We start from the raw sequence: 72,089 nt of genomic DNA on the forward strand, positions 1-72,089 counted from the left end.
CTAAAAAGCTTACAAAATCTGCTTGTTCAAGTAGGGTACTTGTTTAATATGTTAAAAGAAAATTATTGCAGTTTTATAAAGGATATTTTTTTAATTTATACCAGATGAAGGCATTGGAAATAAAATTAAATATTTTTGTCGATTTCTATGAAAATTTTGGAATTTTTTTCTGACTTTAAAGGACTTTTAATTAATTTTTACCATTTAAAGGCTTTGGAAAACAAGGAATTTTGTAAATTTAAAATAACAAAATCTTGCTTTTTTTTTTAATTTTATCAAATTTCCTGACTTTTCCTGACTTTTTCTCAAAACCCCTTATTTTTTCCTGACTTTTCCTGACTTTTGTCATTTTTTTAAATTTTTCCTGACTTTTCTTGACCGAATGGCAACCCTGCTACTGAGACACTAATCCTTACCCTCGGTCAGTAGTTTTTTTTTTTTAATATATAATTATATATATATAAACCTATGTTTTTACTATCATTTTTACCTTTAACCTTTACCCTCGGTCAGAAATTTGCTTTATAATTTATTTTATCAAGTTTTCTTTTTTTTTCTTTAAATTTTTTGCTCTCGTGCAAATATTTAAATTGTGCAAATTTGTTTTTGTACGGAAGTATCTTTGTACAATATTTTTCTCGTACAATTTACTACCCTCGTGCAATTGTATTCGTGCAATTTTGACCCATTTTAAAAATACATTTTTTTTTTTTATCTAACTTTGTAAAGTTAAAAAACTACTATAAAGATACTGTACAACTTTAGCTATGTTTTATTCTTTTGCAAAAGTTATAAAGGACATTGAGTGATAGAACTAACAAAAAAAAAAGGGTTAATGATACCTATTAATGCCACTTTACCTAAAAACCAAGAAAAACGTTGAATTTAAGAAATTAGAAAAAAATCAACAAACCTGAATTTTTAACAAAATTCACTAAATAACTTGGAATTTTAAACAAATTTTACACGTTAAGTAGTGAAATTTCAATTTGACATAAAAATTAACATAAAGATAAAAAAGTTTTGTGATCATCAAAGTATTTTTATTCAAAAAACACATTTAAAGTAGCTTTACAGTATCTTTTCAATGTTTTTATAGATTTAACACAGTTTTTATCTTAAAGATGACTTTAAGCTAAAAACATCCCTTAAATTGTGTACTTTTAAAAACCTGGAAAAGAAAATTTAGAAAAACAAGTGACAACCCTGTATAATATTAAAGCATAAGTTTGTACACTACAAAAAATTTAATAAAAGTAGAAATTACAATAGCAGTAGGAGGTAAATTAATGTAATTTATAAATAACAAAATGGTGAACTAGAAATATAGTTAAAAATATTTGTGAAACGTTCTAAATTTTGTTGAACAATTTCTGTCTCTTAAAGTCATAGTTTTAAAGTTTTTAGATATAAATACTTTTCTATTCAAACACTGCTAAAAGTTATTTGAAAAATAATTCAAGTTTTTAAACATTTTTATTAGCATTTTTTTTTGAAATACAAATTTTCTGTTCCTTTTACTATTAAGTTACCTTTTAAAGCTAGAAAACCGTCTTTTTTTCAAATTAATTTCTAAATGATACAAAACAAAAGATACATGTTATAGATTTTTGTCTATTATCATAACTTCAGCATTTTTTATGTAAAATTTTTTAAAAATTTTAGGTTTCTCATAACTTTTTTTTTCTAAATATCTTAATTTTAGTGTTATTCTTTATTTTTGCTTAATTGTCAAATCCAAAATTTATTATAACCTTTTAGAAAATAGGAAATTATTTGTTAAATAAAGTTAAACTCCACACCACATTTAGTTAAATATAAAAAAGTCTTTAATAAAGCTTAAAAAAACTATTGTGATACTGTATATCTTTTAGTCTTTTATATTTTTTGTAAAATCTATTAAGTACTTAGAGTAATAGAAATTTTAAAAACAAAGTGTAATAATAGCTATTATCAGGGTTACCACTTCACCAGAAAACTATGAAATATGAGAAATAGAAAAAAAAACCCTGGAAAACAAGGAAATTTTGTACAAAATTCACAAAAAAACATGGAATTTTAAACATTTTTTACATTTTAAGTAGTAAAATTTTGATTTGACATAAAAATAAAATTAAGATAAAAAAGTTTTGTGATCATCATAGTTTTTCTATTATAAAACACATTTAAAGTAGCTTTACAATGTTTTTATTGATTTAACACAGTTTATACCTTAAATTTAACTTTAAGCTAAAAGTAAACCTCAAAATTGTGTACTTCTAAAAACCTGGAGGAAATTTTATACACCTAGAAAAAAAAATTGATAAAACAAGTGGCAACCCTGTATAATATTAAGGCTTAAATTTTTACACTAAAACAAATTTAGTAAAAGTAGAAAATACACTAAGAGTAGGAGTTAAACTGATATAATTAATTACAACAATATAATATAATAATAATTAATAGTAACATATAATTAATTATAAATAATATAATAATTAATTATAATAATTATATATAATAATAATCATAATTAAATAAAACAGGAAATTTATTGTTAAATAAAGTTAAACCCAACACTGCATTTAGCTAAAAATTAAAAAATTCTTTTCAAAAGGTTAAAAAAATCTTTATTTGTACTGTATATTATCTTAAACAATTTTGTTTTATTCTTTTGCAAAATATATTAAGGACATAGAGTAATAGAACTAGCAAAAAAAAGTTTGATAATAGCTAAAATCAGGGTTACCACTATACCCGGAAAACTATAAAATCTTGTACTTGAGAATTTTTGAATAAAAACCTGTATAAACCTGGAATTTTAAACAAATCCACTAAAAAACATAGAAGTTTAAACAATTTTTACATAGTAAGTAGTATGATTTTGATTTGACATAAAAATTTAACATAATGATAAAAAAGTTTTGTGATCATCAAAGTATTTTTATTAAACAACACATTTAAAGGAGCTTTACAGTATCTTTTCAATGTTTTTAAACGATTTAACACAGTTTTTACCTTAAAGTTGACTTTAAGCTAAAAATAGACCTTAAATATGTGTATTTTTTAAAACTTTAGGAAATTTTAAAAACCTGGTAAAAAAATTGAAAAACGAGTGTCAGCCTTGTATAATATTGAAGCTAAACTTATACATTACAAAAATTTCATAAAAGTAGAAATTACGATAACAGTAGGAATTAAATTGATATAATTAATAACTAACAAAATAGTTTTTTTTAATTCTGGTAAAGAAGAAAATATTCAAAAAAATACTTGTTAAAAGTTCTTAATTTTGTTAAACAGTTATTGTCTCTTTAATTCATAGTTTTCAATTTTTTAGATATAAATACTTTCCAATACAAACATCACAAAAATTATTTTTAGACATAAAGTGTTTCAATTTTTTTAGAATTTATTTTGAAAGTACAATTTTTTGTCTTTTTGACTATAAAATTAGCTTAAAGCTAAAAAAGGTATATTTTTTTATCAAAACAATTTATAAATGATACATAAAAAAGAGATTTATATGAGAAAATTTTCTCATTTAATCATAACTTCAGTTTTTACATATAAAATTCTTTATATAGTATCCTATATGTAAAAACTGAAGTTTTTCTGGGATTTTTTTCAAAATATCTCAAATCATGGATGTTCCTTTTTTTTACCTAAATTGTCAATTAGAAGATTTTCCAGGTTTTCTTTTAACTCAAATATTTTGGCAAAGCTGAACATAATAAGCACACTTTTCTCATTTTTAATTTTTTCAGCAAAATCACTGAAATCCATTATTTTTTGTTTTTGAGTTGAGACCATAAAATTTCAGGTACTTTTATAAATCAGTTCTAAATACTTTCAATGTTGGATTTTTTAAATTGATAATTCTAATAATCATGTTTGGTCTAACTATTTTACAAGTTTTATGATTTTCTTCCAGCTTTAAAATTCAAGTTTTTTGGTCTATATAAACTATAAAATTAAAATTAAAAAAAATAAGTTATTAATAGTTTAACAATGTTTAAAAGATACTGTGAAGCTATTTTAAATCTGTTTTTTTAGTAAAAAAATTATAAAGATGCTTTTTTTTTTTATGATTAACTTTTCGCTTTTTCAAAGTTTGACATGTAAAAATAAGATTTAATATGTCTTATTCTTTTAGCCTTTTAAGACCTTAAATTTTTTAATAAAATTGTTCAAAATTCTTGTCATAAAATAATCTTAAAACCATAGCATAACACTGTTGCAACAAAGTTTTAGTATCTAGTTACTGTTTTAAATGATATTTTGTTAACTTTTACAAATAAAAACTCACTAGATGATAGTTCGTCAAATAAACTTAAAGTAAAACTTGAGTATTATAAATATAAAAATAAGTTTTAATAAGCAAAACTATAACTAGTTCTGTATTCAGCAACAGTTCACCAAATCACTGTAATTTAAGCATTTTTGTGTAATAACAAAATAAAACTAGAAAATGTTAGTGCTCATTATTTATTGTGAAAAAATTTAATATAAAATTTTACCTAGTTTGCTTGTACTAAATTTTTTTAGTTTTGTGTAAGAAAAGTTCTTATATTTAAAAATAAGCCTTTTGATTTGATTTACTTTAAATAGTTTCCTTCGGTGGCAGTGAACCAACAATTGGACTAATTTTTTGTTGTAGCATTCATGGCAATTTGCACAATAAGCTGCTGTTTATACACAATATTTCACTAGAGGTACAGTTTCTTTTAAATAATTGTTTTAAGAAAAGTAATAAGGTTCAATCAAATATTCTTACTCATATTTTCACTTATGAATTTCCATGGATAGTTATTTTTAAAACCAGAAAGCTATAGTTAAGCATATTTTTACAATAAATTCCCTTAAACAACACAGCTTGGTAAAAATTTTGGAAAAACAGCGAATTCATTTTATATCGAACTAAAATTTACTATGAAAGGTTATCTCTTAATAGTTAATGAAAAAAGTAATTTTTAGTCATTTTCTTAAAAGCAAATAATTTTTGTCATTGATTTTAATTATAATTTAGTTATAATCAGTAAATGTGGCAACTATGGCAAATTTTAATAATCATCTACATTCAAATATTTTGTCCCTGATAAAATAGTTTAAATTTTTCTAATTTATTTATAGTTTTTTTGTCCATTTTAGAAATAGTTTATATCTACCATATATTAGAGGCTTATATTATTAATCATATTATTTTAGTATTATAACTCATATTAAAACTTATGATTATTCTTTTGCATCTGTTAAAAAAGTTTGTATTTATTAGTACTCAAGCTAGTTTTTATTATTTCTTAAAAGTGTCCCCAATTTATTGTGGTAAATAAAAATAATTTTAAACAAAATTGTTATAAAATATTAGTAAAAATTTACTTATTAGATCTGATTAGACTCTAATCAGTTTAATTTTCAGAATAATCGTGATACAACTTCTTCTGGTCATTTAAAAAAGTTGTAACACAATTATTCTAAAAAATAAACTGTAGCTTAGCAGTTCAAAAAATGAGTTACACAAGTATCCAAATTTGGACAACTTAATCTCCAACAACTAAAATTCTTAAAAAAACATGTTAAAGTCTATATTTTAAAATATCATATAAATTGAAAAGAAAATAAAATACATGTGTGGACAAGGGGTGTGTCTAGACTTTTTTCAAAGGGGGCTCAAAATTTTTTTTGTTAATAATTTCCCGCTTAAACACGCATTTCGTAGGTATGCACTGCCAGTTAAGTACGCAATATTTAACCGAAAAACTGTGTTAAAATGCTTTTTTCTGTTTAGAAACAATAAAAAAACATTTAAGTAGTAATGCAAAATATTATTTTTTTTATTTAGTATACTGAATAAATTTAGATAAATTAAAACTAAAAGAACCAGAAAAATTGTATTTATAATAAAAACATTTTTTTTCAAGTAACTTTATGTATCATAATTTAAATTTCACTAAAAAATAACTAATTACCTAGGATGATGTCGCACCAATATTGAGCTGAAATTATATTTAATTCAATGTTGTTTTTTACCATAATTATAGGCTTAACATTATATTTTATAAATACATAAATGAAAATTATTTATCATAAACCAATAAAAATATTATATGTGTAATTGATATTGGTGTAATATAACTTCAGCTTGATATTTGTGCGACATCATCCTAGGTTATAACCAAAAAATGGTTAGACTTGTACAATTAAATTAAAGTATCTTTAAATTATAATTAAATGTTTTCTTGATGGTGCAGGAATTCTAATGATGATTTTGAAATCTCTCTAGCTTAAGATTTCAAAAAATCAAGAATCAACTTTATGGCCAACAGATATACGAAAATAAAATAACTTAAATAAAAATATTAAATACCATTAAATGAAAAAAAAAAGAATTTCCAGGTGGTGTAGTGGTCTAAAAATAATTTAGAAAACTCTCTAAATTAAACTTTTCAAGGTTTAAACCCAGTTGGTTGACACATAAACAAAATATATAAATTTTAAAGTACAAAAGCTTCACACAACATTATTATTAAATACAGTCAACTAGGTAAAATAAATTATATTGGACATTTTTTAAGTAAATTTGTACTTACTAGTTCAAAAACAAAGGTTGATCAAAAGTTATTTACTAAATAACAACTTATAGTGGGAACTGAGAGCATCTTAGTAAGAAGTTTCCTAGAAAAAAATGCTACTTTGAAACTTTTACCTATTATGACGTCACAATTAAAATTTTATTTAAAATCTTTTTCAGCTAAACAAAAGCGAGCATTTTTTGTTAAATAAATTTTAATTAAAACTTATCAATCTTTAAGTGTTATAAATTCAACATTCTTTATTCAAAGATTATTAAATAACCAAAACAAAGTCAATAAACATTTTTTAGTGTTATTTTAAGAACATTTTTTTTCTTTTTTTTTTTTTGTTTTTCAGGGGTTTCACAGGAAACAGAAAACCAGTCAAAACACGCCCCTAGTGTAGACTTTATTAATAAATGCAAGACACTTTTTTTACAAAAACGTAAGTATTTTTTAAAATATTATAACTATATTTTTACTTAAATTGAGCCATACATCAAAAAATATTTAATCTTTTGCAAAAAAAAAAATTGCTTGTAATTATAAAAAGGACCTACCTTACATATGTTTTACTTATATTCGACTTAGCATAATTGAGGAAAAGTCAGGGTAATTTGGGACAGACTGAAATTTAAAAAGATCCGACTTATTTAGGACAATTTTCTTGTGTGTTAAAAAATTATAACTTTTTTTGGAAAATGTAAGCTAGTTTTTTTGAAATTTTGGGCATTATTTAGTTGATCTAGTACCAATAAATAATTAAAACGCGTTTAAATACAGTAACCTCTCGCTTATTTACGCACATTGTGTCTACAGAAAAAGTGCGTAAAGATACGAGAGATCGTAAAGATGCGATAGGTATAAAATATACTTACTAGAATGGGTGTTTGTTAATATTGCTTCTAGTTAAAAGGTTAAAAGCATACTGGAGACTGTGCCACCTTAAACAAATTGTTTACTTGGTTTATAAATATAAAAATAAAAAATAAAACTATATATATATTAAAAAAAAAGGACTTAAGTTTATATAAAACAATTTTACATGTAAAAATATTTTACTAATTTTAATAATATAAACAAAAATTGAGATTAGTTTAAATTGTAAGCTCTATATTTATTAAGTATCACTGCTACTATTTGGTAGGAGGTTTCATTAGATTTCTTTTTTAGATATTTATTTTTATATAGGTTAAGAGTGCTGTTTTTTTATTTATTTACTCTCATTATTTCATTGTACTTTTACTGGGTAGGTGTCTAAATTGCGCGAGCGTACAAAATTGCACGAGGGGACAAAATTGCACGAAAACACAAAATTGCATGAAGATACTTTTGCACGAAGACTAATTTGCACGAGAGCACAAAATTGCACGAAGATAAAATTGCACGTAGACAGAATTGCACGAGGGTATATTTTTGCACGAGTAGACAGTTTTGCACGTAGACACTTTTGCACAAAGGGTCATTTTTGCACGAGTGACAATTTAGCACGTAGGGTCAATTTTGCACATTAACAAATTTAATAAAATCATTTTAGTTTTAATTGAATTTGTTATAATTCACATTATTATTATTATTTTTTCCTTTTATCAATTTTTTATCTAGGAAATGACCAAGGCAAATGATAGTGTAATATACATCATTTTGCTTTTTGGCTAAATCGTAAAAGATATTAACGTTATTTATAAAATAAACATTTAAGAGTTTAAATAACATACAAACTAACGGAAAAAAAATAAAAGTATTTATTTTTGATTCTAAGGCAAATATTAGTTATGAAAAAAAAACCTTTTTTTTTATAGGGATCTCATGAAAAAATTCCAACTCCAAACCAATTTTTTTTATAAATTAAAGAAAAAGGTGCGTTCTCTAAAATAAAATAAAAATTTTTTAGATAGCTTTTAAGATAAGGAAAATAATTGACATTAAAGTTTTATGTTTGTTGAAAAATTAATAAATTTGCTTATAAAATTAACTTGATGCTCGTACTTACTTTACCCTCTTTTCAAAATTTGAAATTAGAAAATAATTTTTGCAACAAAATATGGTCGTATTGAAAACCAATATTTACATAACAAATAAAATAACAAATACTATAAGAACTAATGCAACAATATCAAAATATGTTTCTTGAATGAAAGTTAAAATCTGCTGACTGTTATTTAAAATCAGTTGTCTGTATGCCAAATTAATGTGATATATTTTTGTCATATGTCTATTTATATAATATAATTTTAACAAACTGTTTGTTTTGTACTTAAAGTTAAAGCAATTTAATATGCTTAATTTAATACTATAAATTTTTTGAATAAATTATTCATGCTAAACTGCTCATTTGTTAAGAGAATTTACTCTGTTTTGTTTTCTATTCAGTTTGAATTTTTTGTTTTTCTCTTCAAATTGTAAATTTATATTGTTTAAGAGTGTTTATTATAGATCAAAAAAGTTTAAGTATATGATTGGTGTGTGTCTTGATGTCCATAAAGTCTTTTTCCAGGTCCATGGTTCATATATATTAATTTAGATTTCATACATTTTTTATTTTTGATGAATTTGTTAGTTTTTGACAATTAATTAAAACACATTATACTGGAAAAAGGCTGAAAACTTTCACAAATTTCCTTCTACTATCATTTAAATTTTTATTTTAAATCAGTACAGTAAATTCGAAATGCTTTTAAGTTAAGTTATTTTGAATTTTTTTTTTGTATTATAAAGTAGAATTGAAAAATTGGTTGACCAAAATAAAAAATCATCTCTATACATGATGCATAAAGGCCATAGGGGGGTTAGTCCAATATTTTCAACAAATTAAATATTGACGGTCATTACTTGCTTATACCTTAAAAGTTGCTTTAAGTTTTTAAAACGGTAATAAAAAATAAGCAACTTAGTTTTAAATGTAAAAAATAAAACTAACTTTAAAATAAAATAATTTACTCCCCTTAAGGCCAAACTATTTAAAAACTTACTTAAAATCTATCTTCTCCTTCATTTTGGAGCTAGAGACCTCAAATTTTCAGGAAACTATTTTTATACAGTTAAAAAGGCTTTTAATGTTTGAATTTCAAAAAAGAAAAAGGAAGTTTTCTTTTTTATAAAATAATAATTTTTCAAAATAAAAAAAATGTAAACTTTAAAGATTTTAATACTAGTGGACCCAATGCTAAAGTTTAAAGAAAATTTGTTAAAACTGAAGTTGTATATCATTATAAACTTCAAGTATAAAACTTTTTTGTTTTTGGTTTGAGCCTTCCATCAAGAACCTATTAAGCTCTTCCACCATGATGCTTATATCTCAAAAGTTACTTTGAACTCTGTTAAGCAGTTCTAAGTTTCTAACAGCTTTGATAAAACTCTCTGAAATAAGGTTAACCTATAAAAAATAACTTGGACCGCCCTTTGCCCTAAGTTAAATGATATTTATATTTAAAACTTTGTTAATTATTGGTTTATTTTTAATTTTAGAAATGAAAATTGTTTCTATCAACTAATGAAAAATTACTAATATATTACGTATAAAAGTTTTGTACTTTGTGGAAAAGTTATCAATACAGTGCTTATTCACTTATCCAGACACGTTGGGCAAGATTTTTATATAAAATCCAGATAACTACAAAAAATAAATTTTTTCACATAAATATAAGTGCTGCATATAATGCAATGCATAATAAAAGTGCTATGGTAAAAACAAATACATATTACATAACTGTGAGTAATATATAATAAAATGATAAATAATAAAAGCTAAATTTTAGGTTGATTAAATAGATTTTGTCTAAGGTAGAAAAACATCAGACTTACTAACCCTCTGCAACAATATATGTTTTTGAGGGTCAAGCAAGTAAAATTCATCATTTGTAATTCTGCCTGCCCTAACAATCAATTAAAAAAAAAAAAAAGTTTGTTTAACAGAAAATATAAGTTGAATTTATCTTTAAAAACAAAAAATTTTGGCAACCTACCTCTCTAAACAAAAAATCACTTTTTAAACAAAGAAAAAAAAAAGACATAAAGAAAAAATTTGACAAAGTTTAAAGTCTATTTAACAGAAACATATCACTCCTAACAAACTAGTTTTTATTGGAAGTTTTACTTTGACAAGAAAATTGATGTTTGTTTTAGTTTTTTCACGTTTAACATTTGTTTCAAACAAAATTTTTAGTGTTCAATATTGAAAATATTTTGAATTTGCATGTGACCAAAACTGTCCGGATAAGTGAGCGTCCGGATAAGTTAATAAGCACTGTACCAACAATTTAAATGGTGCTAATAAAAAATAAAAGCATTTTTTTGTAGTTTTAATGTATGTATATTCTTACATACAATTTAAGGCCATAGGGGGGGGGGTCCAACATTTTTTTTTACAAAAACTAACTTTGGCTTTTATATGAAAGCTTTAAGTATAAACTACAAACGAGTTTTTATAGAATTAAAAAATATTATTAAACTTTTGAGATATTTAATTTTTTGTAAAAATTTTCCAATATAAACGTGTATAGCCAGAAATTTTTTGGGTTCAATTTTATCGGAAATTTAAAAATTCACAACAAATCTATCTCCTCCTTCATTTTTCAAGCAATCTTCTTCAAATTTTCAGGAAACGTACCTTATAATAAAAGGAAAAAATGTTACTTTAGAATTTTAGTAATTAAAAAAAATAAAATTTTTATCACAAAAATTAAAAAAAAAAAGTTTTTTTTTAACAAAAAAATTAAAATTTTACAAAAAAATTTTTAAATTCCAAAGTAACATTTTTTTGTTATTGTATAAAGATTAGTCTGTGAAAGTTTGAAGAAGATTGCTTGAAAAATGTAGGAGGAGATAGATTTTAAATGAAATAGTCTTTTTCCACTGTTTTAGTTTTCCCTTCCTATAGGGAACCTATTATGCGGCCTGACTTTGACTGGTCATATCTCAAATAATAATTTGAATTTTTAAAACTGATAAAAAGCATCTTGAAGCTTAGAAAAAACTCTATAAAATCAAATCAACTTGTAAAAAACATGGTTTACCTCCCCTATGGCCTTAATTGTATTATTAACTAATGAAAATCAAGTTAAAGTCAAACTTATTTATTGGATAATTGATTTAAAGTTGTATTTTACAATTTCCTGCTGAATTTACAAAGGCTGTTTGAACTAAAATTTTCTTTTAGTAAGGGTAAAGGGAGGTTCAACTTTTTTTTTTTACAAAAATTTTCTTTTATTAAGGGTAAAGGGAGGTTCAACTTTTTTTTTTTTTTTAAATTGACATCAACTCTTATTTGAAAGCTTATAGTATATACTATAAGATACTTTTTTTAGAACAAAAAATATTCAGTTAATTTTTGAGATAAAAACAATTTTGTAAAAAAATCTGATACAATTATATGAAATCAAAAATCTTGAAGGCTGCTTTTTTTGGAATTTTGAAAAATTCACAAAAAGTTTATCTTCTCTTCACTTTTAAGCTGTTGATCTCAAATTTTTAGGAAATGTACCTTGAATTAAACAGAAAAGAATTGTAGTTATAAGAAAAAAATTGTAACAATAAAAAGAATGCTAAATACTATGTCCTAAAAAGAGAAAAATCAATACCTTAATATTTTATAATAAGAAAAAAAAATTAAAATTCTAAACTTTCCTACAAAAGGACTGTTTAATATTCAGTTAAGATTAAACTGATAATGTTTGAAAAAAAGCTTAAAAAACTGAAGGAGTTATAGGTTTTTGATAAATAGTAATTTTTCCATCTTATCTACGCCCTTTTATTAGGGTCAAACAAGACTCTCCTACTTTGTTCCCTCATATCTCAAAACTAATTTGAATTTTACAAAGCTGTAAAAAGTAACTGTTAGCTAAGTTGCAGATCTTTTAAAACAAGATCAACATATAAAAATGTGCCTATCTTCCCTATGCCCTTTGTTTTTTATTTATTAAATAGTTTTCAATCATCAAAATAATTGTCATCCCTGTTATTTGAAATTTCAATAAGTTTTATATATACAGGATTTCCTCTTCACCTGGAAACCTGGAATTTAACAATTTAGACAAAAAAAAACTGAAAAAACCTGAAATTTTGAACAAAAACCCTTAAAAAACCTGGAATTTTAACAATTTTTACATGTTTGGTAGTAAAATATGATTTGACTCAAAAAATCTATCATATAAAAAAAATTGTTGTCATCATCAAAAATTTTTTATCAAAAAACATAGTTAAAGAAGCTTTACAGTATCTTTTCAATGTTTTTATACTATTTAACACAGTTTCTTACCTTAAACTTAACTTTAAACAAGAATAGACTCAAAAATGTGTACTTTTGAAAACTTAGAATGAATTTGGAAAACCTGGAAACAATTTTGAAAAAACAAGTGGCAACCATGTATATATTGAATTTATTTTAAACTATTTTTTGAATTTCTTTTTCAATTTTAATTAATATTTAGTTTTGAAACTTTTCAAATTTACTCAACCTTATATATGTGTACTGATAAATAAAATCAACACTTTTTCACCTTATTTTTAACATTTTCACTAACACAAACCTACTATCAGATTTACTTAAATATGCCAAAAAATGGGGAAGCAACAACTACTAACAACACAGATACTGAATATTATTCTACTGTAGTAACTGATACAAACTATTCAGATAATTCTGAGTTTGCAAAACCCACATTTAAGGAAAGATTTTACAATTTCCTATATGACTTTGAGCGGAGTCAATGGCATGAATTCTTTTACTTGAAGGTTGTAGGTGGTGCAATGCTTGGAGCAACTATTGCTTACTGTAAGTATTTTTTAAACACACACAGTATAATTTTTTTTTAACTTTTTTTTGTTTGTTTTTTATTTCAATTAATAGCGTAAGGCTATAACAGGGATCAGGTTTTTTATTTTCAGTTGTTATAAAGTTGCTTAAAAAAAGATAAGTTAATTGATAGTATTTTATAAGAATGAAAAAAATTATATTTAAGTTTTGACATACAGTCAGTTTAATTAGAAGTCTCATTACAATTGAATGACGTCAGGTTTTTTTTGTCAAGTTTCTTGGATAATTAGAAACATTTTAAGATTATCTCTTTTTTTGTGCCTTTAGCTAGAGCAGGGGTTGGCAAACTGCGGGCCGCGGGCCAAATGCGGCCCTTTAAGTCAAAATCTGCAGCCCCCGAGCTCCTTTTCTGCAAAAATTATATTTTTGTGATAAAAACTTACATTTAGGCTCTTAATTCAATAAATACTGTTTATTAATGGTCTATTATAACTAAAGTTGTTATATTTCTGGTCTCAAATAATATTTTTCTTCTGATTACTAGATTTCTTTAGCTAAACGGTCCCTCAAAGGTCTTTTTTCTAAATAGTGCGCCCTGCGAGCAAGTTTTTTCTAAGATAATTGGCCAACGAGTCACATAACACTGCCGACCCCTGAGCTAGAGATTTAAACTTTCAGAAATTATTCTTAAAACAATTAAATTAAAATAAGTTCAAGACTTGCCAGATTGTGAAAATGAGTTTATTTTAAAAAAATCCAATTTAAAAACAATACAAATCCTTTTTTACAAGTCAATATATACCCATTTGAAATTGTCAGAAAATTTAATAAAAATGTGAAAATTTAGAGAAATTTATAAAAAAAAGGGAAGAAATAAATATATTTGCAATAAAACAGTTTTTTGGCTATTTGTTTTGCTCTTCTCAGTACTGAACTAACTGAACTCTCAAACTTTGATACTCTTTTCTTTAAATTGTTTTAGATTTTGTTTCCACTGTTTAAATAACAATAAGTACAAAACATACCAACAACAACATTTCACAGTGTACATCACGTGCGTGCTGTACAAAACATTCTCAGACCACGACAGCCCGCTGTACTGGCTGACGTTCGTCACAGTGCTGTTCCTGTCCACCACCAGCTGCATGATATCCATGAGAGCCCGCTGCATAGCCCTCCTCTGCTTCCCAACTCTGTTCGGAGGCGTCGGCAGGAGAATTTACAAGGCAATGCTGCTGGCTTGGGTTCTGGCAGGTTTTTAATTATTGAATAAATTTCCAATTGTTTTTTATCAAGAGTAAGTTATGGCTACTTGTACTTTATTGTTCTCAATATTAAAAGGTTTTATATATTTTTTAGCTTATTATAAGAAATTAGTTCTTAAATACATCATATAATGTAATATTTAATGTTGTTTTTGACAACTATTTTGTTTGAGTCCTCTCTATAACCTAATCTTACTAATATAAAAACTGCTAGCTGTTGACTATCTCACAAAGATTAGTAAGTTGAGTCTTATATTTTTCTGGCAAAGTCATACAGTTACTACAATAAGAAGATTTTAGACAGTTATTCATAACAGGTCCAGTTGAAAACCTGATAGCTCACGTGAAGGAGTCCATTGCCAGCATGACTTGCATGGCTAATATGCACGCCAGCCAGCTCAAAAAATTATTCTACCTCATTTACGCTCCGATAACTGGTGGTTACATCAAGGCATCTGTTAGTTTGTTATTTGACTGATATTTAAAATTTAATGAGTTTTTAGTTAAAAGAAATTTTTCAAATTATTTTTACATTTAAAGTAACAAAATTTTTATAGAATAAAATAATTCAATCATAAAGACAAAAAATTGTATATATTTTTTTATTAAGTTTTTTTCATAAATTGAAGTAGCTTTACTTTTATTACAAAAATACAAAAGACTCAAATTTCTTAACAGTATACATTTCATGCACTCATCAGTTGTTTACTAAGCAATAAAAATAAAGTTTCAAGTCTAGCTTATAAAGTAAAAATTTAATTAATGTAAAAGCAATAATAATAAATCACAGTGTAATTAACAACACATAAGTAAAGTAACCTTTTGCTCATTTACGCACATTGTGTCCACAGAAAAAGTGCGTAAAAATACAAGAGATCGTAAAGATACAAGAGGTACCAAGTATACTTACTATAATGGCTGCTTTTTGATATTGCTTCTAGTTAAAAGCACTTGGTACATTCCCACTTTTAACAATTTGTTTACTTTATTTATTGATATGAAAACAAAAGATAAAACTATACTTCTATTAGAAATAGAGGATTTAAATTCATATAAAATAATAATAGTTTTAAAAATTTTTTACTAACTTTGAAAATAATTAGCTTTTATCATTGACTTTATTTATATGTGACTTATTTGATACTTAACATTTATATTCTGTTCTACTTAGCAAAATTCAATTTATAGTTAAGCATTTGTTTAAATTAAGAAATGGTGTGGTTTCTATATTAAAATTTGTTTCTATAGCTTCTTACAAAAATATGCATTTGGTGCTGTAATGAATTTCTTTTTTTGAACAAAAAAAAAAAAAAAAAAATTAATAAAATTGTTTATGTTAATTTGACCTTTGCTTACATGAGGATAATATTGTCTTGCATTGTATTGGATTTTTTGAATAGGAATGAAATTTCATACTTCATAAGAATTTAGAGAAATTGAAATTGAAATTTTTACTTTTTGAACATTTTAGAATTTTAAAGTGCGTAACTAAACGAGAGTGCGTAAATATGCGAGAGGTTACTGTACTTCTAATTACAATGCAACTAAAAAATAATAATTAAAGCATATGTAGCAACTTATAAAATATTTATGAAAACAAAGAAACAGTATAATCTAAGTTTTTATGTTTACACAATTTAGGTTTTCTTATTTAAATACATATAGTCCAAGTTTAAATTAATTAAAAAGGTTAAAACATTTTTTTGCACAACTGCTTGGATAATCCTAACCTTCATCTCTAACTTTGCAAATTAATATTCATTACATTTAAATCTTTATGTTTCAGTTAAAATTATTAACCCCTAAACTTCTAAAACCTACTCCTAATCTTTTTTTATTATAGTCTGATTGTATCATCATTTGTCCCAATTTTATAATTGTTGGAATAGTTTAAATTATGAATATATCCTTCAAATCAGTATTTCCTAAACTTTTTTTAAAAGGCCCCTTTGAAGATATTAAAAAAGTATGGCCTCTTCTAACAAGTTACCATTTAAAAACGCCTAATACTTATTTTTTTGCACTTCATCATCAACTCCAGAATATATAGTGTAAATTTCAAATTATGACCTCATGTCCCTCCTTTTGCTTTGTTGCTGCTTATGGCCCACTTTAGGAAACCCTGTTTTAAATTTTAAATAACTAATTGATTGCAAAACATATCCCAAAATTTTATATATTAAAAAATTAAATTTAATTAGAGTGTAAGTATTTCTAAAGTTAAAGTTAATAAAATTAATTGAAAACGTAGTAAACAAATTTATATAATATTGCTTAAGAGCTTTACTAGGAGATTTTAATTTGTTTTATAAATATTACTTTGCATTTTCAGTATACCTTTCTATTAAGGCCATAGGGGGGGTAGAAGCCATTTTTTGACCAAAAATAACATATAGACTTATATTATAGTAAATTTCATAATCTTTCAGATGCTTTTTTTAGATTTTAAAAATATAAAGTATCTTTTTTTTTATGACCGGTTATATAAAGGGTTGTCTTTATAAAGGGTATATAAAGGGTAACTTTAAAGCCGTTTTTCTCGAGTTTTTAAAAACGGGCTTTAAAATCTATCTTCTCCTTCACTTTTCAAGCAATTTTCTTCAAATTTTCAGGAAATGTTTCTTACATTATGAGAAAAAAATGTTATTTGTGAATTTTGTAAATTTTAAAAAATAAAAATTTTATGACAAAAATAAAAAATAAAAAGTGATTTTTTATAATTTTTTTTTTTTTTTCAAAAAAAGGTATTTTTACTTGAAAATTTTAAAGTCACAAATAACGTTTTTTTGTTATTGTATAAAGAATAGACTGTGAAAGTTTGAAGAAGATTGCTTAAAAAATGAAGGAGGAGATAGATTTTGAATGCATTAGTCTTTTTTTGCCGTTTTAGTTTTTCCTTCCCCATAAGGAACCTGTTATGCGGCCCGACTTTGGATGGGCATGTCTCAAAAACTAATTCGAATTTTTAAAAACGGTAAAAAGCAACTTGAAGCTTAGTAAAAACTCTATAAAATAAGATCAACTTGTAAAAAACATGGCCTACCCCCCTATGGCCTTAATACTTAGTTAAATTCTACAACTTAATGTATCAAAATCAAAATTTGATTTTGTTAAGCTCTAAAAAGTATCTGGTAACTGAGATTAAAATGTGTAAAACAAACTAATTTAAAAAAAAATCTGATGGACCCATTATGACCTTGGAGCGTACTGTATTTTGTTTTTTAGTAAAGGTATACTTGAGTTTAGAACGTTAAAGCTAAACTTTGATATTGTTCAACTGTTAACATTTTTTTTTCACAAAAATGAATATCGGGCTTAATGTAAAAGCTTTAAGTGTAAACTATGAGATGCTTTTAAACAAGAAAAATAATTAAATAACTTTCTAAATACATTAAGTTTTGTAAAAAGTTTCTTAAACAAAGTAAGAAAAATTTTATCAAAGTTTTCTTAACTAAGTATTACTAAAAATTTGTCTCCTCTTACATTTTTGTTGCAATTTACTTCAAATTTTACGGAATGTTTTATTTTGGATAGAAGTCACACTTTTGCACAATGATACTATTGCACAGCATCACTTTTGCACGGAGAAAACGCAAATCTGTTTTTTGTATAATATTTATATTATTTAGGAAAAAAGGTTTATTTAGAACTTAAAAAGCAGTTTCCCTATCAGTTTTTTAAATTTTTTTAAAGAATAGACTTTATAGTTTCTAAATCAGACTGCTCTAAAGTGTTATAGAAGATTGATTTGAAGTAAAATAGTCATTTAGTTGTTACGTTCCTCCTTAGGGGACCTATTGAGATCTCTAATTTTAGATGCTTATATCGCGAAAGCTACTTTGAGTTAAGGCCATAGGGGGGATAAACCATGTTTTTTTACAAGTTGATCTCATTTTACAGAATTTTTCCTTAGCTTCAAGATGCTTTTTATTGTTTTAAAAAATTCAAATTATTTTTTGAGATATGACCAGTCAAAGTCAAAATTTTTGTGATAAAATTTTTATTTTTATAAATTATTAAAATTCTAAAATAACGTTTTTTCCTTATATTATAATGAACGTTTCCTGAAAATTTGAAGAAGATTGCTTGAAAAATGAAGGAGGAGATAGATTTTTAGTGAATTTTAAAATTTCCAAGAAAATTGACCCCGAAAAATTTGCGGTCCATACGTTTATATTGGGAAATTTTTACAAAAAATTAAATATCTCAAAAGTTAAATGATATTTTTGAATTCTATAAAAACTGGCTTGTAGTTTATACTTAAAACTTTCATATAAAAGCCAAAGTTATTTTTTGTAAAAAAAATGTTGGACCCCCCCCCCCCCCCAATGGCCTTAAGGGCATTAGTGGTTAAAATACTTTTTAAAAATTTAGTCCTGTTGTTTACATCATAAGATAAGCTACTTGTTACTTTTTACCATTTGTAAAAACTCAAAGAAACTTTTGAGATATAAGCGATCAAAGTTAGAGTTCTTTGTGGGAGGCAGAAACTAAAGGGGCAAAAAAATTATATTTCAATAATAAAAGTTTCAAATAATAAAATAAAATTTATCTCCTCCTTCTGAGTTTTACAGAGTAATCTTTGATAAATTTTAAACATCCTGTAGAAAACAGATTTTAATTTTTTGAAAAAAAAAGATAAAACATTAACAAATAAACAAAAAAAAATTATTTTAGTTATAATTTTTTTGTTTCTGGATTTTTTTAAAATCTGCCTCCTTCAAGTTATTTGTATTATTGAAATTTACATTTTTTGTAAATTTAAATTAAATTGCTTTAAAAATGAAAGAACAGATAGATTTTTAGTAAAACTTTTAAACTTTTGAGAAAATTGGCCATGAAAATTTTTTTTCATACGGTTATATTCAATTTTTTTTACAAAGCTTGTATATCTCAAAAGTCAATTATTATTTTTTTGTTCAATAAAAAGTATCGTGTAGTATGTACGATAAGCCCTAAGATAACATAAAATATTAACTTTTGTAAAGAAAATATTTGACCCCCAAAGCTCTTAAGAATTACAGTTAGTTTACATAACAGTGTGAAAAAGGGCAAAAGAGTTATATACCCCAACTATGGCTATCACTTACTACAGAAGTAACTAGAAATTCTTTATAAGTTTTATTATATAGTAAATATTTAAAGACTAACTTGAAAACAGTTGTGGTCTAGTGAGATTGCAAATGCAATATTTTATTAATTGTTTCTCAAAAAAAGCAAAAAAAATAAAAAAAAAAAAACATCAAACAGGCGGACGTGAGTCACCAGGACAATGAGTACAACCAGTTGAAAGAGAATTTCAGAGAAATGATGCAGTTCATACTGGACGAGTCCACCACGAACGATGAGAAGATAGACGTGTACAAAGCCGACAGGGAGAAACTAGCCAGCGTCAAGGTCGGCACCCAGTTGAAAGAAAAGACCAGAATAAAGTGTGAAGGTAAATTTTTTTTTAATGTTGAACATTGTTTTCGCCTTGACTACATGATTATGCAGATGTTTCATATGAAGTCTTGAAATTGTTTCTGTCGATAATTTGGACAAAAGTTAAACTTGTTTTATTCAATCTAGTTGGATCAATTTTTTTGATATATAAACATTTTAGACTATTTTTTTTGTTTAACATTATTTGTGTTACACCGTTTCACTGCAGAGCGTAGCATAATTGAACTATAGCTCATTTTACTATATATCAGTGTTCATATTACAAACGTATGTTTATATTTATACCCATTATCGTTTTAAATTTTCATTCTTAATAAAGTATTTAAGGGCATAGTGGGGGTTTTGTATTTTTTTGGTTTTTGAAAACTTTCAATTTTTTTTTCAGAAATATTCTATAAGGCGAGGGAGTCTTGCTTCAAAATTTATGAGGACGTGAGAGACGTGTGCATAGAAAAGTTCCCTTTTTACCTGGAGTGGTTTTGCTATGGCTTCGAGCTGGGCAAGGTGAAGTGCGCGCCGATTGACTTCGGTTGGTGAAGCTCTGCTAATTAAAATAGTCTTTTTCGCTGTTTTGGTTTTCCCTTACCATATTGAACCTATTATGCGGCCCGACTTTGACTGGACATATCTTAAAAAATAATTTGAATTTTTTAAAACGATAAAAAGCATCTTGAAGCTTAGAAAAGACTCTATAAAATCAGATCAACTTGTAAAAAACATGGTTTATTTCGCGATAGTTGAGTTTTTCAGATTTTCAATTTTGTCATTTCAGTTTAGTTTTTTCACGTGATCAGGCCGGTTGAAACTGGCCACTGGTCGTCTGTTGCAATCGCGCTTGAATTAACGCGTTGCAGTGAAATTGAAATTTTATACGCAGTCAGAAGTCTTTGCACCTCGATCGACATCGATGTTGGAAATATAGACAACCAATGGTACAATATGGTCAGCATCCAGGGAAAAGTGGAAGACGAAACCGAATCGCCGGAGCGGAGTTGGGCTGTATGAACTTTTTTTAAACTTTTTTTCTTGAGTTTCAAAGTGTTTGTTCTGTCTAGTCTGTTGAGCGAAAGCTGGTTAAGTTAAATTCGTCATTGAGTAAAAATGAATATTTTTCCAAAATCTAGAAAAGTAAAACTAATATTGAATTTTGCTATTTTACTCTATTAGTGACCAACATTATTTTTCGATAATCTTTAAAGTCGTAGAAATTGTTCTAAATTTCCCAAAACAAAAACTTTGTCTCACACCAACAAACAAATTGATTCAGGTGAACGAGAATGAGGAGAAGGAGCTGCTGAGGACGGTTGAGGAGCTGAACAGGAGGATCACCATATTTTCCTCCTACATGTTCGAAATATTCCAAGTTCTGCTGTCTTGCGCGGAAAAGTTGACCGCACTTCTGCTCATCTACATCATCGTCGCGTTAGTTTTCACATTAAAAATCTGATAAAATATATTGTTGGATATATTGTTGGTTTTGATATGTAAACTGGTTTTCAAATTTCATCAAAAACTAATAGTAATGAAACATTAGAATGCCTGATGTGTTTTATAATTTATATAGTTGTTTGAAGTATGTTGATCTTATGTTTTTATTTAGTTTCGCTCTGACACATGAGCTAGTATTTAGTAAACTTTTCAAACTAAAAATATTTATGTGGAAATTTCTTAGCAAAATTATAAACAAGACAATATCAAAAATCATCAAATTTTTAATTGTTTACTTGTTTGTGTATTCACAACTAAGTAAATTTCTAATGTTATGATGTAGTTTATAAAAGTTGAAAAGGATAATCTAAAAATAATTTGTTGTGGATTAAATTTTGTACACGCGCGCTTGTTAATTTGTTAGATTTTGTAGTAAAAATCAATTGTTTTCGATCAACCATACTTTCAGAGCCTTGCAGTACTTGCAAAAATGGGAGAAAAATTTAGACTTTGACAACTACTACGTGACGCCCTATTTCGTCAGAAAAGATACCGAGAGAAGACTGGAAGTGAGTTGAATACTTTCTTCTGCTAAAATCCACTCAGTGTTTGTGTTTTAAAAATGGTTACATTGTTTTGATAGCTCTCTATGGGTGTTTATTTCATAACTACTTTAGCTACTATCAGTAGTAAAAAAAGATAATTAATACTGATTTTAATTTAATTCTAAAAGAAATAGTTAAAAATATGATTGCAGGGAAAGAGAAATTTGCTTCCTTTCAAAAGAGTTGAAAGAAGGGAATTGGCAACAACTTTCGAGTTTAAAATGACTTTTACTGAGAAAAAAGCCATGGTAATTGTTTCGAATGTTCTTTTATATGTTGCTGAAAAATTGAAACTGACTTATCATGTTCCGCAAAAATAACTAAACTTAGTTTTTAGTTGTAACTTATCTTCCAATAGTTTTGTTTATCTTTTTTATAATAATGTAATTTAAGTTTAAACTAGGTTGTCATTGAAATTAATAGTTTCCTGAAGTATTCACATATCTCAGAGTTTTTATTTTTACCCTAACAAACTAATGCCGGTGCATAAGTATTTCTTTTTCATTTATTCAAACAATTAAACAAGGACCTGATCATTTGTGAAAACCTTGATGTTATCACTTTGCAGTTGGTGAAGGTGGTATCGTACACCATAGAAGCGTTTGTGGTGTCGTTGTTGTTCGTGGCCGACATTGTAATATATCGAGTTTTTCTCGAGTTGTCCAGGCACGCCGAAGTCAAAACTGAAATAAGCGGAGAGCACAGGCTTGACGGTTGTTTTTTGTTGAAAATTTTGTGAAATTTTCACAGCCAGTATTAAAATCTTAAGAAATATCGAAATACTTTTAACCTAAAATCTTGTTTTTATTAAAAAAAAAATACTGGTTTACAATTAGTTTGTTTGTATTTGCCATTTAATAAGGAAAACTGTTTTGGTGTTTATTTTTGCCTTTTTTTCTTAAAACAAATTTTTTTTCATACTTAGTGGCAATTCAGTGTGTACATACATGCTTGTAACTTAATTTAATAATAACAAAAATTGTGAAACGGTTGTTAATACCTTCTTGTGAAGGTGGCTACCCTGTTTGGTGCATTAGTTTTAAAAACCGTTTTAGAATATATTAAAATAATTTTCCACAGTGACGGTGGAAGGAAGTGGCAGAGTTGCAAAACTGCTCAACAATTCTTTCGCGCCTTTTCAAGACAACTATTTTGTTCTCAACATCACAGAAGATAATGCAGGTTGATGTTTGTCGTTTTAGTAGAACAAGATTAAATTTTTTTTAATTTTTACTAAAGTATGAGTTTTTGATTCATGATGCTTATTTAATAGATTATCACGTGTCAAGTTTTCATAAAAAAAATCTAATTAGCCTTAGTTTAGGGTTTTGAACTTTTTACTTGAATACTTACGACTTGTATTCGATTGTAAACCCAGTTAGATTGTTTTATAATTTTTTTTTGCTTTGTCATATAGTATTACGAATTAAACATTCTAATCAAAGTTTTTAAACATTGACGTTGGTAAAGTCAGAGATTTTCAGATAGTTTTTCTTTTCTTACAAAAATATCATTAAATTATTTTTAGCCAAATCAACATTACTACTTAAGTATAATTATGGTTGACTTATCTTTTTCATCAGATGAGAACTAAATTGCATTTACGTATAGTTGTTTGTTGGCACTAAAGTTTAATATCAACCCGAACTAATATAAGTATAGTAATAAAATATTAATAGATTGTTTATATTTAAGTATAATATACTGATATATAAAACTTTTATATTTACCTTTTGTAAGTACGTTAGGGCTGTAATTTAAAATTTATCATTGATTATTTATATATATATTTATATAATTTATTGGAAAAGTACGATTTTGAAAATACTGATACATATGTTTCATAAAGCTAAACGCTTTAATCATCAGCCAGTTCAATTTTAAATAAAAAGCACTTTACTAAACATAGATGCAAAAGTTATACAAAAAAACTAAAAACAGAACGACGTAAGAATTAAATATTGTACATTACAAAAAATTAGTACAAAAATTTATCTTCCATCTTACTAATTAAACAACTAAAATTCACAAAGACAACAGTTAATTGACTATAAAATACTTCAAAATTTATTGTATTTTATGAGTAACAAAGAAATCAAGCAACGAAGAAAACTTTTTAAAGACAAAGTAAGATTACAAATTAATAATGAAAAAGATGCAGTTACAATGATAAACTTAATTTTGAAACAACAGAGCAAAAAACCAAAACGATAAAATTTAAAAAAAGCGAAATATAATTTGGTATAATCTCCCATTCTGTACTTCAGTCAAGACACATATCGGCAGAGAATTTATAAATCTAGTAAAAAAACATATCAACAAATATCAAAGATCTTTAACAAACATAATATGCAAATAATTTATTTATGTATGGCGAATATGGAGAGATTAATTAAGTAACACAATCAAAGGATTCTAAACAAAAGTTATATAATCAAAAATTAGTGTAGTTGCGCTGGTGGCTGTAAATATGATTTTAAAGTGGGTAATTGCCGTTCAGAGAACATTATTTACAAGGAAACAGTTAACTCTGACCTTGAAAAGAAGTTCTACATCGGCTTATGCTTCACTCAGTTCAGATTTCGGTATGCTAACCATAAAAAATCTTTTAAAGGTGGTGTATACGAAAATGAGACTGAGCTTTCGAAGTATGTTTGCGGCCTAAAGCGCAAAAACATTTATTTTAAATTAACTTGGGAGGTAATAAAAAGAGCGCAGCCAATAGCAGATGGTAATAACCCTGTTTGTTGGCTGTGCTTAAAAGAATCAACAGCTTTTATGTATGCGTTAAAAAAGGAAGGTTGTTTAAATAAGATGAGTGAATTCATACGTCTTGTCGACATATGAAAAAACTCCTATTTAAATGCAATAAATTTTGAAGTATTTTATGGTCACTTAACTGTGGTCTTTGTGAATTTTAGTTGTTTGATTAGTTAGATGGAAGATTAATTTTTGTACTGAATTTTTGTAATGTACAACATTAAATTAATACGTCATAGAATTCGCTTTTTGTTTTTTTGTAGAACTTTTGCATCTCTGTTTAGTAAAGTGCTTTTTATTTTTAATTGACCTAACTGAAGATTAAAGCGTTTAGCTTTATGAAACATATGTACCAGTATTTTTAAAATCGTACTTTTCCAATTTATTATTTAAAAGCCCTTTAAAAGGTGTTCAAGTTTGAATAATCGCCTTATTATATATGTATATATATACCATTATACAAACAGGTTGCCTACCATTTACACTTTTTTTTAAGGTTTTTACCCAGTATCGGTAAAGTTAATTTTATATCGAGTACTCATTTATTAAACCAATTTACATAAGGTTGCCTCAAGTAGCAGTAAAGTTAAACTATAATATATATATGTATATTGCTGTACTTTTATTGCTGTACTTACAAGTTTGCTTTTCATTGAATAAAACTTGGCTGAGGACGCGTATTAAACGCAGAAACAGCTGTCCCAAGCAAAAGTTTATTTTGTGTATTTTAGTTCTATATATTTATATATATATATATATATATATCAAGTAATTCTCATGACAGGGTGCCTGCCAGTGGCGCGGCAGATATCGAACGAGGTGATAGCGCGCGTGGCGACCGGCTACACGGTCCTGTACGCGTCCCTCTTCCTCGAGGTGTACATACTGAGGCTGCGGCACGTCATCGCCGCCTTCGTGTACCGCAAGCACGAGAAGCAGAGGATCATCTACTTGTACTCGCAGCTGGGCAGGAGACGGAAGAACGGGCTGGAGGAGAGCAAGAGGCAGATCGAGAAGCTCGCCGTTGATTACTACCTCGAAGTTTGTTATGATTAAAAGTATTATGCATATATGACATTCAGGGTTCCAACTTATCTATAGATCCCTGGAAATTTTAAAAAAGATGGTACCAAAATTAAGTTTGGTAATGCAATAAGGCTTACTTTCAGTGTACACACTTACAACTTCTGTACATCCAGTCTCAGGCTAGGTTATATAAATTAAATTTATTTCAATAATGGTTTCAGAATGTTAAGGCAGCTCGCCGTCGATTACTACCTGGAAGTTTGTTGTTTGTATTTGTTATGGTTAATAACATTAAGGGTTCCCACTCCTATATAAATCCATATTAAGGCTTACTTTCAGTGTACACACTTACGATATCTGTACACATAGTCTCAGGCTAGGTTATAAAATTAAATTTATTTTAATTATGATTTTAATTTTAGAATGTAAAGGCAGCTGGCCGTTGATTACCACCTGGAAGTTTGTTATTAAGTTTATTACCTTTTAGTGTTGATATAACAGAACAGTTTCATATCTCAAAGCAGTATTTACAGGGTTGCTACTTTACCTGGAAAATCCTTGAAAAACCTGGAGTTTGAGAAGTTTTGAAAAAAACCTGAAAAAACCTGAATTTTGAATAAAAATCACTAAAAAAACCTGGAAAACCATAAAATTTTAACAATTTTTACATGTTCAGTAGTAAAATTTTGATTTTATTTTAAAAAATCTATCATATAAATAAAAAAAATTTGGTATCATCAAATTTTTTTTTTGTAAAAAGCATATTTAAAGTAGCCTTACAGTATCTTTTTATTTTTTTTATATTATTTAACGCAATTTTTTTTACCTTAAACTTAACTTTAAACTAAAAATAGACCCAAAAATGTGTACTATTAAAAACCTGAAGAAAATTGGAAAACCTAGAAAAATTTTTGAAAATACGAGTTGCAGCCCTGTATTTATTGTGTGTTTGTTGTAAAAATAGTTTAATTTATGTATTGTTTTTAAAAAAGGCGGTTTAAAATTTTGTTCTATATTATCTACTCGATGCTCGTTAATGAATTGATATTAACATTTAAAATATAAAAACAAAGTTTTACCTGGAAGTTTGTTAAGAATATGTGTATTAGTTATGATAAATAAATAAGTATATTTATATATATATATATTTATATAGCATTCAGGGTTCCAACTTCTCTATAAATCCCTAGCAAAAGTTGAAAAATATGTGAAAATACCTAGAAGTTACAATTTTTTTTGCTTTGTGATTGATATTTTTATGATATTATAACCAATATTATATTTTTTTATATGTTTTATTTATATGTAAGAGTTATATGCACTTATTTTCAAAACGCAAAACATAAAGTGCATAAAGCAACAAAAACGTTTTAGCATATTTATTTTTGTATGATTTTATGAGTGGAAAAGTACTAAAGAAAATGAGAGAATTATCTTCTTTTGTTATATTCTCTCGATTTGTTCGGATAAAAAGTTATGAAATATATTTAAACATTTTTGCATTAAGATTGTTTAGTGACGTAACATGCTTGTTTCTCCTATAAAAATTTCAAAAAAACTGTTTTTAATAATAGTACCAAAATTTAATTTGGTAATTCGATAAGGATTACTTTCAGTATACACACTTACAATTTCTGTACATCCCGTCTCAGACTAGGTTATTTAAATTCAATCTATTTTAATAATGATCTTAATTTTCGAATGGTAAGGCAGCTTGCTGTTGATAATCACCTCGAAGTTTGTTATTAAGTTTCTTACTTTTTAGTGTTGGTATAATAAAGTAGTTATACTAATTCAATCTATTTCAGAGTTGCCAAACGGTCAGGAAAAGTCAGGGAAAACTAAAAAAAAAGACAAAAGTCAGGAATAGTCAGGAAGTTTGACAAAAAAAAAGTCAGATTAACTTACAAACTTTCTTGTTTTCCAAAACCTTCAAATAGTAAAAAATTAATTAAAAATCGTTTAAAGTCACACTAAAATTGCAAAAATTTCCTAGAAATTAACAAAATGATTTAATTTCCAATGCCTTCATCTGGTACAAATTAATAAAAGATCCTTTCTAAAACTGCAAAATTTTTCTATTACTATATTGAACAACTACTCTACTTGAACAAGCAGTTTTTTATGCTCTTTAGTATTGATGATCTGTGGCAAGGTTCTTCCATAATGAAATTGTGATATATACACACAAATGTTCTTGCATTTCTTTAGTTATAACTCTTATGCAGCCTTTTTTACATTGTACCAGAGTACCCAGCCTGTTGTTTCTTTTATGCATGAGAACATTTCGTGCTTGGTAATTAAATTGCTGTGCATCATTATGAAAGACGTGATAGTTACGAACCTCAGCTTAACCAATTATTCAAGGTTGAATTAAATGATCAAGCTTCCCTAAAACCTGTCCTTGATCTTGGTTGTGCTGCAACCAATTTGCTTGCAAATTTTAGGAAAAAAGACCTAGTTGAGGAACAAAAGGTCTTAAATTTCAACAAAGATTGTAGATTATTTGTTATAAAAGCGGTTGAAAATCTCTGGAGCAGAATGGCTATTGGAAGTACATATGTAAAAAATATGTCATGCCTAAATCCGCATAGCCTTGAAAAATTAGGAGTCACAATTGTTCTTAAGCGTTTTGCCAACATTGTGCACTCTTTAGCATAGTAAAAAATGTGCTCCAACTCTGAAGGTGATACTAGCATTGAACAATTTAGAACTTTGGTAGATTGTCTAATGAATGCATTAAAGTTTAAGAGTTTCAAGCAAAAGGAAGATTGCTCGGACCAGTTCTATTTAAAACATTAAAATTTCATGCCAAATCTTCTCTCGGAAAGTTGTTGCAACCATTATTTGTGTTGCACAATGACCAGGCTGAGGTCGAACTAGATTATGTATTAACAAAGATCTGCTTGAAAACAGTATGAAATGAGAAACTATTACATCTAGAACAAAAGTTAAAGATTATATGTATACATACAAACTAGAGCTGTATCAAGGATTTTGCTGATAGAGCTGTTTATTGCAAATATATCAATCATACACAGGTGGTTCAAGTGATTTAAGGCCATAGGAGGGGGTCCAACATTTTTTTTTTTACAAAAATTAAGATTGGCTTTTATATGAAAGCTTTAAGTACAAACTACAAGCCAGTTTTTATAGAATTCAAAAATATCATTTAACTTTTGAGATATTTAATTTTTTATAAAAATTTTCCAATATAAATGAATGGACCGCAAATTTTTCGGGGGCAATTTTCTCGGAAATTTTAAAATTCACTAAAAATCTATCTCCTCCTTCATTTTTCAAGCAATCTTCTTCAAATTTTCAGGAAACATTCCTTATAATATAAGGAAAAAACGTTACTTTAGAATTTTTATAATTTTGAAAAATTAAAATTTTATCACAAAAATTAAAAAAAAAAGTGTTTTTTTTTTCAAAAAAAATATATTTTTACAATTTTTTTTATTAAATTCCAAAGTAACGTTTTTTTTATTGTAAAAAGTTTAGACTGTGAAAGTTTAAAGAAGATTGCTTGTAAATGTAGGAGGAGATAGATTTCAAATGAAATAGTCTTTTTTCGCTGTTTTAGTTTTCCCTTCCCATAGGGAACCTATTATGCGGCCCAACTTTGACTGGTCATATATCAAAAAATAATTTGAATATTTTAAAACAATAAAAAGCATCTTGAAGCTTAGAAAAAACTCTATAAAATAAGATTAACTTGTAAAAAACATGGTTTACCCCCCCCCCCCCCTATGTCCTTAATAGAAGTTAGATGATTGAACTCATCAAAAAACTGTTGTTTTAAACTGTATAAAAATAAGATTGGAAGATTTATATAGTTTCAAGTGTTTGATTATGCATTATAGAATAAGTTCAACTAAGAGTTTATATTTAGAAAAGTCAGGAAAATTTTAGTTAAAAGTCAGGAAAAGTCAATAAATTTTTCTCAGCTTGATCTGTGGCAACCCTGCAATTTTGATAATGATTTTGTTTTAGATTATTAAGGCAGCTTGCTGTTGATTATTACCTCGAAGTTTGTTATTAAGTTTTTTACTTTCTAATGTTGATATAAAAGAATAATTTCTCATCTTAAAAGTAATATATATTGTGTTTTTGTTGTAAAAATAGTTTCAATTATGTAAATATTTTTAAAAAGGGCGTCAAGATTATTTACAAGATGCTTGTAAATGAATTAATATTAACATTTAAATATAAACACAGAGTTTCAAACTAATTAGAAAAGTTCTCTAAAACAATAAGTTATACAATTATAAATTCAAAATTAAAATCCAAACAGCAAAAGTACTCGTACGGCCTGCATTTGCGAGAGAAGTATGAAAACAACAAGTTGCTGATAAAGTTGTTCGATTTTCTCAAGATTGCCGATCACAAGTGCATAATATGCGACGAAACCAACAGCGAAGACCTCCCTCTAGTGTTCTGCCAACCCACAAAAGACAACTTCGGGTGCAATCTGCCCTATTGCGCCGTGTGCTGGACTGAATTGCAAGTTTGTTGTTTGAGTTTTTGATTTTTGTAAGTCATATAGTTACAAAAGAAATTTGTTTATTGATTTTAAATAAAAATTAAAAATTTTTCCATTAAGTTAGAACATTTACCACAGTTATACCGGCTTTTCTAACATACATTATCCTCAAAAATTTCACTTTTATTGTTGGTTATTACCACTAATCTATCTTACCAAAAAAAAAAAAAAGATCTTTCAACAGAAAAATTAACCCATGGCTGAACATTAGTCCTAAATTTGTTTCTTTTAATGATTTAAGGCTACTTAGTTAAAATAACGTTCAAGATAATTTATTAGTATTGGACTGGTTCAGGCACGTAGCTTGGTACGTTTCTGCAGAAACATTTATTTATGTGCGAAAAAACTTGCTTTTATTTTAGCTTGAAAAGACTCTGCTTCCTTAGCTTTCAGTATTTATTTGTACTTAGTGATGCACTCCTGAGAGATAATTTTTACATATATGTACTCTTTAGTATTTTAAGTGTCGTAAAAATTAAGCGAATTAAGTACATCCAAATTTTATAAATTTAGCGCGTTAAAGATTTAGCTTGTCAAAAAGCTGTATTGCAAAATTTATTTCAATGGAGGCTGTAGCTTTTACTTCAAACATCTAAATCATACAATTTTATGTAACAAAAGTTTGTATAATTTAATGTTCTTTCTATTGACTACCTTAAATGTTTGATTTTGTAAACATTTTAATTTTTTTGAGTTAAATTTTTATTATTTATACTTACTTTAAATGAAAGTTTTATGGGTTTACACAAGTGGCAACACATATGAGTCATAGGGGGTGTGGAGCAAAATAAATTGCCTTGTATACAGGTATCACTCATACTTCAACACTCCATTTTTCAAGTATTAACATAACTGCATATTTACATATTACATTCAATAACATTAGAGGTAGTTTAAATTGCTGATTATCCGCTAGGACGTTATCATGCGTCATTTCAGGTTTTAATTTTTGCAGATTCGTAACTTTTTTGAGCTAGCTACGTCCCTGGACTGTTTAATTTCTCTTATCTAAAGACTTAAAGTAATGTTAAAAATATAGTGGCTTTGTCAACTGACGTTCCAAAGAGTTGTTGTCAGTGTTTATAAAATTTGTAAAGATATTTTAAAAGCAGCTCGAGTGTGAAAATTAAATTTACTTTTTATAAAAATTAATCAAGCGTAATCAAGCTTAACATATAACCCCTTCAAAATACCATCCATGCTCATGAACCCCCAAAAAATTGTGTATTTTCGTCAAGTGGGGAATTTGTACCTCTGTATCTGTACTAATACATAAGTAATTTTATTGGGTATTGTAATACTGTCATTAGTTTTTGTTGATTAAAAAACGTTTTTAATTTAGAAAAATACGAATATAAAAAGTAATGCAATAATTGTTTTCAAATGTAAGCTAAATAAATTATCGAAATTGTTTATTTACATTTAATAATTTGTTTTACTTAACCTTTCATTTGATTGCAGGTTAAAGTACAAAATTTAGAATTTTTTTAAATAAAACTTTTAATTGCAGGGAAAGTGCTGGGCGTGTCAATACGATAAAACCGACACTGAAACGACAGGAGCTTATACTACTCAGGGGTGAAAATATAATAATTTGTAATGTTTACTTCGTGTAAATATTTTGTTTTCTTAGCTTTTTGATACATCATTGTAAAAAATACTTTTGTTTATAAATGCAGTTTTTGTTATTTTGTTATTTTTTCAGTCATAAGTTTCTACTGTGTTTTTTAGTTTTTTTTTTTTCTGTTACTTTAAACAATCATTGTTTTCACTGGTTTTTATCAAAAAATTTTTTTTTTGAGTTTATAAAAAGTAAACGCAATTTATTGGTTTATTTAATTGTATATTTTGTGTTTATAAAAAGATAAATTTAAATATGTATATTGTTTTTTTTTATTCACTAAACTAATTAGAAATGATTAGTTTAAAAAAAAAATATATGGATCTACAAAAAAAGAAGAAGATATTTTGTGTTAAAAACATTTAAAGAAAAAAATCAATAAATTTGATATTTTTTTGATACATCTTCATTAAATAGTTATTATATTCAACTTTTCTGACACCCAAACTTTATATAGGTACTTAAATGACCTGTAGAAATAACAGAGTTTTTTATTTGCTCGTTTTACAAAATTGTACTATATAGTTTAGCTGTGACAAGTTTGATTTATTATTTCTATGAATTATTTCCAATTTGTTAGACTAAAAAATTTAGAAAAATTTAATTTTATTGAAAGAGATGTTAGTGCTTCAAAATAAAAACAATTAAATGAATTTCTATTAAAAGCTAGTGAACTATGGAATAAAAACACGGCCAGAAAAACGAATGGAAACATTTTCTTAGGTCAGAACTAAATTCATAATTTATTTTGTAATTCATAATTAAAAAAAAAAATGTAGTTTTTGAATTATAAAAGCTATATATTGTTTTTGGAGCTAAAAAAAATTATTGTTAATTAAAAATTATAGAATTATAAACAAAAAAAAACAGGAGAGTAAAACATAACAAAGTATTATCGTATGTAAAAACAAAATAATTAATTCATAATATAAAAAGTCTGTAAGTTTGGAGTCATAAAAACTATGAATGTGGTCAATCATTGTTTAACGATTTGAAATTTTTACTCTTGTTTGTTTGCTGAGCTGGAGTTGTATAACTAAAATTTTAAATAAATCAAAAAAAAGTGTTTATGTTGCTTTGTAAGTTGAATTCAATAATAAATTATAGTTAAACTTTAATACTTAAAAACAAAATAGAATGTTCCTTTTCAACTTTTTTAAAACATGCATTACATTAGAAGTACAACTTAAGTTTTTAATTGATCGGGTGTGATGATGAATCTTGTTTACCCTTCTTAAATTGTTAACTTTTCTAAAATCATTTCTTCTAATTCAGCTTTATGTTTGTGTGCTTATATATCTACAAGCTCCTTACTATATTGACCTTTGTTGTTATAACTTCTTACAAATCATAATAAAGTTAATGAGCTCAACATAGAAAAACAGTAGAGGTGTTTCTTATCTCGTTTTTACGAAAAATATCTGTTAGGAATTTTGGAACTAAAATTAAATTTTATCAGACAGCAGTCTATGTTATTGAAACTATAAGTTTAAGTATACGTACACAAGTTTTGTTCCCTACTTGCTTATTTTTTAGGTTGGTATTTAAACCTGTGTAGCTTGACTACCTATTCAGTTAGAATTAGTATATATGTTTATCTTTTCAGATTCTTTTTAGGACCTTTTTTCTTACAGTAAATAAAACAACTAATGGGTTCGGTAAAAAAAGTTTATACAAAAGTTTGAAAAGCTAAGAATATTCATTGTGTACTGTTACGGGAATAGAACGCGTGGGCTTACCACTATCCTGTGAGTAATAGATAGACTTTTTTTTGCTCTGCATCATCAACTCCAGAATATCTAATGTAAGTTTCAAGTTACAGCCTTGTGACTCCCCCTTTTGCAACTTATAACCCCCTATATATCTAAATTTTTCTGTAATATCTGTATAAGTGCTTAAATTTGCCGTTAAATAAGCCTCATACCTGTTTTTTGCTTTTAACTATGAACTCTAGAATATCTAGTGTAAGTTTCAAAAGTTTCAAATTATGACTTCAACAATACAACTGATACATCACAGTAAATCGTAGTGGTAGAACTATTACATCACAGTAGATCGCAACACTAAAACTATTAAATCACAGTAGATCGCACTGATACAACTACTACATCACAGTAGACCGCAATGATACAACTACTACATCACAGTAGAATGCAACACTAATATATGACACCTTAGGTGTTTTTTAATTTAAATCAACTTTTGAAGCAGTTCTGTGAAAAACGTAGCATCGATTTAAAGTTTAACAAACATTCCTACAATCACCGAATAAAAATTTAAAGTAAATTGAATATATTGCAAAAAAGAAAATCTATTTGTTAAATTAGTGTTTGACAAATCATGGCATTTTAATAGAAATAAAACTTTAATAATCCTAAGCTCTGTATACAATAGTTAATTTACGATACTAATTTGTATACACTGTTATATATTAGTTTTTTTTATGTTGATTTGATTATGATTTTTTTTTAGTCTACTTTAAGTACTATATTATTAAATTTGTAGGTATATTATAGTGTAATTGTTCCGAAATTATATATAGCTTCATTTCTTTTTGTTTACTTTAACTAAGTTCCGATAATTATATTTTACTTATATAGTCTCATTGTCTTTTTACTTTTATTATATATTTTATATAACTTTGAAACTTCTATGTATTTACTTTAATGTAATATCCTTTTATCATCTTAAGTTTCTATTAACTTATTTATGCTTAAAAGTCTTGTTTACGTAATTTTCCAAATTCTCATCTAAACAGTAGTTATTTCGAATTTTTAATTTAAACTTTAATACATGTTAATACTATATTCTATAGCTTAGTTAAACACAATAGTAGTAAAGTTGAGTTTGAAATATTTCTTCTTTAATAAAAATGCAATGTATTTGTATATAATTTTATCTAAAACCATATTGAAAATTCTTTCTAAAAATATATAACTGTATAAACATTACGTTCTGGTTAAGTCATGGTATACTATATTTTAATGAAAGAACAAATTAGTTAAATTTGACTTTATTTAAAATAAATTCTAATTAAAATTGATTAAAAAAAAAAAACAGTTTCACTGACTAGTTTAAAAACAGTCAGGTTAGATGCAATCGGGTTAAAAATAATCGGACAAGATGAAGCCAGAAATGATCGAGTTAAAAATTATCGGGTTTGAAAAGGTCAGGTTAGAAATGATTTTGTTAGATATGATCCGGTTCGAAATAATCGAGTTAGAAGTAATAAGGTTAGAAATTATCGGGTAAGAAGATATCGGATCAGACGTGATCGGATAAGAAGTGATCTGGTTAGAAATAATCGGATTAGATATGATCTGTTTAGAAATGATCGGGTTAGAAGTTATCGTGGGTCAGAATTGAAAACTAACTGTTTTTTTGTCGAAAAAATTCTGCAGAATAACTATGTTTGAAAACGTAACTAAAAACATGAGATTATGTGTAATTGATTAAAATCAGCTTTAAAAATTATTTTGAAAATTACTTTAAATTTATTTGTTAAGAGTTTACTTTTCTTGCAAAGTAGCTTGGTTATATACAACTATAAACAACTATTTTTCACTTGAAAACTTTATGACGTCATTAGAGTCTTTAAATACGCATTTGCTAATATTAAACAGTATGTAATGCTACTTGAATTTTCTCCTTTTTGAGAGAACATAATTAATCAAGCGTTTATATGATTTTCTCAAAAACTCGTGCTTTGCTTTATATAGACTAATATTTAGTTTGTCGTTCTAGCTTTTACAGCCGTGAATTTATAGTCACTAAACTAGTTACTTTTGTAACCATGTTAGACGTTTTAAGTTAAGCGGTTAAGCTGAGGCTTTTTATTTTGTGGTTATTAATTTTTACTGTGTTTGTTATTGTTATGTGTTAGTTTATAGTCACTTACTGTTCACATTTATTACAGTAAAATAGACCTTTCTAATCACAGACTCGATTTCAGTTAAGTAATGGTATAAGTTAATTTAACACATGATAAAAATACTTAATTTGATAACGAAATTAGTTTAAGGACTAACTGAGGACTGTGAATTACATTAAAGAGCGTTAGTTTCAGTTATATACCAGGCCCTTGTTACATATGTAATCAAGCATATTTCACAGCTAGTTTCATAGAAACCCGGACTTCCGGTATCTCCCTCGTTAGTGTAATCGTGACACCGGTGTTTGAGCTCATACCTTCATTCATACTTCTTAGTTAATTAGTGGTGACCCAAAATTAGTTTATTTTTTTTTTAATAAACTTTAAGTTAAGTACATAAATAAAGTCCAGTAGTCATTATTAACGTAGTTTATTATAGGCCCAGTGAAGCCAACTTTCTAGGGACTGGAATGAGTTTGAAAAAAATAAATATAAAGTTTTAACTTCTAGTTTTCTTTTGTTTAGAATCCCAGAACCAGTAGTCTACAGAAACCTAAATTGTTAGTACAATCAGATCAACATCCAGGAAAGAACCTCATTTAGTTGGTTAATTTCAAGTCGAGATGACGACCTTTACCAACTTGCACAATAGGAAGTGCGTATCGCTAACTTAAAAAATACGGTACAAAAGAGACGTGATCCGGTCTACATAGCAGATTGTACAAAGCACCAATAGTGTGTAGTTAGGTGCCTCAGAGTAATTAAGTAAGACCACAAAAGTCTGGTAAAGATTATAACAGCCTGTAACAACATCATAGAGTTTTATTGAATTGTTGAGAATTGAGATTAGCAAAAAGAGAATAATGAAAAACTACCGACAATTGTTTATTACCACGGAGGTGGCTGGACTATTGGAAGCATTGGTTTGATTTTATTAAAATTATAAACACTAGTTGTTGTTACATTTATAAACTTACATAACATGTTGCTTTTAACAAGTGTTATACAATATTTATTTTATTTACAAGCTGATATAATAAAGAGAACATTATTTATTTGTTGGTTTATTTCTGTCACGATTACATAACACTAGTTTATTATTATCAGAATCTTACAAAAAGGTTTTGGCGCATATGGCAATTCACACCAATTCAATCGTGATGTCACCTGAGTAAGTTTGGCTAGAAAAAAAGACTTTTACTGTTTCAACATTTTTTTAATTTGTCATATTGTTAGAACTATACAAAATTCATTTCTAAAATCTTTTGTTTTTCGACATTAAAATATAACACAATATAGTATTTTGAACTATCCTTTCTAAAAAACATCACTTTTTTTTAAATTTGACATTTTTACATGTTTAAATCATGTTGAATAAATATTAACGAATTTGTTACACAATTCATTTGATTTAAAACTTGATGAAGTTTACAGAGATAAGTTGTTTATCTGTTATTAGCAAGTTGCGAACAAATAACATAGTTTATTAAAAAAATATGTTTCAAAAAATTGTTTTATTTTAAATTAAAATTTAGTTTGTAGTGCTTCTTAAGTGATAACATAAATTAATGATAAAAACATTAAACTTTTTTTTCTTTCTTTTAGCTACAGATTATCACCAGAATATCCGTTTCCAATTCCATACGAAGATTGTTTGAAATCAACTGTTGAATTTCTGTCATCATGCGAAAAACAATATAATTGTGACGTAAACAAAGTGGTGTTAGCGGGAGATAGTGCAGGTATGCTAGTTAGATAAAGTTAACATTTTACATTGTTAGGTAAAAATAAACATTATTATGAATTTATTAAAAAATAAAAATGTCTTAAGTTTATATCATTAAAAAAAATAATAGTCTAAGGTTAACTGATTTTTTATAATTGATAAATTACTTATTTGAAATATTTCAAAACAAAGATTAATTTCTATTTGTTTCATTTCGACAGTATGAAGGTAATAATGAAATGAACTACACGAATTGTAAATATAATACATATTAGGAGGAAACTTGGCCATGTCTATAACAAACACTTTATTGAAGAACAACGAACTTTCTATCACACCACCAGTGATGCAAGTCCTCGTTTACCCTTCAGTTCAAATGGTCAACTTTGATCTGGACAGCATTCAGATGCGCGGTATTGACGGAAACCCTTTGATGCCCACATGGCTTATCTACAGCTTCATGATGTCATACTGGGGGTTAGTTGCAGTTTTGTGACGTCATCAAATATGTGATACTGTTCTAATCGCTTTAATGTTTTTTTTTGTAGTCGTGGTATACAGACCGTTTTATTTTGTCTAAAGTTTTGTGTTTTTATTATAAGTTAATTTGAACAACTCTATGAATTTTTATATAATTTTCAAGTTGACACACTTGTGACATCATCAATAATATGACTGTGTGACCATTTTAATTGTACTCATCATGTACAGAAGGATTTTTTTACATCAACATTCTTCTTATGTGATTTTATTATATATTAACAGCTTTGTTTTTAAACAAACTACTTTAAAGTACTTTTTAATTTAACCATATATATCGTATATTTCTTCGCACAATTTAAAATTACATATCATAGCTCAAAAAATTCTACACAAAATATAGACTTTCTTTTTTTTATTTTAATACTTTAAAAAGCAACTTGCTTTTTTTTTTGTATTAAATTTAGTTAATATAACTATGCTTATATTGATATTTTTCGCTAAAAACTTATATAATTACAAAACAACCACCGACTAGTAATTATCAATCATGCTGTATTAATAGAGGAATTACTTAATTACTTAAAAGCTGTAAAGAGTTGACCAATGTAAATTTAACAAAAAAAAAAGAAAGAAAAAAAGTATACTTAAGTACTTATTGCTTATTGGTTGTGAATGGTATTAAAGTACATAAGTATTTAGTTTGTTTGCATAAAAATGCGATAAATTTTCAAAACTAAGTAGGGTTCGTATTTTAGATAATATTTTATTATTATCTAATTTTTTTGTTTTTTTCTAACTCTTTTACCACATTATTTAAATTTTTCAGATAAAGATCTTGCGGCCTAATATATACTAATGAACGCATCACACTGGATAAAAAAGTCAAAAATATGCTTGAAGTTACTACAAAATTTTTCTGAATATATTTTGTAGGTTAGAAAGTGAGGCCCATCTGAGGGACTTACTCGATGAAAATATACATATTGATACTACGAACAAATATATTGCCGATAAGCTCAAATGGATTAAAAATCATTACCTTGAAAATAAGTAAGAAGTTTTCAAAGATGTCGAACAAAACGTGCTAACTAGTTTTAACTAATTTAGTTGAGTTCCAATATTTTACAACGACTTTATTATCTTATAACTATATAATTATTTTGATAGCAGCTAGTTTAAATTATTAACCTAAACATTTATTAGTGTTGAGAAGCTGAAAGAAGTGTTCATGTTTTTCTGTAGCTAATGACAGTTTTGATGACTTTTAAAGGTTTTTAAATGTTTCTATTATAATAAATCAGCTACATAAAGTGTCAAAAAATATTATTCAATGTTATTGATAAAGAAAGTTTTAAATTAAAATATACACGTTTTTGTTTAAAAAATAAGGCAATCAATTTTTTAAGCATAGAAAGTATATAAACTAACAATAATTTATTAGCTTTCTAAACAGCATTTAAGCTTATTTTTATTTATGATTACTTAATATTTATCCTACTAAATATTTTCATTGTAATGTTTTTTTTTCTATGCTAATTTCAATAAGTGTTGTATTTAAAGTGCAAACAAGGCAGCAAAAAAGCAAGTTAAATCGGAATCAGCAGAGATCAAAATGTTTCAATCAAAAGTGACCAAACTTGTGTTGGATCCGAGAATGTGTCCTTTGATGGAAACTGATGAAAATTTGTCAAAACTTCCGAGGACACACGTCCTTGTTTGTGGATACGACCAGCTCCGAGATGACGGGGTGAACTATTTTGTTGTAATAAAAAAGTTTTCAAACAAATTATGGATTTTAAAAACATCAAAGTTTGAAACAGTTATACAAAACTCAAAATATTTAGTCTTTTCGTTTTCAGTAGCTTAAAAAGATTGTGTTTGTCTGACAACATACTAATTTTGTTAAGGGTACTATAAATTTTTATTTACGCAGTTTTTTGTTGTGGAAAAATTGCGCAGTTTAGGAGTGAACACGACCCTCCAATACTTACCTCGATCACTTCACGGATCATTGAACATTGGGAGTGTTTTGGAGTCAGAATCTAGTTACTACTGGCAGCAGAACCTGCTTCTTTTTAAACATATCAAAGACTATACTTCACAGATTTAAAGATAGTTCAAAATTTTCCTTCCATTTAATTTTAAAGATACTTTGATTAATTTGCTAAACTTTTGTTTGTTAACTGCTGCAGTTATATGCTAATATTTTCCTCTAAATAGTATACAATACTTTAACTACTTCAAAATTGTTTACATACAAAAGGGACGACTTGAAGTAGTTTCAGTAAAATTTTATTGTAAAATAGTTAACTGTTTTAGTAGTTTAAAAAAAATCTTCAAAAATATAATTCTTTTTTTTTTTGAAAAGGCGGTTTTCGTTGCTCATCCCTAAACTACAACTATATTTTTGCTAACAACTTAAACTGTTTTTAATGCATTGATTTCAAATTCAATTGTCGTTTTAACAACAAAATACAAAGAAATTAGATCAGGTAAGATCTGTAACGTGATTAAATCTTTGTAAGTAAAAAATATGTACTAAACAAAAACACTGATAAATGTTTGAACAAAAATCTAGATATGTGGCTTAAATTATGTTGAGAGTGAAATGCTAGTTTAGTGGTTACATTTAAATATTTTGACGCAATGACATTTTAAAAGCTGTCATTTCAACTTGACGAAAGTAGAGCGACATGCGGAATTGAAGTTGTATTTAGTTGAAAAAATTGGTGTTGTACGAAAGAAAAATTACAAAAAACGAATTGACATGATTATGTTCGTAAAATTTAAGTATGCTAATAAAGTTCAAACTGAAAAGCTACTTATTTTTTCGACATTTATTATACTTCTACAGCAACAAGAGTAAAAATATATACTCACAAACATTAGATTTATGATCAATTTGAAACTTACAAAAAAAGGTAATACAGTTAATTTGTTTTTCTCCGACGGTTTGCGTCTGTATTTTCGTTACAAATTTAATATGATTGTCCTATTTAATACGGTCGCTTTATTTCTTTAAAAAAAAGACTTTGACTGTTGTTATTTAAGAGAGTTTTTCTTTAGTAAGTATGAGTAAGAACAATTTAAATATAGATTAAAACGTATGAGTGGTTTTGTTTCAAAATATGCTTGTTTTTCTATAAATATTAAAAAATATTTTTCTTATTCTAGAACTCTTTAAGGAAAAACATGTTTTTAAGGGGAACAGGTCAAATATGCACCAGGAAATTTTTGCATGAAAGGTCTAATATGCAAGAAAGGACACTTTTGCAAGAAGACTTTTTGCACAAAGGGACATTTTTGCACGAAGAAATTTTTGCACAAGAACCTTTTTTTTTTAAATGAAAAAAATAAACAAACTAACAAAAAATAAAGTTGTACTCACTAAATTAAGGGTTAGGACTTAGGGGTAACAGTGATAAAAATAAAACCTAAAAACATATTAATAAAAAAAGACAATAAAAAATGAAATATATAATTCAATTACAAAAAAACAATAAAGAATACCGATTGAGGGCAAGGGTTAGGGGTAATAGTGATAGTAAAAGAAAAATAATAGTCATTAAAAACGAAAAAACAACAACTATTTTTTTAATCCGTTCAAAAGTGTCTTCGTGCAAATTTAACCTTCGTGTATAGTTGAAACTTCTTGCCAAAGTGTATCTTCGTGCATTTTAAACTCCTATTCGTTTTTAAGTAATACTTTAATGTTTTTAGTTAAGAAAGTAGTTTTACTAAAAAAATATCTTTATGCTATAAGCTGTTACTTTTAAATTATATATTTATATATGTTTATGGTAAACAACGAATTTTTAAAAGTCTTATTAAGTTTAAATCAATTTTTTTTTTGACAATGTTTTAAATGTAATTTTTTATTTACATTTAAAGCCTACATTTACTTTTTGTACTACTTTTACTGCCTAAATTTAAAATTTTTATAATTAGTTATTTTACTTTGTTTTTTTTCGCAAGTTATTTTAGATAAAACGTTTAAGCATAGTTTGAGCATAAACTTGAATATAAATTAAAAACTGGTAAAAGTCTTAATCATATGCAGTAAACTACAATGAAACTAGTTAAATAACAAGTCTATCGACTAAAAAATGATTTTATTATTATTTACATACAACCACTTAAACATTTAAAATATTTTTTTTTAGTTCAGATTGTACTTATGTTTACTTGCTTTAGATTTACCAAAACATTAATATCTGAATAGTTAAAATATAACAGTTTGGTAAAAGCGTTGAAATTAAAATGCAACCAATACTTAAACTTTTTTTAATAAAACAAAAATCAAGTCAAAAATTTTTTTTTTTTTACTTTTTATTAAAAAAAAGCTTTATTTATAAATATACGCATTAAATATTTTCTAAACAAATTAATATAAAATAACATTTTGAATTTACCCAATTTTTCAAATAATTAGCAGTAAATTATCTTTTAGTTTGTGCTTTAGTTTTATTATTGTTATTGTGTCGCAAACATAAAATAAATGTTTTAAATAAACCTTTTTTCGTGTTCGTAATGCAGTAACTCTAACTTACTACTAAACAAACTTGATTTATTATTTAATATTATCATTATTACTATCCAATTTTTTTTTTGCTTCTAATCGTTGAAGTAAATACTTAGTTTGTAGTTCAACAGCTTGAAATGTTATTAATATTACTTCCGTGCTTATTGTATTGTTTGTGGAAACATTTATATTTTTCTAACTATCTTGCAATCATTGTGACGCGACATAAAATAATTTTTACCTGCTTTGACTTTTTTCATTCTAGATTATAATGATCTATACAACTTTAAAACAAAATTGGTATTTTTTTGCATAATTTTAATGCACACATTCCTATTTGGTAATTTATAATATTATTGTTCATAAATTGATTTTAAAAAGTTTAATTTTTGTTAATGTTTTTAAGTTAAAATGCCGTATAAAGTTTTGCAATAAAATATGTATGAGTGTTATATTCATTGATTATATTTCTGAACACTAAGTTTAGGAAGAAATATATATATAGAAAGTTTTAAAAACTTTATTGATAAAGCTTTAATCTTTTAGAAAAATACTTATAGTAAGTATATCGTAGAAAAGGATTTTATATTTAGTTACATATTATTTATTATAATGTTTAAATAGAAGTAGAGTTTTGATTCTCTAACATCATTTAAATTTTGTTTCACATTTTTTAACAATGTTTTTATTACTTTAAATCTTTTTTTAGCTAAAATGTTGTTTAGAACAAAACTGAATAAAAATAATTATTTTTTTTATAATTGAGGTATCTAGTTGAAATCTGTATAAACAAAACTATAGCAAACTTAATGTTTAAAATTTCTATTACAAACTAAATGTTATAAACTTTTAACTATTTAAAAGTCAAAATCTGTTAATTTTTACCTTCTGTATGTTAAAATGTCAATATTTGCTAAGCTTTTTTTGGACAAAAATACTCATTTATAAAGTATTATCGTAGTATAAAAGAAAATAAACTAAGTATATTCTATGTTAAATTTAGTAGAAATTATAATTTATCGCCGTTTTACTTTTTTTGCAAATAAAGATAATATAAATATAGTTTAAATCTTCACTTGATAACTTTAAATAAAGTGTTTACTTTGCTAAATGAGTGATAAATAGGAATTGAATTAGACCAAGTGATAATGTTAAGATGTTTTATCGTTCCTGCGTAGTTTTAAACTTTATGGTTATCGTTGAAAAAAGTTAATTCATTTTTATACTTTATACAAAAGAAATTTTTTTTGTAAACTTTGTTTACTAGCTACTTTTACTAGCAGTTTAATAAAGTTAGTTTTTGTGTAATTTTAATTAATTTTTTTTAATTTTAATGAAAACACATAATTCAGAGCTTCTAATTTCTTATGCTTTACTTTTCTTTCTCATACGCTTTAATGCAAGTAAAAGGACAAAAAAATAAATTTATTTGATTTGAATATTTGTTTAAAATGTGTTTAAGTAGTTTTTTTCGGATTTTTTTAATAAATTTTTTAAATTTTGAATATTTTTTTTAAAGTTAGATAAAGTATGCAACACACTTAATTTTTTAATATTATCTAAATGGCGTTTATGACAAAATGTTGTTGTGTATATTTTTGTTGAATAACCAAGTTTCGCTGTACAACTTATATCAATTCATCATTTTAGGAGATTAACTTGCAAATTTTATTTTTCGATCTTAAATAACTTTAGATTACAAAAAACTTATTTCTATAGTTAGTGATATCCAAAGTGAATTATAAACTTATTTGTGTATAAATTATACAAAATTAACAAAACCATTGTTCTTAAGTAGTTGAAATTATATGTATGATTAGTAAACACAAAACTAAACGACACTTTAAGCATTTAATAATTTTTATATTAGTTTGGTGCATTGTAAAGTTAATTTAAATTCTAAGTTAGTATATAAAGTTTGATGTCGATTAAAAAATCGCTTTCAGATTATTAATTCGATAAAAGTATAATCGGAAAGTTTTCACTGATTAGTTTTATTTTTGTAATTACATACCATTTTTGAAAAATTATGATAGTTTTACAATCCTTTTGATTACTGAAATCATTAAGCTTTTAAATCTAATATAATTTTGTTGCTTTGTAAAGCTACTTTAAACTTTGAACAGATAGATTAAGTTTGGTGTAGTTTAATCAAATTTACAGATTTCTAAATTTGATTAAAATTTTAATCTTGAATTTATCACTCCTTAAGTCTTTATAAGTTACATACTACTGAAAAGCAGCTTATTTTAATTTTAAAATCTTTGTACTATCTGTGTCTATAAAAGAAAACTTTATACAAACTGTTAGTAGTATAACGGTTTGTAAGCTAAAATAAAAGAAATGCAAATAAAACTTCTGAACTAAGAGATACGTGTTTATTTTGTTGACATATCTAAAATTATTTATTTTTAATGAAGCTATGGCAAGAATAAAGTTAATTTTTTTATAAGCTTTAAACGGCCTATGTGATTAAAAGTTATTGTTTTTAATTAGAAGTACTATTCTAATTTAAATTTCGCTTTTTAAAATAATAAATAAATTAAAGATTTTATAAAATTAAAATTAAATATGAAAGAATTATTTTATATAAAAAGAATTGTTTTAATCTTTTGTGTTGTTTATAGCACAAAGTTTTAATTTGATTTTGTTTATAGTCATTAGTTAGTAAAAAAAAGTTAAAAAAAATATTTCTCTATCATACTTGTTACTTTACACTTAATAGTAACAGTTATATGAGAAATACACGATTATTTATACAACTATCTATTTTAATTTGATTTTTTTTTTCAGTACAATTTCATTTTGATTTTTAAAATTACGCGAAACAGACTGAACTGTTAATTTTATATATAAACTTAGATTTATTAGTAAACGGTCTAACGCTATATTCTTTTCAATTATTTTGGTGACGCTAATAATACTTTAAATTGAATTTTTTATATTTATTTGCATAAAATATCAAGGTAAAACATCGTTAATTATTTTCTAAAGTGTTTTAATTTGGTTTAATTTTGGCTATACTGTTTAATTTTAGGAAAACAGAAAATAATAGAGACTATACTAAAACGTTATACAATAGTGAGTTGTTATGTTATTAGATAATATTTGCTTACATTTTATTTAAAACATTATTCAACTACATTTATAAGTTTTTCCAATATTTATTAACATCACTTAAAGTATGTGTTATATGTTATTTTAATATACTAAAACATATATTAATGTTTTAAAACCTTAAAAAAAACTAAACTAAAAAATTAATTAATAGCTATAAAATACACCAATATAGTTATATTTTATAAAAAGTATAAACTTATGATAAGTAAATTGTTTTACTCTTCAAATTCTTTGTGAATTTGTATCTATAGACTACACCAGGTTAAAACGATTAAGTAAAATTTTGTTTTTTTTTGTGTGATAGTATTGAAGTTCTAATCAACATTTTAGCCAACTAAGTGAAAATTAGTTTCTAAGACACAGAAAAATGAACAAACTTTTCTGGATAACCTTTTTTTTGATGGTTTTCCTTTGTGCTGGAGACGAATCAAGTTCTAATGGTTCACCTTCCAATGGTGATGCTGGAAACCCACAACCCGCTGATGAAGTTGAAAACCCACAACCCGCTGATGAAGTTGAAAACCCACAACCCGCTGATGATGCTGAAAACCCACAGCCCGCTGATGATGCTGAAAACCCGGAGCCCTCTGATGATGTCGAAAACCCGGAGCCCGCTGGTGGTGCTGGAAGTTCACCTTCCGGTGATCCTGAAAGTGGCGACAGTGGTGAGGCAAATTCAAATGCATCCGCAGGTGCGACTTAAAAATACAAATATGAATACTCTCACTTTACTATTGTTCATTGAACGATAAAAAAAAGGGCATGATAAATTTTGTCTAAGTACCTGGTGTGCAAAGAAATCTTTAGGTTATCGAGTCGTACACCACATGCTCATAAAGTTTTTTACGAGCCATTACACATGTTTTTTGTTATAATTTAAATATTTAAATCTTTAATAATAAACAATCAGTAAAACGAAAAAAAAGAGAGAACATAAAACTAAACGAAAGTTAACTGAACTTTGTGTTTAGTAATGTACTATGAATCTTGTTTGGTAAAATACGAACTAAAAAATCTATATAACACTTTAAGTTGACTTTAAAAAGTAAATAAACAACACTTATAACTAACGTTAGAATACTTGAATTATAGGTTACAACTTCTTTAAATAAAGTAAAATGTAACACGCTGAAACTTTTTCACGAAACTTTTTCTTTTTAAGTATTTTTGTTAAAAAGGTATTTTTTATTTACTTAATAATTTAACTTAAACAGTAAAAGCAATTTTATATTAAAATAGTTAAAAAAGATAAAAAACTAAAATACTAAAAAGCTTAAATATTTTTCTGCTCTTAAAAAAACTCTGCAGTCTTAAAAAAATTTTAAAGTATAAAATAAGGTTGATATATTTAAAAGTATGTAAAAGTTAAACTAGCTGATTACGAGACTTTATACACAACAATTAAAACAAACGCTATTTAGATAAACGAGGATTTCCAAATATTCTAAACACTTTTTTTAACTAATAGAATCCTAAAAGTGTTGAAACGAAAATAAAAACTTTTAAGCAAATATAAATTTAACACAGATGATGAAGAAGAAGAACAGTTATCAGTGTGCAAAAATAATGGAGTGTACAATAAAAGAAAATGTGTTTGTTTAGAAGGATTTAGTGGACAGTTTTGCGAAATAAGTTCGTAAAACTTTTAGTTTTATGTGTTATTACTGACGAGTCAAATTTTTGCAATAATTTTTTTTTAATAAGCTGATTAACCTAAGTCCCTTTTCATTAAATTATAGTTCAGCAAAAAGTATGAATTAAAAGTTTATATGTTACGTAATGGCTTAATTATTATTAAACCAAAATCAATAATTTTTTAAATTTTTGTCTACCAGGTGATAAGATAAAATGTAAAGAAGATAAAAAAAATCCTTGCAAAAATGATGCGACTTGCATTGACTGGGCAGTTGTGAAATCGACAGAAAGTTTTGACGTTAAAAGTCTGTTGTACAAGCAGAACAGAATAGTGAAGAACCAAACAATGTGCATTTGCAAGCCGGGATTTAAAGGAAAATATTGTCGACATGGTATGTATCTTTTCATGCAGTAAGGATAAAGTAATCAAATAAAAAAGATTAAAAATAATCATTTTATTAATTATATTAATTGATATTTTAAGAATTTTTTTTGTACACAATCGAAAACTAGTACTTACTAAATTACTTAAAAAATTAATAAAAAAACAGTTTCTTTCTAACTGCTAAATTACTTACTAAATCAAAAACAAACAGGCCACTTTTATGTTATTAGCTAAATCAGTTTTATTAAGAAAATTCGCAAACTCATTAATGAAATATTAACAAGTTACTTTTAAATTGTTCATTATTTATTAGTATACAATAGTATTTAAAAAACTAAGAACTATGAAGATTCACGTTTATAAAAGAGTTAGTAGTTTTGCTTGTGTTTAAAACAGTTATTAAAAAAAAAACTTCTTAAAGCATCATGTTTGTTTAACAACCTAAAATAGTTTTATTTAGCTATAAAGTATTCTTATTAAAATAGATCATATTTACTATAATTATTCAAATGCAAGTTTAAATAAAAAAATACAGACAGAGTGTTTATTAATAAAACAGTTTTCAAGTTTTCATCTGAACACACTAAAATAATAATATTAAAAAATGATATGTTCAAAACTTAAACAGATTGTAATTCGTGTGCTTACAACAAGGAGTGTTATTTCAACAGTCAGAAGGGCTTTTTAAATGGAAATCCCGTGAAAAGATCAAGACACTATAATTGCCACAAACTTAAAATTCTTTCTTATGGTTTTTAGTTTAAGTAGTTGTTTGTAACACTAAGAATCTTACACAATCTATTACAGATTAAAGTTTGTTATAAAGACAGTATGTTTATTTATATAAAAAGCTGATTTGTATTAGATTAAATAGCTGATTTACTCATGCATTGCTACTTCTTGAAACATTTAGTTTTAATTTATGCAATAGTTTGTTAAAAAATATATTAATTTGACTTAACTTTGTCTAACATTAAAATGAGTTACACGACATTGAAACTGGTTACTCAGGCGCTGAGTCTTGCGGCGAGTGTGATCACCGTAAAACCTGCTTGACAATCGGGTTGAGCCACAATTATACTGAGGGCATATGCGTTGCGACCAAAACAGAGGAACTGCCAAGTTAGTTTGTGTTTTGTTGCATATGTGTTATTTACTGTAAGTCACGTGATTTTGCAGCTACAGCTAAAAGTACTAAAAAAAGTTATTTAAGTATTTCTTTATTATTATTATTATGAGTAAATATACTTTTATTATGACTTGTACAACTTAAAATTATTAACGATATCATTATTTCTAAAGAACAATGTTTAAAGAAGAACATGATAGTTTACATAACATAATAAAAAATAATTGGTATTGGTTGATCATATCTACTTTACCTTTTTCTGATATTTCTGAGTTTTAATTATTTTTTTTACTCGGATTCGAAATTTCGGACTTTTTGAAAATTAATTGATAGGGAGGAACTCAAAAACAAAATAATTAAAAGCTTGAAAAAAAGATTGTGAAAAATTCTAAGTGTCTTTGAAGGGCCTAAATGCATATTGGTATTTTGTATTTGATATAATATTTAACAAACAGATAAGGAATGCAATAGCTGTGTTGAGCCAAACAAGTGTGTTAAAAACAGATTCTACTCAAAAAATTTTGAAAAAAATTATAAAGACGTCTTTATGTGTCAAAAAGAGTCTTTTAACAGTAAGTTTGTTTTTTTGTAGTTTTTAAAACGCAATACAGTCTAAAAGTGTATAAATACAACTATTTATTTAGTGGTTTTTATTTATTAGTTTAAAGAAAAAAAAATTAAATGATTTTGTTGATATCATGAAAAACACTAATTAATGCGTGTATTGTTAAAAAATTAAAATAAACTTGCCGTAAAACTAAGTTTTAAAATAAAAACACTCAAACAACACACTAACCTTACATATTTAAGTAGAACAGGAACAAAAAACAATCTGTTCTAGGTCTCTAAGGTGTTTAGCAAAACCATATTTTATAATTTTAATAGTAAGTTAAAAAAATAACGTAAACACAGGTACCGGAGGAAACGGTGAAGTTCCGGAAGATAATAGTGAGCTTTGATTTTATTTTTCGTAAGCCTAAAATAGCTAGGAATTTTTTTGGGTTTGAAACAAATTACAATAACTAAAATAAAAATATACTAGCAGTATTAGCAAAACCTATTTTGAATAAAAAACAGAAAATGTTCAAAACAAAATCATCATTTCTTGTATTAAAAAAACATTTTAATTCATATTTTACTGTACATTGTGTGCGAGTATAACTATAATTAATTTTTCAAAAAAAATTAATTTGTTAAACATTTTACGTATCTGCCGAAGAATTCTCTCATTATTTACAAATTTCAAAAACCCTTTGTTTATATTCTCAACAACTTGTTTGTGCAGACTCTTTTGTGAATCAAGTTTTTCAATGGGAGTATATTTTGGCTGCTGCGGGAGGAATTTTAGCAATGATTTTATTCTATTGTTTTCTAACACGTCGGTCAAATAAAAGGTTATTTTTTACAAAATCTATTAAACTAGAATATTAAATACAATCTCCTCGCACTATAATTTTTTTTTACTTTCTGCAGAGAACAAGCGATTGACGGAGAAGATGAAAATGATGAAAACAATTATGATGATGAGAATTATGGGGATTCTGAAAATGTGAACGCAAAGATTGCCCTCAACGAGGAATATTATAACCGCCCGGTCAGTTGTAACTGGACGCCAACAAATTATCACCAAAACGTGAACGGACCGAGTTGCGATCTTATGGGACCGGTCTACGGTGTAGAGGACACAAGAGTCGAAATTTGGGATCGCGTTCATGATAAGAACTGATGAGAGTTTAAATTAGTTTAACATTCTTTTCTACGTTTCAAAGTATATGATAAGAAAAAGGTTCAGTATTTTTTCATAGTAGTATAAGTACTCACAGTGAACAACATGTTTTTCAACAAAACTGTGAGAGTTTAAAAATTTTAGCTATCTTAACAAAATTCGTATTTTCAGCTTATTCATGACTTTTAAATGAGTTATCTAACCTGGTAATATTATTTGAAAATAAAAATTTTTTAAGTTAATTTTTTTCTGTTACTTAATCTACATTACTTGTTTTAGTATTATTTTAAAAATTTTGATTAGTATAAATTTGTTTCTGTTGAAGTTACTTTTTCGTTCTAATTAACTGTGCTTTAAACATAAGCTCAAAATTATAGTTATTTTCTTATATTCTTTATTAATAGTTATTTAGTAAAGAAATTAAACTAATTTTTATTTAGCAGAATTTTTTTTTATTTATTTAAAGAACTACTCACATATTTAAAGTAAAACAATTTCTGTTGGTGGATTTATGCTTTCAAAATAATCGCTTTTTTAAGAATTCTAACGAATTTTATAAATAAATTTTTCTTTTCGGTGTCCTATTTTGGTATTTGTATTTGACTTTCGACTTCTTTTTTTATTTATTCAAACACCTGATAATACATTTGAAGAAGTTATAGACATTTTAAGATATATTTATTTCCGTAAATATGTTAATAGTTTAGGTAAGTCACTAATCTTTTTTATACAACTGTTTTACTGACTTCTAAATGTAAGTAAGGTTTTTGTTCAGTTTTTTACCAAACTAAAGTTTAATATTTTCAAATGTAAATTGGGTCGGTCTTAAAAAAATAATACTCTAATCATATTAATAGCCTACTTAATTTAACAAAACACTTGTTGATAAGATAGTTGTTAATTTTTATCACTTAGTGTTGTGCCTGATTTAGAAAATGACAAGTCTACCAAATTATGATGACGTCACAGTAAAAAATCGTTTTTCTCGCTGCAACTATAATACCCAAAAAGGAACCCCCTTAAAGACCTACCTAAAATACTTACAAGAATATTATTATAACTTTAATAATTTGAACAACATAGTTAGCTAGGTTATATTTTAAATATTTTAAACAAATACATTGAAGAATCTAAACTGTTAAAATAGTTTATGGTTAAGTTTTAGGAAAAGCTGGAAAAAACCTTATGATAAGAAAAGATTTATATTAAATTAGCCAAACTAAAAAACTAATAAATTAAATAAACTTAGTTTTCCTAAAATTAAATAACAATAAAATATACAGCACGTACACATACTTTTAAAATAAGCTACTCCTTTTTCAATTTTTTACAACTGATAAAGTTATTGATTTATGTTTTAAAGCATTTAAAGAGTTATTCAAATAACTAAGCGTGTATTATTTTATATATGGAAAAAATATAAAAGGTTTTACTGTAATACTAAGTGACAGTAAAACAAAAATGAGTTGAGTCCCAAAAATACTAAAATGTATGATAAACTGATTCATTGTTGAAACTATTTGGACATATTTTAAAAAATTATTTATATATTTCAAACTACTACCTAACTTTAAAAATCATTGACCTTACTGTGTTCTATAGAGTTGTATTTGGAAGGGGCCTATGGGAACTACTGTTAGTATTTACAAGGGGGGTTCGGTCCCTCTTATGTGTTAAACGGTTTGAGCGTTTAATTTTTAAGGCTTTTACTCAATTTACCTTACTCATTATGTTTAACTTAGTAACTAATAAATATTTAATAAACTTACAATATATATTATTTTAAATGAAAACAGTTTATTATAAGAGTTATAAAACACCTAATATATCAGTCGAATAAAACTGGGAAAGTACTTACTAATAATACAAAGTCTTAAGTTTTGGTGTGCTTCTTGTACAACGACGGCTAAACTGAGAGCGTAAAAACATATATTGTAAAGGTTTTATTTTGTGATTTGATAAACAATCGTCTATCGCCTACATGTTGTCATGTAAAAATCAACAAAATAGTCATTTTGTTACATTTTCTCTCCATTTAGTTCTCTACTAAAGCCGTTTTGTAGGCTTTGCAAACTACCACCTACGACCAACTTTGTCCTGGTTAGGACTCATCAGACAGGGTTAGTCGCTAGAAACTGCTGTTTTACAAGAAAACTGATTAAAGCGAGCGTAGAGACTTAAATCTCGTATTAAGCTGCCGAAGTCTTAGACGTTGGGCTGCGAATGATTTGGCTGCGTCAATTTATCAGATTTTAGACAGAAACGGCCGCTTCTTGCACTTGCTTCTTGCACTTGCTTCTTGCTCTTGCACTTAACCCCGCTTGGTTTAGGTCACAACGGCGGTTTTACGCGACTATGTCTGCCTGATGATTCCTAGTTAGGACAAAACTAGTCGTAGGTTGTCTCGGATGCTGTTGTTATTGATCGTGTGGTGAGGTTCATTGTTCATTATTTTTGCAAAAAAAAAGTGTTATATTTGCATTAATTTTATTTAGTTCATGTTCCGTTATGCCAATTTCCATCGTTATAATAAAATTTGTCAAACTATTTGCTTCAAAAAACTTTAAAGGTATTCTTTTTCAAAATTTTGTTTAAATTTATTGATTATTGTTCTAAACTTGAGAAAATTTAAAAACTTTATTTACTTAAACTGTTACTCCTATAACTTACTTAAAGTTACTCAATTCAATAAATTTTCAATTGTTATCAATATCTAATCACAATATATAAATATGAATTTTGTTTATGCTGGGAAATTTCAGATGACTTAATCACTTAAGTTTATTAGTTTTCAGAGTTTCTAGTTGGTTATCAGAATTAAAACAGACAGCTAAATTAGATTAGTTTTTTTAATAACCAGAGGTGTGTCTCGCCTTTTATAAATAAGGCAGCAAGTTTTTTATTTGTTTTATAATAAACATTTTTGAATAAAACAATTATGAAAACAAACCAAGTGTCTACATTTACTTTGTAACATTAGTTTATTGTAATGTAAAAGTATGTACTTCTATAATAAATTTCTAAAAACTTGACTTTTAGGAACATTTTTTTTTTTCAGTAATATCGATATTTCTAAATATCAATATTTAGAGTTTCACTCATTTTATTTTTAGTTAAAGTTTTTTTCTTTCTTTACAAGGTTTAGAAATATTTTTTTATATCTATTACTTATATAGACATTATTATTACAAACTTATTGTGTAAAACGTTAGCTTTTGCATAAAAAAACCTATAGTTAAAACTGTAAGAAGTTCTTAGAAGTTAAACTTTTTTATTTCAACAACTCAGGTATTTCTATGGTGTCTTTTCATTTTTAATTAAAACTAAAGTTTTAACTTACTTACACTATAATATCAAATTGTTCAGTTTTTAGTATTTTGTAATAAAAAGTTTAATATAGCTGTAATGAAAATATTGATTTAAGGATAAAACTGAAACCAAAAACAAAACACATTTTATGGAAAAAAACAAATAAATAAAATCTTACTAAATATAGTTCTAAATAACATTTCAATATATTAATTCTACGGTCGATTAGTTCAAAGAATATTGTTAGTTTTTAGTATACTATAAGAATTAAAACTAGGAAACTATAATCACACATCAGTATAAAAAAATATTGTAAAACAAAATCGGTAATCTACATTAGTATAAACAAATTTGAAATGTTATATAATAAAACTAGTAAAAGTGTGCCTCACATTTTTCATTTTTTAAGTAAAGTATAACTTTAATAGTTTACCAAATGCATTTCTGACGTAAAACTAAAGTTTCTGATCAAGAATAGTGCCTCTTCATTCATTTATTTACTATTATTATCATTTTTAATAAAACTTTTATGCAATTCAAAGTTTTTATATGGAAACAAACTTGGAATTCAGTTTAATAAGTTTTAAATAACTATAAAAGATAAACAAAACTATACGAATTTTTAACTTATAAACTTACATTTTTAGGAAGCAAAAAAAAATGTTAACAGACATAAGAATTTTCTATGACGTATGATTAGTAATTCTATATTAGTTTTTTTTACTAATTTGTTAATATTATTTAAAGTTAAAATAACTAAATGTAAAACAGTATGTGTCTAGGAAAACTCTAACTATAATCAAGTACACTAAAAGTAATATTACAATATAAATAGAAGTAAAAATATACAAAACCAGTTATAATTTTTTTAAATCCTTTGTAGTGGCCGTTAAGATAACTTAAATTTGTGCACAATAAGCTGAAATAAAAAATTATGTGTACGAAGCTCTAAATTTCGAAAATATTTGTTTTTTAACATCAGAAACTTTTTCTTGCACCAAAATCCTAAGAATATGTATTAAAAGTTTTCCCAAACTTTTATACTTAAGGCCCTTTTTCAATAACTTATAATAAGCCTTCCTAATACATTTCTTAGAAAACCTACGCTAGCATATTTTGTTGCTCTCTGTCACTAATCCAAAACATCTAGAGTAAGTTTCAAATGACTCCCTCTCACCCGCTTTAAAGCTTATGGCCCCCTAACTTTTTAAAATAATCCACTTTTGTAAGCCCTGGTCTAGTGTATGTTTGAAAATTTTCCATAATATCTAGTGTATGTTACGAAACTATCCTTAATGCGTCTGAATCCTTTTTTTCTGTCATCATCAACTCCGGAATATCTGGTGCAGTTTGGAATTGTCACCCATTTACTAATTATGTCTGTTATTAAGAAATCTTACACTTTTTGCAACTCTGGTTTGCAAATAAAACCGTTTAACTGATTTTTACTTGTTTAAAATTATTACTTTAAGTTTATATTTTTATAGTTATTTTAGATAAGGAAATATTGTTTCAAACAAATACTTACTTCTAAAAAAATTTGAGCTTCAAAATCGATTGAATTAAGAATCTGATAGAACTTTTTGATCTTTGTAAAATCATTAGTTTTTTAGAACTTACTTTTATTGTCGAATATAATTTACATTAATAATTAACCATTTATTAAAGTCGTATGTTTTTCTCAAAAAACTTTTTAAATTAAAAGACATATGCATATTAATTTATTAAGTGGCCTCGAAAAAACAAAGTAATATAAAGCTTGATTAAAAAAAAACACTTTGTAAAGAGTGTTATATAAACTAAGACATATTAATATTACATTAATTAATAATTTTTTCTAAAAATCCCCTACAAATCTTAGTATTTACATTTTTTCAAAATCCTAATATATTAAATGCTTAGTAAATAAATTTTCAAAATATATAAAATCTATAGTTAATAAATTATTTAAACTAAACTTACCTATATTTCATTTTAATTTAACTTAACTTTAAAATTTAACTTTTGTAAACTACATATTATTTAAAACTCATATTTCAAATGTAAATATTATTTTCATTTATGTGTGTATTTTTATTTTCCAATTCATCGCCCTGTATACTTTTGTTTTCAGCTTTTTTAGCGTCTGATGAACTGCTCTGCAGGGAAACGGCGTAACGCAATAAAAGTTTAACAATAAGTTTATATATTAATATAAATGTAATATAATACAGTTTAAGAACTTTTTCCTATTGTTGAATAATTCTTTCATCGATGAATGATCATGTTGTAAAGTTGTATGATTTTGTATACAAAACTTAAATATATTAATAAATTTAAGTATATTAACTTATTAAGTGGCCTAGAAAAAACAAAGTAATATAAAGCTTGATTAAAAAAAACACTTTGTAAAGAGTGTTATATGAACTAAGACATATTAATATATATGTAATATAATACAGTTTAAGAACTTATTCCTATTGTTAAATAATTCTTTCATCAATGAATGATCATGTTGTAAAGTTGTATGATTTTGTATACAAAACTTAACTATATTAACAGATTTAAGCATATTAACTTGTTAACTGAGGTGAAAAAAACAAAGTATATTAAAGCAAGGTTAAAAAACAGAAACAGACTTTGTAAGGAATGTTTTATAGACTGAGACATTTTATTATTTATTTGTTCAATTAAAAAATAAACTCTTAATTTGTTTATACTTTTCAGTTTATTTTGTTTGTTAGTAAGTCTCTGCTATAAAACTAGTTTGTTTCTAAAAATACTTTGTATTTAGTCTAACATTTTCATTAGTATCTAAACAGTATTTATAATGCTAGTGCTAATCATTCATAAAGCTTTTGTTTTTTAACTTGTTGTCTATTTACGGCTCAAAACATAAATGTAAAACTTTAAGACATCGTAAGATTTTGTTTGATAATGTATTTCTTAGTATAATGTTAAGAGATTTAATTTAATAAGTCTCTCACTCGGCAGTTAACCTGTTCCTTAAAAAAGAGTTCTAAAAAATTCCATTGAAAATATGATCTCCAACTAAATTATTCATATTTAAAGCTTAATATGTAAAATTTATATTAAAGAACAAGAAAGTTTATTTTTACACCAGGTGAGCATTTTATTTGTTCCTTAGATGAAAGCCAACATAATATTGAGATTGTTAGTCTTAGTCAGCAGTTAATAATATCTTTCAAACAACTTTAACATTCAAATATTTTTCCACAAGCCTAAGAACAAAGGTCTTTAATAAAGTGCTTACTTTTTTCAGCGGAACATTGTAGTGAACTTGATATTTCTTTTAAGTAAGTATATAAACTATATTTTTTAGTTTCTAACCTAAGAAAGTATTAAACACTGACACCAGTTAGCTTGATTTTATTAAACTAGTATAAATTAAGTTTTTTTTTAATTCAGTTGTCTAATAGAGTGTGTGAATTTAAGTATTGATCTAAAGTATAATTGAAATAATCATTTATAGAAACGAATGTTTTTTTACCCATCTTAAAATCTAAAACACAACTATATAATTTTTTTAAAGAACTAAAAGCAGTTGGTCAAAAATAATTGCATTTCTATTTAAGTGAAAAATGTAGAAACAAAATGGAAAAAGTTTATTTTGTATTAAAACTCATTAGAATTGTATAATAAGTATTTTGAAGTTGATGTACTTTACAAAATGAGGTCTTATATTTAAAGGTATAATTTTATTTGACTACTGCCTAAAGGCATAATTTTCATAATGGCTTTAAACCAAATAGTTCTCACATTTGATAATTGTTTTAAATGTAAAATTTTTAAAACTATAATTTTTCTGCCTCCAGGCGTGTTAGTTGTAATATAAGAAGAGGATTAAGGCCGTGTTTGAATTTAGTTGAAAATAAGGTTGTTATTGAAACAACCTTTTTACTTACATTAGCACTTTTTCCATTTTGTTTCTACATTTTTCACTTAAATAGAAATGCAATTATTTTTGACCAACTGCTTTTAGTTCTTTAAAAAAAATATATAGTTGTGTTTTAAATTTTTTATGTTTTTCTCGTTAGGAGATTTGATGGTTTATAAATTTTTCTAAATTATGTTCAAATTAAAAGGTTTTTGGTAAAATGTTGGTTACAAAGTGTGATTCAGATCATACTTTAAAGTTATCAGCTGCTTGTTTGTATTAAAGTATTGTCACATAAAATTATATTTCCTTTTAAATTGAATTTGTGTTAAACTACTTCATTGTTTCTATTATATATAAACTTGATATTTTAAACATTTGAAAGTAATTCAATTACTTACACTTACTTTCAGATGATGCAATTGTAAAGTAGTTTTATTTTATGATGTGAAGTTTACCTATCAAACAATTTAGGGTCTTAAATACATTTCAGTTGTATATAATAGATTTATAAAGTGATATTTTATTGAGTTTTATGCATCATCTGAACTGAGAACAATTAATTGAATTACCTTTCAAGCTTATATATCAAAGTCTATATTTATTATAAAAAAGAGCTTTTAAGGTACTAAAAGACTACAGATCCTATTCAGTTGAAAAGTCGCTCTTTTAGTAAAGTCTTGTAAAAAATATCAGTTATTAAATAATAGTTAAGCCAAGCATAATGAATTGAAAGGTAGGGTTATATTTTATATTTGATAGTTGTGTATTAAAATGGTGTTTAACTTAACATAAATATTTTAACCGTAGTCTTTAATAACTATGTTATATCAGCTTATAATTGTATTACTAAACATGTGACTATTTAATTAGTAAACTAAGTGTTGTGCTAAATAGTTTACATTATTTTTGTTTTTTTTAGTGGCTATAAATACAGTTTTCAAAGTATTTAAAGTTATAAATATTGATACTCAATTATTACTTTATCATTTCAAAAATAACTAGTAAGGACAAGTAAAAAAAAACTTTAAACCCAAAAATGTGTGTTGTATAGAAATATGAGAAAAAGTTCTTTATAAGTGCTTACAAAGATGATTTGTTAATTTTTGTTGTTGAAATATGAGAGAAAGTTCTTACTAAGCTAATTTGTTGATTATATATAAATACAAAACATTTGATTGCAATAAAAGCACTTAAAGTGTTTTAAGTGTTACATCTAGATACCATTAATAAGTTTGTATTTCTAGATAAATGAAATGCTTACATAAACACATTATGGATAAGTCCTGATAATATTTTTAGAAATACAATGGTTAATATACTATACATATTTAAAATATTTAAATAATTAAATATATATATATATGTGTTTTAAATATATCAACGCATTCCGTATGTGAACATAAGGCTTTTTTCATTAGTGCAATTTTTTCACCTTGAGTTAGATTTATACTATGACACTTAAGTTGTTATCAATCTTCATGTATTATCTTATATAACAGTGTCAACTTCATTCTTGACACTATTATTGTTTTTTCTTTAATTATTGTTTAAATATCATTTGGAGTACTTTAGGGTTTACGGCTCTTTCAGGAACTGTAGTCAATAAGTTTTAATTAAAACTATTTTCAAGTGAATTTACGTGGAAAAGGCTTTCTTTCATGACATTTTTTTTACTAAAACGTTATTACAGCTTTATAAATAGTTAACAAAGTATAACTAAGAAATTCTAGGTTAAGATGTTTTGTTTACAAAGTCATTGTTTTGTTTTTGTTTGTATTTTCTATAAAAACTGCATATTTTTAAAATTTTGTTAGGTAAAGAAAAATTCAGAGTTAAAAGAACATCTTCTTTTGATTATTGCACTTATATGTTTACCTTATACTTATGCCAGTTTTATAGAGTTTTAATAAAAAATAAAAAAATATGTTTTTTTTATTAGTGTAAGATTAACATTTTTGCATTTGTTTGAGTTTTTATGATTTTGCACTGTTGTTTACGTGAGACCAGCTTTATATTACATTTCAACTTCTCAAAAGACGCGAACATAAAAGTAATTAGTTAACTAGAATATTCATAAGAATCAACTTAACTTTTTTTTGTTTATAGACGTTTTATAAAACCTCTTAAACATCTAAAAAATTTAAAGGCATAAATAAACAGGCCTTTAAAATTACTATATCCTTAAATTATTTTAAATAATGTTTATTTTTCAGTTTAAAAATTTACTTTAAGTTGTTTTAAACAATAGTTATACATTTTTTATTAAAAATCAAGATTTTTTTCCGGTTAATTTTTTAGGGCATTGCACAATAGCTCTAAGCATTAAGCCAAATTTTTCATATTTTTAATTATTATTTTAAGTAAAAACAGATTTAAACTCCAACTACTTAACCTCCAGTCATCTCAACTGAAAAATAAGAAAAAGATTAAGACTTTATACATACTGAGTTTGTTATAAGATTGTTATGGGAGCAACCTTTTCACAATTGCATTTTTCCAATCATTTTTTACTTAAATAAAAGTGAACGTGTAACAAAAACAGTATTAGTCTTTAAAAAACCATAAACTTGTGGTTTAAATTTCAAATTTTTTTCTCGTATGGAGATTTCATTGTTTAATAAATTTTGCTAAACTATGTTCAAGTTATATTGTTTACCGTTAAAAATTAGTTATAAAGTGTTATTCAGTATCAAATTTAAAACTTTCAGCTGCTTGGTTGTATATAATTTTTCGAAATAATAACTTAATTATATAAAGACTTGTTTACTATTATTATTTTAAAAAATTTTAGTTTAGCTACTTAAATTTTTGATCTTCTTATTTATCGTATACGATTGTGATAGTTTGAATCTATTAAAGGTAATTCAATTGTTTATGCTCAGTTTCAGATGACAAGTTGTAAGATAGTTTTGTTTTAGGATATTAAAGTTACCCATTGAAAAATTTAGAGTTTTTAAATACATTTTAGCTGTTTATGATAAACTTATTGAGTGAATATTTATTGAAAGCTAAACAATATAATAAAGTTATCTGACTCTTTTTTATGCATCACCTGGTTTAAGCTTTAATAACTGGATTATCTTTAAAAGCTCAAACTTCTAAGTATTTAATATCATTTGGAGTACTTTAGGGTTTACGACTCTTTCAGGAACTGTGGTCAATAAGTTTTAATTAAAACTATTTTAAAGTGAATTTACGTTGAAAAGGCTTTCTTTCATGACATATTTTTTTACTAAAACGTTATTATAGCTTTATAAATAGTTAACAAAGTTTAACTAGGAAATTTCAGGTTAAGATGTTTTGTTTACAAAGTCATTGTTTTGTTTTTGTTTGTATATTCTATAGAAACTGCATATTTTTAAAATTTTGTTAGGTAAAGAAAAAGTCAGAGTTAAAAGAACTTCTTCTTTTGATTATTGCACTTTATTGCACTTGTATGTTTACCTTATACTTATGCCAGTTTTATAGAGTTTTAATAAAAAATAAAAAAATATGTTTTTTTTATTAATGTAAGATTAACATTTTTGCATTTGTTTGAGTTTTTATGATTTTGCACTGTTGTTTACGTGAGACCAGCTTTATATTACATTTCAACTTCTCAAAAGACGCGAACATAAAAGTAATTAGTTATTTAGAATATTTATAAGAATCAACTTAACTTTTTTTGTTTAAAGACCTTTTAAAAAACCTCTTAAACATCTAAAAAAATTTTAAGGCATAAATAAACAGGTCTTTAAAATTATTATATTCTTAAGTTATTTTAAATAATGTTTATTTTTCAGTATTAAAAATTTACTTTAAGTTGTTATAAACAATAGTTATACATTTTTTATTAAAAATCAAGATTTTTTTCCGGTTATTTTTTAGGGCATTGCACAATAGCTCTAAGCATTAAGCAAAATCTTTCATATTTTTAATTATTATTTTAAGTAAAAACAGATTTAAACTCCAAATACTTAACCTCCAGTCATCTCAACTGAAAAATAAGAAAAAGATTAAGACTTTATACATACTGAGTTTATTATAAGGTTGTTATGGGAGCAACCTTTTCACAATTGCATTTTTCCAATCATTTTTTACTTAAATAAAAGTAAACGTGTAACAAAAACAGTATTAGTTTTTAAAAAACCATAAACTTGTGGTTTAAATTTCAAATTTTTTTCTCGTATGGAGATTTCATTGTTTAATAAATTTTACTAAACTATGTTCAAGTTATATTGTTTACCGTTAAAAATTAGTTATAAAGTGTGATTCAGTATCAAATTTAAAACTTTCAGCTGCTTGGTTGTATATAATTTTTTGAAATAATAACTTAATTATATAAAGACTTGTTTATTATTATTATTTAAAAAAGTTTTAGTTAAGCTACTTAAACTTTGATCTTCTTATTTATCGTATACGATTGTGATAGTTTGAATCTATTAAAGGTAATTCAATTGTTTATGCTCAGTTTCAGATGACAAAGTTGTAAGATAGTTTTGTTTTAGGATGTTAAAGTTACCCATTGAAAAATTTAGAGTTTTAAATACATTTTAGCTGTTTAGTGAATATTCATTAAAAGCTAAACAATATAATAAAGTTATCTGACTCTTTTTTATGCATCACCTGGTTTTAAGCTTTGATAATCGGGTTATCTTAAAAAGCTCAAATTTCTAAGTATTTTATTTATTATGAGAAAAACGATTTTGGCTTACTAAAATATCAATAGGCCTACTAACTTAAAATAAATCATTTTCACTGAAAACCTGTTGGTTGTAGTGATGTATTGTAAAAATTATCAGTTGTCAAACTAAATTTTAGCTATGCATTGTAACTTAAAACGTGAGGTTTTGTTTAAATTTATACTTATGTATCAAAATGTAGTTTGAGCTAATTATTATTTAATATTGTTTTTTACCCTAGTTGACAATAACTATGTTGTATCAAGTTATTATTAAATTACTTAAACAATTGGTTATCAAACTATTAAACCAAGTATCATACTACCCTATACATCATAGTTTACATTACAGTTTTTTTAGTAGAGGTTTCAAATATATTTTAAAGTTATCAAAACTGAAAATATTTTTGCTTAGTTGTTAGTATAATGCTTTAAAAAATAGTTAAGACAAGTAAAAAAAAACTTTAAATCCAAAAATGTCAGTTGTTTTGGATTATGAGACAAAAACTCTCAGTAAATAATGCTTACAAGGCATTTTTTCATTCTATTTTTATGTAAAACCTAGTATTGCAAAAAAAAAAACTTTAAGTGTTTAAAGTTTTAAAGGTTTATATTTCTAAATAAATAAATGATGCCATAACAAAACATTAATAAAATCTGAGTCTTTATTAAAAACCACCATGATATTATTACTGGCATATTTTAAGATATCAAATAATATTCTGAACAAGTTAGACGCATTGTAGAAATGTTTATCACAACTTGTTTTTAAGTATTTTTGTTTAACCTTGATTTTGGTAATATTAAAAAACCTAAACTATTATAGTTTTGTATGTTTTTATACAACAATTTCAACTTCATAGTTGTCATAATGTTTAGATTTTTTTTATTATTTTAATTTTAATAACATTTAAGACATTTTGGGCTTACAGTCTGTGGTACCCAACTTGTTTTGGGTACAGAACTGTGGTCAATGAGTTTTAGTTAAACCATTTTGTACTAGATTTGAGTAGAAAAGGCTTTTTTTTTTGAAATTCTATTTTACTCAAATGCATATATTTGCTTCATGAATAACAAACAAAGTCTAACTTAAGAATTAGAAATAGACGATTACAAAGTTTTATTTTTGTATTTTCTGTAGAAACTACTAATTTGATAAAGTTTAATAGGTAAATAAAAAGTCAGACCTATAAAGCACGTGTTTTTGACGATCACACTTGTATGAGTTTTAGTTTTATACTTTTGCCAGTTGTTCAAAATTTTAACTTAAAAAATTCTTCAATTAAAGTAAAAAGAATACCTTTGTTATTTTTGTTTAGCTTTTTAGTTTTCATTTTTCAAAAATATTTTTATAAGAAAAATATTGTTTTTAACGTCAAAAAAGATACGTAAATAAAAATGTCTTTTTTTATTAGAAAAAATATCCATGATTAATCTTAACAAGCATTAAGTTTATTTATATTTTGTGAAAATCTAATAATAGGAAAATTGATATGAGCGTAAATAGAAATATTCAATTATCATATTCTAAAAAATGCTTAGATAAAATTTACTTTTCAGTTTTTACAAAGTAAAAAGTATTCATCTACTATACTTGTACATTTTTTGAAGTTTTATAAATGCGATTTTTTGATTCAAGCAGTTTTACATTTTGCCTTTGTAAGGACTTTAAAAAAATTGTGAGCTAACATACTTCTTGTAACAGAACTTTAGTTAACCAAACATTTGCAGAAAGTTATGTCAGGTCACAACAGTTCAGGAAATCGTAGGTCACGAGGTAACAAAAGGTCAAGATCACCAAGTCGTAGGAGATCTAGGTCACCGAGTTATAAAAGATCTAAATTACCAATTAGGAATTTCGATCATGGGTCAAATCTATATAAAAGTAAAGCACGGCAGTTTGGAGATATGTTAGTATTTCTAATTTTTTATTTTACACCGGGTGGTTTTAGTTCATATCTTGCTATAATAAAACTTTAGTGATACAAGTTATTAAATTCAAAGTATAAAACCTGTGCAAAGACTTTTTAAAAACTTCTCAACTATCATTTCATCACATTTAAATTATAACTTTCCTTAACATTATTAATGACTAATACTACCGAATACTTAATTAATAAAACATATGAATAATGGTCAAAACCTAATTTTCAAATATATTGCAAATGTAGTATAAAAAGTTGAAAAATATTTAGAATTCCAAATGCAAACAGAGGAATAAAGCCAAGCTACGACAAGAGATCAAAGAATCGTATGAGGTTTGTTTAAAAAATAAACAACTATTGCTACTTGTTAATTAGCTAAATTGTATGGATCTAATTCTTTAATACTTTAATGAAAATGAAAGAAACATTAAAACTTCTACATATATTTTAACTAAACTTTTTGTAATGTTGTAAGTAGTATTCTGCTTTAATTTTGGACAGTTTAGTTTATTAAGAACACATAGATAGTTACATTTATACCTTTGTGATGAGCAAAATATTAGATAAAAAATAAAATAAAGTCGTTCATAAGACATAGCCTACAGCTGAGAGTTCAAAACTTTGTAAAACTGGGTATCTTTAGTGAAAATAATTACTAAAATTGCCTCCTTAATAATATGTTAAAATAATAATGTAATTTTTCTTTTTATGAAGTAAAGAAACATAACTACCGTTTATTTTCAAAAAGAACAAAACATATTTTGAGATAGAATAACTTAAATATCGGGAACAAAATTTGAAACAAAACAAAACTATTCACAGATCAAATTCTTCTCGAAGCTATTCAAGAGGTCGCAAGTCAACATACCAAACTAACTCAAGACCCAAGTACCGCAAAAAATCGAGATCAAGAAGCCGTAAGAGGTCGAGAAGCCGTAGTAGATCGAGATCGAGAAACTATGGTAGATTGAGATCAGGAAAAAACAGTAGATCGGGATCAAGAACCAGTAAAAGGTCGAAAAGACATAGTAGATCTAGATCAAGAAGCCATAGTAGTTCGAGATCAAGAAGAAACGGTAGATCGAGGTCAAGAAGCTATTGTAGGTTGAGTTTAAGAAACAATGATAGTTCGAGATCTAGAAGCTATAGTAGATCGAGATCAAGATTCAATAGTAGGTCGAGATCAAGAAGCAATGGTAGTTCGAGATCAAGAAGCTATAGTAGATCGAGATCAAGAAGCCATAGTAGTTCGAGATCAAGAAACAATAGCAGATCAAGATCAAGAAACAATAGGAGATCGAGATCAAGAAGCCATAGTAGATCAAGATCAAGAAGCTATGGTAGATCAAGATCAAGAAGCTATAGTATTTCGAGATCAAGAAGCTATGGTAGATCGAGATCAAGAAGCTATGGTAGATCGAGATTAAGAAGCTATGGTAGTGCAAAACGTAATAGATATTCGTAAGTTTTTTGGTTTTACAAAGTTTTTGTTTTTATTATATCATGTTTAAAATATAACTGGCATGTAAATTGCAATATATTATTAATTGTTTTATATTATTAAGAAATAACTAGTGGTTTTATTTTTATTCTAATGTAAAGTTATTTTTCCCTAGCAAAATAACAAGTATCATGTTTAAGACACCAATGTTAGGTGGCCATTTTAATAAACCTTTTATTTAGAAACAAAGCTAAGTAAAACAGTTTTAAAACGAATACAACGTAAACAAAACTCAATATTTTCTTTGTTGTCAAACTATAATAGTAGTCAAACAAAACCATTTACAGAACATACTCTCCTAAAATCTACTCAAGAGATCGCAAGCCAATAAAACGTACCAGCTCAAGATCAAGGAAACACAACAGGTCAAAATCAAGAAGCTGCAGTAGGTACAGCTGTCACAGCACTTCAAGATTAAGAAACACTGGAATTTCGTAAGTGCTTTGGTTTTACAAGTTGTTTTTATATATTTTTTTTAAGGTTTTTGATAACTTTATATTTTAGTTTTAATATATTCAATATTTCTTAAAACCACATAAAAGGCGAAAATAAGTTTTAACTAGTAGAATATTATTTTTAGTTTTCAAGATTATTTAGTTTAGACGTTACTTTGTATGTAATTTTTTTCAATATACACTTGATATTTTTTTGAAATAATAAAAACTATTTATTAACATGAACGAGTCTTATCATAAACTTTAGATATATTGTACAGCACACAAGTTACAGGTCAGTTTCTTAAATTTAATTCCCAAAGGCAATTAACGGGGAGAACAAATTGTCACAATTAGTCAGAGGAATAGTTTTATTCAATGACGTAGTTAAATTGTTCTGTAAAGCACTTAAAAATAACGTTTAAAATAAGTTTCAATAAAATAAAATTTGTCTTTAATTTCAGATCTCGAGCAATATTAAGTAGAATTGCTGAACACTTTCCTATTAACCCTCAACCTGCAGTGAATGGTTTGTTTAAACAATTTGACTATTTTAACTAACCTATTCAAACTATTAATTATTTTTAACTGTTTTTTACTGCTAGTTTAAAAACCGACGTGTAAAAAAATAAATTAAAATACCAGTTCTTGTCGTATATGTCAATATTTGAAATCTTAAACAGTTTTTTTATGCAGTTGTTAAAATTATACTTAAAACAAACCTCATTACCAAATAAAATCAATGAAATTGTTTTAAAAACTTATAAGTTAATGTTTTTTTAATTAAAAATGTTGTTTTTACTTAAAAAAATTTATTTGTTACAAAACTTAAAAACACATTAATTTATTTTAAAGCACATTCTAATATATTTGACATTGAATATACAGATTTGTTTCAGTACAACATTTTTATCTCTAGTATATATACATATATATATAAACGAAATTTGTTTCCTTTATTTTAAAAATTTTTCGTTTGCAGCTAACCTCAGAACGATAAGAGAAAATGAAAACGGCAGGTAAGACTAAATTTTCATTTACTAAAAATTATTTTATATTTCAATTCTATTCTACTAATTTTAGCAAATTTTATTATAAATAAACAATCGAACTATATAAGCCATTAATAATGCTTTGTTGTAACTGATATTAAAACAATATTCTCAGTGAAAGTTGTCTGAAACAAATTAGTGACTACGCGCTGAGTAAACGGCAAATTAGCATCAAAATGGTGAACCAATTGGAAATGCGTCAAAATGTTAGAGATATTATAAAAAAAAAATACGAGCACATCATTCCTGATGAGCACGTTGAACTGCAGGATTCTAATGGATCACAATACAGAATCATCTTCTTAACCCTGCCAACTAAAGAACAGGTTTATTTCTAATTATTTTAAGACCGGAATGTTAGGGCACATACATTAAAAAGAGGAAGACATGAAAAAAAAGTAGGCTAAACTACTCTTTAGTTTAAAAAACTTAATAGTAACAGATTTTAAGCATACAAAAATATTTCATAACTATAAGATTTAATACATTTTCTGTTTACAATTGTCATCTAAAAGATCGTACCTTAAAAACAAACTATGAAAACTTTCATAGTATACTTTATGTTTTACATATTTTCTTCTTAAATCAAGCTATTAAGTACTAAAGTACAAGCAATTAAATTACAACAGGTTGTCAAAATTCTCCAAGACAGAAACGAGAAACATTTCAAGAGTTTCCGAGCCGACAACACGGGTTGGATAATCGATCTTCCCAACTCCAGCTTCGTTAACAAGCAGGTGGCCTCGGTGGCAGAAATTCTCGACAGCGTCACGTACGAAGAAAAGTCCTGTCTGCTGTACCTGAAGAAGGGTCATTACAACATCAGCCGCTACCAGATGAAGAAGGATTTGGAAGAGAGGTTCGGAGATTCTTTTAAAAAGTACTTTGAACGTCTGAACTTGTTAATGAAAACTTCAAAGTTGTTGTATGAGGTTCCAGGAATGCGTGAGCGGGTGAAAATTAAGTTCATATTTGTAAAAGTGACCTTTAAGTCGGCTGAATATGCGAACTTTTTTCATAAGCTGCCCAGACTGCAGACATTTGAAGTTGCGGGACCTGTGGGAATGTGCATTAAAGATTAATATACGACTTTTACAAAACTTTTTAGACTTTAATTTTAATAATCAGCCGTCTCAAAGGTCACTTTTTCATAGTAAGTCCTGGACAAGACATTAAACTGTATCTAAATTGTGTTCGATTCGAAAACCGAAAGGTTTTTTCGTACACCAGATATAGAATTAATTGTTTTGAGCGCTTTTTTTGTCGTTCAATAAACAATGTACAAAAAATATACTTTCCTATGTTTAAAATTTTTCAATAAAGTTTTATGAACTACACAACTGAAAAAAAAGTTTTTTCAAATATTCCAAATAGTTATGTGGTAACATAAAATAAACAAACGATTGTTTTATTTTTACTTTAGAGTTTGATAACGTTTTGTGATTTAGAAAGCAAAGCTAAAAGTATATAAACGAAGACTATTAACTAATTACAATAGGCTTGCGCTATCATTGTCGTTTTCAAAAATACAAAAAAGCACTAGAACTAAAAAAATATTAAACTTTGATTTATGACTTTCTGTATGTGTTCGAACAGTTTTTTAAGATAATATTCTTAAGTCTGCATGCAATAAAAACAAGTTTAGATTTATATCAATTTTTGTGAATAAATACCAAATTAAGTTCAAAAAATACGCTGATCTTGTTAGTTTGAGAACTTATGCATTTTTAAAAGTTTGGAAAGATCGATTAGATGATTGTTTTAAATTGTATTAGAAAAATATTTTTAACTGTTCGTGTTGGCGGCTTAATTTTACTTTTATTTAATATCTAGTTAGTTTTAGTTAACTTAAAAAGTATTTTTGGTAATGGATGCATATATTTTGTCTTTCCTTTTCTTGTTTAGTGTTATGTTATTGTCTGAATTATCAATTACAATTTTTTCGAGGTTACTTTCTGAAGAGCCTAATTACGTGTATGTATAAATTAGCTAATTTTGTTTTGTTAGTCAACAGCGTTTTAAATGATTATAATTAGACAGTCGGTTGATAATCATCACATTAAATTTTTACGCATAATACTTATGAAAAAAGCTTTAGAAAATTTATATTTAACTCTTTAGCGCTGAAAGTACAAAGCAGACTGTTTTAAGTAGCAAAGAATTCTAAAATGCTTCATTCAAATGCTAAAAAATAATACTTTATGGTCATCAAATACGTTTTTTTCTATGATTTTTTGGTTTAAGCGTCATATTGGATATTGCAATAAAATAATGTTGCTCATTATTTAGTATATTTTACTCAATATTATACACTTCGATCCAAACTTTTTGCAGGTAAAATAAAGTTTTGAGCTTAGTAGTTCAACGGATTTTAACTTATACTGCGTCAAATTTTGATTGGACATTACATACAAACAAAACCTGAAGCCTGCAAAAAAAATAAAGTGCATATATTTTTTTATTGTTTATTGAATTTCTAAAACGAACAACCGACATTTAAAGCAAACTTACTAATTATAGGTATTTTAGATTGTTATAATTTAACTCAGATAATATATTTTTTTGAGCAGAAGCATACTGTTTGTAAATCCAACAGTGTTACAATTCCGCACGAAAAATACTCGAGCGAAACTAGTTCAAAAGAAACAAACGTAAGTTAAGTGTTCAACTGTCATATCAATGTAAGCATTCTGACAACCTTGGCTTAAAGTAATGTTTCCTTCATGCAAATACAGTGTAAGGCAAGCTGTTTCGTATACTATAGCTTCTTATACACTTAAATTTTCCAGCGTCTAGTTTTGACTAACTGAGTTGAGAAATAACCAAAAAAGTTAGAAACAATAGTGTATACATATATATATTTATACTATTTGTCTCTCCTTAGTGGATGACATATATAGTTTAAACGAAAATGACGGAACGGATTGATTTAAACTTGATTGGCTTAAAATATATTTGTTCAAGTTGCGTAAAGTGTTAGGTTGAGTTTGGTTAGGGATAAGGTTATAAATAAAAAAAGCTTCGAAAGTTTTAATGACTCAGCTTTTGTTCATTAATTTTCAGCTCAGACTGACTTATAATTATACAAAAACTTTAAGATTATGATCAACATAATACATTAACTATATAAAGCTTGTTTGTTATCTATTACAAAAATAGTTTATTAGTAGTTTAAAGTCTAAAATAGACTTTAGTTAGTCTTTATTGATAACACTGCAAGTAAAGAATTAGTTTCTATAGAGAAAAGCAAGAAGATTTAAATAAACCAACTTTTTTTACATCAATTTTAATCAAGTAGAGTTGTCATTTATATATTTTAAATGTAAGCTGCCTTTTTTTTTTGCTTAATTTAAAAAAACAAAGCTCATAATATTTAGTCATATATTGTATGTTTACTTTTGCAAAAGCACTCATCAAATTCGTTCACACATTTTTTATTACAATTACTTCTACTTACACACCGTTAAGCAACTAGGTGTAAAATTAACTGCAGCTGAAATTAAGAAAAAATATTTCATTTACAATACTAGTTTATTCAAGGTTTTTAATAAAGCAATAGTACTTAAAAGCAAAACGTGACTAGAATTGCTGTTTGTTGCCACTTTTGTTGAGGCGTTTTTAACTATATTAAAGTGTGGGCAGCATTGACTAGTAAAACTTGTTTGCTGCCGAGTAGAGTTAGCTCAACTAGCTTGTTTTTATAAAATTTCTTAAGACGTGTTTTAGCAAAGCATAAATAAAAAGTTTTAATTAAGATGAGAAACAGATATCAGATATCTTATAATTTGTGATCGTGTTTGTCTTTTTTTTATCAAAAAAAGTGTTTACTTAAATTATCTATATGAATTACAAAAACTAAAAGGTATTTTATTTTCATCATCAACTTAAGGCAAAAGATCATGAGTCTCGAAATTTTCCTATTTGGTTTTCATGGTTCAGCATTTTAGACTATTTCTTATTTGTAAAAAATAGCAAGAAATATTTTGAAATACTCAAAAGCCAAAAAAAATTTTCCTTAAATTTAAAAATGTTTAGTTTTCTTTGCTTTTACCTCTATATTTTACCTTTCAAACTTTTAAAGAATTATTTTTGATTTTAGAAAATGATTATTATGTATTAGTTCTACTGCACAAGTAGAATTTATTTTATTTTTTGATCTTGGTTTGCATTATTAATCCTTTTGAACTTTCAAATTATATAAAACTATTTAAAAGTTTATGCTAAGTAGATCTGAATGACTACAAATAATAAAGATTTTTGTTCAGCTGTTTAAAAGGTTATCTTTTCTAATTGCTGAAATTAGTTATAATTTTTTAAATTAAAGAAAATTCATACTTTTAGAATAATCTTCTTGAGTGCTTTACGTATCATTGCAACTTTTTAAATTTAGTTTTGAGAATTATTTTGAAGATAATAAAATAAAGACAAATTTTAGCATTTTACTTAATAAAGTTTAAATTAAGTGTTAGCTGTCTTTGTTGTTGTCTTATTTTGTAATAAAATTAATCATGTTTAGTCATTGTTATCGTTTTTTTTTTCTGTAATAACACTAGTCATATTAAGTCATTGTTATCTAGCTGCTTTTATTTTCATTTGCTGCAAGTTATACACAGTTAAGTAACTACAACTAAATTTTAGCAAAAAAGTTTATTTTGAAGACCAGCTAATTCAAGTAAAAATACTGATGAAATCTTATTCAACCTGCATTACATTTGTTAAGTTATTTTATT

At 25.9% G+C, this 72,089-nt stretch overlaps 2 protein-coding genes across 2 annotated transcripts; both read left to right on the top strand.

Annotated features, from left to right (window-relative positions):
- Nucleotides 1-13,100: 13,100 nt before the first annotated feature.
- LOC145832608 (protein sneaky-like) lies at nucleotides 13,101-31,962 on the top strand. The gene is made up of 14 exons (XM_082939910.1): nucleotides 13,101-13,323; nucleotides 14,350-14,559; nucleotides 14,888-15,027; nucleotides 19,821-20,010; nucleotides 20,401-20,544; nucleotides 20,893-21,014; nucleotides 21,283-21,437; nucleotides 21,913-22,012; nucleotides 22,201-22,296; nucleotides 22,575-22,761; nucleotides 23,129-23,230; nucleotides 25,593-25,849; nucleotides 30,132-30,344; nucleotides 31,891-31,962. Exons 1-14 carry the CDS (start codon nucleotides 13,101-13,103, stop codon nucleotides 31,960-31,962), a joined length of 2,211 nt encoding a protein of 736 aa, XP_082796036.1.
- A 5,043-nt stretch (nucleotides 31,963-37,005) lies between these two features.
- On the top strand, nucleotides 37,006-40,191 carry LOC145832609 (arylacetamide deacetylase-like). Its single transcript, XM_082939912.1, has 5 exons — nucleotides 37,006-37,043; nucleotides 37,478-37,614; nucleotides 37,874-38,075; nucleotides 39,642-39,828; nucleotides 40,015-40,191. The coding sequence occupies exons 1-5, from the start codon at nucleotides 37,006-37,008 to the stop codon at nucleotides 40,189-40,191; spliced, it is 741 nt and encodes a 246-aa protein (XP_082796038.1).
- The last annotated feature ends 31,898 nt before the right edge of the window (nucleotides 40,192-72,089 follow it).

The sequence above is a fragment of the Thalia democratica genome, chromosome 3 (assembly GCF_965202585.1).
Source record: "Thalia democratica chromosome 3, ktThaDemo2.hap1.1, whole genome shotgun sequence".
NCBI lineage: Eukaryota > Metazoa > Chordata > Thaliacea > Salpida > Salpidae > Thalia > Thalia democratica.

What these genes read in the sequence shown, in the direction of transcription:
- LOC145832608 (XM_082939910.1), top strand. Translation starts at nt 13,101, where the DNA reads ATGCCAAAAAATGGGGAAGCAACAACTACTAACAACACAGATACTGAA. An exon ending in TGGAGCAACTATTGCTTACT is followed by an intron (nt 13,324 to 14,349) that starts GTAAGTATTTTT and finishes AACATTTCACAG; the next exon opens with TGTACATCACGTGCGTGCTG. An exon ending in CCGTTGATTACTACCTCGAA is followed by an intron (nt 25,850 to 30,131) that starts GTTTGTTATGAT and finishes AAATCCAAACAG; the next exon opens with CAAAAGTACTCGTACGGCCT.
- LOC145832609 (XM_082939912.1), top strand. Translation starts at nt 37,006, where the DNA reads ATGGCAATTCACACCAATTCAATCGTGATGTCACCTGA. An exon ending in TCAATCGTGATGTCACCTGA is followed by an intron (nt 37,044 to 37,477) that starts GTAAGTTTGGCT and finishes TCTTTCTTTTAG; the next exon opens with CTACAGATTATCACCAGAAT. An exon ending in ACCAGCTCCGAGATGACGGG is followed by an intron (nt 39,829 to 40,014) that starts GTGAACTATTTT and finishes TTATTTACGCAG; the next exon opens with TTTTTTGTTGTGGAAAAATT.